The sequence below is a fragment of the Rousettus aegyptiacus genome, unplaced genomic scaffold, assembly GCF_014176215.1.
Source record: "Rousettus aegyptiacus isolate mRouAeg1 unplaced genomic scaffold, mRouAeg1.p scaffold_m13_p_12, whole genome shotgun sequence".
Taxonomy (NCBI): Eukaryota; Metazoa; Chordata; class Mammalia; order Chiroptera; family Pteropodidae; genus Rousettus; species Rousettus aegyptiacus.
In genome coordinates, this window is record NW_023416287.1 from 61,913,451 (window position 1) to 61,985,539 (window position 72,089).

Below are 72,089 nucleotides of genomic sequence, written 5' to 3' on the forward strand. Positions count from 1 at the left end.
AAATATATTTTGTTAAGGTTCATAACAACACTTAAGGGGGTCTAATGTTATTTGAAGGTACAGATAAAATGCATTAACTTAAGATGTATATTATAAACCTATAAAGTAAGCAATATTTTTTAAAAAAAGAGAATTAACAATATCAATAGAGAAAATAATATTAAAAAATTTTTAAATGTTCAATTAGCCCAAGAGAAAGAAGGAAAATGGGTACAGGGAATAATGAAGGACAGAAGGGATAAATAGAGAACAGTTACCAAGATTTGAATCTAACAATATTAAAAACATCACATTAAATATGAACCAACTGAGTCATCAATTACAAAGTAAAAATTGTCAAACTGGAAAGAAAAGCAAGGCACAAACCTATTCTTCAAAGAGAAAATTATTTGAATACAAAAATATAAATAATTAATATAAAGACAATTGTCAACACGGGTGCCAAGATGAGTTAATGTGAAAATGATAGTCTTTTCAACGAATGGTGCCAGGACAATTGTTCAGCTAAAGCATAAAGTTAGACGCTTAACTCACCATCATATACAAAAATTAATTCAAAATGAATCGTAGATCTAAATGTAATAACTAACATTACAGATTAAAACAGGAGATGTTTCAAGATCTTAGGTCAGGTAATGGTTTCTTATGTATGACACCAAAAAAACACAAGCAATAACAACAAAAAATAGATAAATTGAATTTCATCAAAATGAAAACTCTTAAGATTCCAAAGATGACATCACCAAAGTTGTGGTCACTCGAAAATGGAAAAAAGCATTTCTAAATAATATTTGATAAGACTTCTATCTAGAATATATAAAAAATCATTACAATTAAATAATGAAAAGACAAATAACCTAATTGAAAATGTGCAAACAATTTGAGTAGATAGCACTCTAAAGAAAATATACAAATTATCAATAAGAACATGAAAAGATGCCCAACATTATTAGTCATTGGGAAAATTCAAATTAAAACCATAAGGAAATATCACTTCTCACCCACTAGAAGACATAAGACAAAAAAGAAAAATTATAATAACTGTTAGTGAGGATGTGGAGAAATTAGAAGCCTCATACACTGCTGGTGAGATGATAAAATGGTATACCTGTTTTGGAAAACAGTTTGGCAATTTCTCAAAATTTTAAACATAGAGTTACTATATGAGCCAGTAATCCTCTCTTGGGTATATATCCAAGAGATGAAAATATTTATCCCCTCAAAAGTTGTTGTGAATGTTCATAAAAATACTATTCATAATATCCAAGAAGTGGAAAAAACTCAAATGTCTATCAACTTATGAAAAGATAACATATGATATATCTATCTAATGAAATATTGTCTAACCATTAAAGCAAATACTGATACATGATAACATGTGGATAAACCTTGGAAACATTATGCTAAATAAAAGAAGCCAGTCAAAAAGACCACTTATTATATGATTCAATGTACATGAAACACCCAGAATAGGTAAATTTATGAAGATTGCAAATAAATCAGTGGTCGATGGGGGCTGGGGGATGAGAATAGGAATGAGGAATGGCTGCTAATGGATATAGCAAATACTTATATAACTATGAATACACTAAAAACTAAATTGTACAATTTATGTAAGTTAATTTTATAGATGTTGATTTTATCTCAATAGAGCTGTTTTGAAAAGTTTAAAGATAAAGAAAGATATACTATTTAAACCCCAATCTGAAGAGCTGGATAACTATGTAAATATCAAATGAAGATATGTGATAAACTTTAGAGCAAAGATATTATCAAAGATAATTGGGATAATTTTATAATGATGAAAAGGTAATTCAATCCAGAGATGAGAACAAATATAACCATGCATGCATCTACCAACAGGACTTCAAAATAAATGAAGCAAAAACCGATAGATCTGAAACAATTGAGAGACATATCCATAATTATGGTTAGAGACTGCAACATTACTCCTTGGTAATTGATGGAACATATAGACACAAAGGCAGCAGGACATAAGAGACCTGAAAAACATTATCAGCCTATTTGAGCTAGTTGACATTTATAGAAAACTCCATGCAACGACAGCAGAACATCCATTCTTTTCAAGTGTGTACATAACATTAACCAAAGAGACCATATCCTGGACCCTAAAACACAATTTAACAAATTTAAAACAATAGAAATTATATAAAGTATATTCTCAGAACATATGAGAATTAAACTAAAAATCAACAACAGACAGATATCTGTATAACCTCCATTTGGAAATTAAATATCACATGTCTAAATAACCCTTGGGTCAAATAGGTAGTCTTAAGAGAAATTAAAATATATTCTCTGTCATATGATAATTTTTAAAAATTATATGAAACTTGTATGCAGATAATAGATGGCTTATGGTGAAATGTATAGCATTTAATGCTTTTATTAGAAAACAAGAAAGTCTAGGCTAAGTAACCTAAGCTTCAACTTTAAGAAACTAGAGAAAGAACAAATTAAATCCCAAATAAGAACGAAGAAGGAAACAACAAAGAGCCGAAATAAAAAAAAATGAAGATGAAAATAACACAGAAAATCAATAAAACCAAAATCTGATTCTTTGAAAAGTTCAGTAAAATTGATAAACTCTCAGCTAAAGTGACTAAGGAAAAAGAATGGAAGATTCAATTTACAAATATTTTGAGTGAAATAATGGATATCACTATAGGTGCACAATCATTACAAGGATAATAAGAGAATACTGTGAACAACTCTATGCCCTTTCACTAAATGCTTAATGAAAGGGAAAATTCAATGAGAGGCAAAAAATATCAAAATTCATCCAAAAAATAAATATAAAGCGTCTATTAAAGAAATTGAAATCACAGTAAAAATCTTTAAGAAATGAAATTGTTTCATTGGACAATTTTACTATATATATAAAAAGAAAAATTGCAATGGAAAAGAATTTTTCAACTCCTTATATCAAGATGAAATTATCATAATACCAAAATCAGATAACGATTATACAAAAAAAGAAAATTACACATCAATATACCTCATAAATACAGACACTAAAATTCTTAAAAACATTAGTATGTCACATTCAACAATGTATCACAACCAAGTAGGTTTTATTCTAGGAATTTAAAGCTGGTTTAACATTAAAAATCAATGAATATAATCCACCAAATTAAAAATTTAGAGGAAAAAAAAAACATGTGGTCTTCTTAATAGGTGCACAAAATACTTTAATTAAAAAAAAGTCTCTATTCTAGTAATGTTTTTAGGATACGGCTGTTTTACACCTGAACTCAGGCAGCTCCATGTTTATCTTTGGGCATGCCTGGATATCTGACTTTGATACTTAGCTCAGATAAAGTTCATAGGATCACTAACCAATTACCTAGTGATTTATTAGGTGCTGTTTAAAGTTTGAAACTCCCTGTCATCACCCAGAGCCAGTGTGTTTGTTCATGGCTTTTAACTTTTGTAATCAGATTGACAACCTGATTTGGTTACATGACCAATGGACCATTAGGGACCCTGTTGAAAACTTCTTCATGAGCTCCCCTGAGGTCAAGATTCATTGCACAAATTTCGTGACTTGATCTGGAGATGAAACACATCTTGTGTGAATCAGAAACACTGGATAGAACTACACCTTGATGTCTCTCAAACTCCTGACACTTGTCTGCACTCTCTTACTTTTGCTGTAACATATACTTTACTTTTATCAAAAGCCTTACCTGAGTATAGGTAAAGTATAATTTATAGTATAGTATAGTATAGTATAGTATAGTATAGTATAGTATAGTATAGTATAGTATAGTATAGTATATATAGTATAGCATAGCATAGGACTAGTACAGTATAGAACAGGTAAAATATACTTGTTCTGTGAGATCTTGTGAGTCACTTAAAATACCACCTGCAATTTTTATAGAAGAAAACTTGCTTAACCTGATAATGGGCATGAATTAAAATTTATAGCAAGCACCATATATAATGTGACAGACTGAGTTCTCTTAAGAATGGGAAGAAAGTAAAAATGTGCTCTCATCAATCCAACATTCTACAGGAAGTCCTAACCAGTGCAGTTAGGCAAGAAAAAATATTATGAATACATATTGAAAAGTAAAACATAACACAGTCTCTTTTGGTATATAACATAATTAACTATGTAGAAAATCTCAAACAGAAAAGTTTCAAGAAATAATTAATGAATTTAGCAAGGTCATAGCCAATAAGGTCATAGGATACAGAGTCAGTGCACCAAAATCAATTTTGGAAAATAGTATTTGGTTAGATGCTGTGTTGATAAAGACATAAAGAACTATAGCACACAAATACCGTACTCCCAAGTAGTAAATTTGTTCTAGCAATTCTGAAATTACTTTAAATATATATAAGGATTGAAGAAATAAATAAATATATTGTTGATATTGAGAGGCAAGTTTCTCATTGCCTGAAAGAAAGTTACAAACAAGAAAATCTCAAAGACTAGAATAAAATCTATGGTGCTCATTGGAAGTTGTGAAGGTAGTAATATTAATTATTTTTAAATATATAACTACACACATATACAGAATATATAGAGATGCAGAAGTAAGTATAGTTATGTGTATGCAAGGGCAAGAATACATACCTATATTTTCTATCTCTGTATGGTGAGAAAGTCAAGTAGCAATGATATCTCAGTTGCAATGAAATAGTGTTCAGATTTTGATTTCTAAATATCATTTTCCAATAGAAGGAACCAGGGCTCTTTAGATAAATCATTATTTCCAGAGATTGGGCAGGAAAAACACAAAAGTAATAAAAATAAATAACTAAATAAATTAAGTGGGAAAAGGGACAGCTCTTTCTTACATAAGACTTCCAATTAAAAAATATAAAAGAAATGAGAGAAATAGAAAATCCCCATTAGAACATCATAGTAACGATTGTTGCAGGTCTGATATATGGATGGATGCTAAAATTTTGGGGTGAAGATTTAATTAGGAACAGGCTATTTGCATAGTCCAAAAGTATCTTCTTCCAAATAATTATTCATTACAAAAGGAAAAATGTTAAGTTTAAAGTAGAGAAACCTGCCACACACCATGTTAACCAAGTGCTCACAGTTAACTTCACCATTGATAAGGTCATGTAACCCTTGATATGATGCAGCGAAAAGAGAACATCACTTCTGTGGTATTTTTGCATAAGCACAATCTCAACCTAATAATAATAAGATATCAAACACACACTAATAAGGGGACATTGTACCAAAAATTAATTAATCCTTAAAAGTGTCAAGCTCATGAAAGTCAAGGAAAGAACAAGAAACTGGTATAGGTTGGAGGAAGACTAAGGAGACATGAAATCAAATGCAATGCAAACTAAATTAATAGGATGCTGAGAAAAACAAACCGAAGTATATTAATAGAAAAACTAGTGAAATAAAGTCTGTGGTTTAATTAATAGTATTGTATCTACCAATCTTATTATACACATACATACACGCATATACATTCTTCGCTGGTAAAAACATGTGGCAGCAGAGACAACTTTCTTTTTTTTTTTTTTTCAGAGACAAATTTCTGAATCTGTAGCTTTTTAAAAATTTTTTTTGCTTATGTTTAGTTTTATATTTTTATTTATAAAATAATAATTACCATTTTAATATACAGTATCTGCTTTCAGGGTTGGGTATTGACAAACTGAGTCTAAAATTTATATGGAGAGGCAAAAGACCCAGAATAGCCAACACAATATTGAAGGAGAAGAACAAAGTTGAAGGACTGACACTACCCGACTTCAGCACTACAGTAATCAAGACAGTGGTGTTAGTGAAAGAATAGATAAGTGTATCAATGGAGCAAAATGGAGAGTCCCAAAATGGAGTCACATAAATCTAGCCAACTGATATTTGACAAAGAGCAAAAACAACACAATGGGACAAAAATAGCCTTTTCAATAAATGGTTCGGACAGTACTAAACATACACATGCAAAAAAAAAAAAATCCAGAAACAGACATTATGTGATTCAGAAAAAAATAGCTTAAAATGGATAATAAACCTAAATATAAAATGCAAAACTGCAAAACTCTTAGAATATAACATAGGAAAATGACCTTGAGTATGGCAATGATATTTTATATACAATACTTAACTGATCCATAAAATAAAAAATGGGTAAGCTAGACATCATTAAGATTAAAAACTTATTTGTGAAAGGCAATGTCAAGAGATTAAGAAGATAATCTATAGACTTGGGAGAGATATTTTCAAAACACATATTTGATAAAGGATTGTATCTAGAATAGATAAAGAACTCTTAAATTCAACAAAAAGGAAATGAGCCTAATTAATAAATGGGTCACAGACCTTAATAACTACCTCAACAAAGAATATATACTGATTACAAATATACACATAAAAAGATGCTCACATGATTTGTCATTAGGAAAATGTGAAATAAAACAACAATGAGATATCACTACACACCTATCAGAATGGTTAAAATTTAAAACACTGCAACATCAGATGCTGGCAAGGGTGTTAAGCAACAAGAACTTATTAGTTGCTGGTGGGAATGCAAAATGCACTTTAGAAGACAGTTCGGCAGTTTTTTACAAAATTAAACATAATCTTACCATACAATCCAGCAATCACACTCCTTGGTATTTACCTAAAGGAGTTGAAAACGTTCTCACAAAAATCTGCACATAGATGTTTATAGCACCTTAATTCATAATTGCCAAAACTTGGAAGCAACCAAGATGTCCTTCAGTATGTGAATGAATAAATAAACTGTGATATGCCCAGACAGTGGAATAATATTCAGCACTAATAAGAAATAAGTTATCAAGCCATGAAAAGACATGGAGGAATCTTAAATGCATAAATGAAAGAAGCCATTTTAAACAGCCACAAACTGTAGATTCCATCTACGCGTCCTACTGAAAAAGGAAACCGTGGAAACAGTAAAAAGATCAGTGTTTGAGAGGAGAGTAGAATAGGCAGAGTAGAGAAGATTCATAGTAAAGTAAAAATATAATATAATAATGATAGATACAAGACATTATACATTTGTCTAAACCCATAGATTTGTAACACCAAGAGTGAACCAACCCTAAGGCAAACTGGATTTTGTATTATAATGATGTGTCAATGTAGGTTCATCTATTGTAACAAATGCACCATTCTGGTGGCGGATGTTGATTACAGGGGATCATGAGTGGGGGCAAGAAGTAAGCAGGAAATCTCTGTACCTTCTTCTCCATTTTGCTGTGAAACTAAAACTGTCTAAATAAAAGTCAAAAAAATTAAAGCAACAACAAAAACACCTACTTGCTGAAGCAAAATGCAAATGTAATATTTTTCCTTATTTAAAAGCAATAATTTGTCCTTGTAGTTAGTTACTTATTCTTAGCTCAAGAATGTAACACTATGTATGTTTTTTATATCTTGGATCTATTTGAATAAGAATATATCAGAAATTATTGTTAAACCCTCCCTCAGTATTTTCTCTTTAAAAAACTTTGGATTTCTCTTTTGAACTTGTTTTCTAAGTTTTTAAGTCTTGTCCTGATAATTGAATGTTATCTTGATTTGAATAAAACAAAACAGCCACAACAAAGAAAAGAAAAAAAAGAAAAAAATCCCTGAATTTAATTTGTGCCTCTACCAATTATAAGCAGTGTGATCCACCACGCATTGATATTTGACCCTCAATTTTCTCATATTTTAATTGGTAATAAGAAGGCCTGCTCTACTAATATATTTTGATTCTTGTTATTATCAAATGAGGCAATATAATATGAAAAGGGCAAACACAATATAAAGAAAAAACACAGATTAATACCTTGAGCAAGGCAGAAAGCAAAATCCTTTTAACTCTCAAATTGCTCCTAGAGAGAATTTGTGCTGAAAGAGAACTATCCCTGAAGAAAAGGATTTCTGAACAGAACTAGAGAATCTTTGACATGAAATTTACCCTGGAAAAGCACCTTCACTTTCACCTTCCATGTAAAAACTGAGGTTATTTGTTTCAGCTGGTGCAATCCATCAGGACAGCTGCAGAAAGTAATTTACAGAAATATTGTAGCAGTCATTTATTTATTGATTTTTTTTTAAAGCGTTAGGAGAGACCATTCACTTATTTAGGTAACTCAAATATCGGCTCTAGGTAAGTCGTCATGGACTACTGTTTAACCTTGCACTAAATTGTGGGGAGACCTGGTCTCTTTTGTCTTTCAGTGTGTCGGATATTGGTGGATTGTGGTGAATAATTTATTGGGGAAACTGTTGTATTGAGGAGGAGGCTGTGGATGGAGATGGTATTGGTGGTAATTTTGCATGTCTCCCACAGGATAATACCTCATTTTACACACACACACACACACACACACACACACACACACACACACACAAATTTCCTTTGTCTCTCTTTAAAGTTCTCCTTATGCCATATAGCTAAGAAGTAGTTCTTTCTTCCCTAACTTTCTTCTTATTAATCATTTTACCTCCATCTCACATATTCCTTTTTGAAATATAAGATTTCTTTCCCATATATCATGAAGATTAGCTTGATGTTTCCTTAGGAAAATGGGGTACTCACTTCAATCCCCGCCTCTTGCTTCTTGCATTTATCTTGCGAAGGTATCCTTCTCAAAAAAAAAAAAAAAAAAGTTTTCTCTGTTAAGATCATTTCCTAGGTGTTAAGAATATAATTTTTTTCCTAAGCATTAACTATCGAATATATTGGCTTTCAACTGATCCACACCCTCCCCATCCTTCTCTCTGATAATTTTAAGGGGCAGTTGATCCTACTCCAACCCCCTTCACTTCTGAATAGCTAACAGTCTATTAAAGCACAGTATCCTCTATAGCTCTTTTTCTAACTAAAATAAGCTTTTGTTTTTGTTGTATATGGGTAGTTTTCTGATTTCATAATTTTAGCAACATTTTAGAAAGCAGGTCCATGAACACCTCCCATAAAGCAGGCAATATGTGGGCCATGCTTCCTTTTTTTAAGAGCTGTTTGTCCTCTGGATTTTGTATTTTAGTGCCGTTAGAAACCAGTGGAACACACACACACACACACATTACTACTGTTTTAAACCCATATATATCTCAAGTTAGAATCAGTTGTGCTTCCTTGGGTTCAGACTTACTTTGATTAGATTTACCTAAACATGATCTTGTTTGGCATTTAATATTTCCATCTCTCCTGTTTTATCTCCTTGGAAATCTGTGTTCCCCCCTCTCCTTCATTTCACCTCGATAGAATTTGTTATTGTGTGTTATTTTTTTCAAAATTTACATGCAATAAATTTCACTTTTTTAGAAGTGTACAGTTATGATTTCTTACATGTAAATAGATTCTTGTAATAACCAGCACAGAGTACAGAAAAATTTTGTTATTCCAAAGAATTTCTTCATGTTGCTTCTTGATATGCACACCCACCCCCTCCCCAACCCCTGGCAACCACTGGTCTTTGCTACTGTATTTGGACCTTTTCCAGAAGAAATGGGAGCTATACAGTATGTAACATTTTGAAACAGTATTCTGTTCTTTGATTTAGTATAATATGTTTGAGATACATACATATGTGAGTTGGGTGAATTCATTTTCCTTTCTCTTTTTCTTGCTAAATAATATTCCATTTTGTAGATGTGCCACAGTACGTCTATATACCCACTGAAGGACAATGGAATTGTTTCTAGATTTTGTCAACTATAAGGAAAGCTACTATAGATTTTTGTTTGTCTTTGTGTAAAACATATTTTCCTTTCTTTTGGGTAAATATCTAGAGTGGGATCACCAGGCCATATAGAAAGTTTATGCTTAATTTTATACAAAAAATATCTGCCAAACTGTTTTTCAAAATGGTTGTACAGCTGCCCTTTTAAAATTTCTTTGCTTTAATAATATAATTTTGTTTTATCTTAGTGAGAAAAGAAAATTGCTGCTATTTTCTAAATTTGTCTTTAGGTAGTTAATATATTGTAATAGAAGTCTTCCTCTCAGTCAATTTATTTTATTTTGTAGAAGTCTAAGAAAGCCATGCAGAAATGTTTTCTCAGCTAATTTTCCTTAATTTTTTTAAAGTTTACTTTTCACTGATACTGTACAGAAATAACATAAATTTGCCTCTAATATCATCTATCTTATGGATTAAGTGGTTGGATTTATTTGACTCTTGTGTTGTACAACAAGGTGTCGAAATAGTATCACTTCTACATTCTGGACATCTGGACTTTCAGCATGAATTATGAATTAGAAGCCTATTTAGGAATAGGCTGTAATAATTTGAAGGGAATATAGAGCCAATAGTATAGATATTCATTTCCTCTAGAACTTTCCTAAGTTTCAGTGCTCATTACACTTCAGATAGTTCTCTGGTGATCTGTAATTCAATCAGGCCATGGACAAAGAAATGGTATCCACAAATATGTAGTTCTTACCTTGCACATAGTGGTCTTTTATACACCCTAAATAATTGATGCGATATACGAATGAAGGACATTCCAAAACTAGATTTGGAAATTAAAGAAGTATGTTAGTTTGAGAATAGCTGTATTTGTGATTAGCAACTTAATTCAATTATTTCTAAACTTAAGGAAGTTCTGCAATCATTATTTTTTCAACTTTTTCTCCCAGAGTCCAAGACCTCAGCTTGCACACAACAGTGTTAGACTCCTTATCCCCAAGAATGTTCTTTTTATTGGGTCATTAACGAAACCAGCAGGAAGAAGTTTTCTATCTTTTGTCTATAAATAACATAAAGATAATCTTGGTAAAGACAGTCTACTAATGGGTACCTACTCTCTGGTTTGTCTACCCTCAACATTAAGATGCTTATCTCAACAATGTCTGAGATAATGTTCCTCTCTCTATGTAAAGACACAGGAAGATTATAGGGTGACTGACTGAACCCAATCCACATAATGGGAAGTGTGTATTAATTATAAACAATCCATCTAATTATAATCATACTGTGGACTCATGTTTTGTCTTTAGCAGAAACATAGTAAATGGTTGCCATGTACAGCTTGGGGAATGTTTTTGTCTTGGTCTTAAATCTGCATTTGTCTACATTTGGCTTCTACTTTTCTGCTTTAGTTTTATGTCCTGCTTTGCTCTTGTTTCTGCCAGTATACTCTGAATTGTTATTTTCTAATTGGGGACCCTTACTACTAACCATTTTCATTTCCTATCTGTAATTACTCACAGTTTTATTATCAAGAATTCTCACTCTTCTTCATCATCGTAGTTTTGCTTTCCTTTATTATACTCAATGAAATATGACCAACTATTATATAAATTTTAAAGGTTTATAATATTATTAAACTAACAGAGGTGTGTGGCTCAGTTAACAATATTGTGCTAAATTCCTCCTTTGCTCTAATTGTGTCTTCAGAGGTAGGATTATTAGCTTCCTATATTTTTTCTGATATCTCAATATTTCTAAGTGTTATGTTTCCACATCATATTTTAATTTATTTACTTTAGAGATTACATATTAATGTTGTGCTTCAATAAGCAAGGATTTATCTACTTTACACCAACCCCTAACTTTTCTCCCCCTTCCTGAAGATATAGGGTTGCCATACTTGATAAATAAAAATGCAGAATCCCCAATTCAACTGGAATGTTCTATAAACAAAAAAATAAAATCTTCAAAAAATATATCTCAAATATCACATGTGCCATAGACTAAATGTGTTCCCTCAAATTCATATGTTGGAACCTAATCTCCAGTGTGAGGGTATGTAGAGGTGGGGCCTGTGGGAAGTGATTAAATAATGAGGGTGAAGCCCTCATGAATGGGATTAATGCCCTTATAAAAGAGGCTGAGAGAGTTCCACACCCCCTTCTGCCATGTGAGGACACAATGAGATGACCACTTATGGACCAGAAAATAAGTTCTCACCAGACACTTAATTAGCCAATTCCTTGATTTTAGATTTCCTGGAATCCAGAACTATTAGAAATATGTTTCTCTTGTTTATGAGCCACTCAGTCTATAATATCCTGTTATAATAGAAAGACAAAACTAAGAAAACATGGGACATATTTATACTAAAAAAAAATTATTTATCTGAAAACCCAATTTAACTGAGCTATCTATATTTCATTCGTCAACTCGGTCACAATAGTCATATCACTTTCTTTTTTTTAATCTCTCTCTTTTGGTTACCTTTTACAACCCATGTGTCTTTAATTCTCATTCCAACAAAAAGTATTTTTTTTATCTTCACTTTGTAAGATGCACATGATTGTATTCTCCCTTTTCTTTTAACTTTATTCATGTTCTTGTTTATGCATTTGTAATTTGTTGGTAGGCAACACCGACATAAAAAATGTTTGTATTATTTAAATTATAAAAAAAACATTCACAGCAGTACCAAGTCATAAATGATGACTACATTGGTTTTTACACAATTTTTGTGTTTCACCACTTTGAATATTTTTTAATGACATTCTTTTCTTTACTTGACTCTCCTATTTTCAAAAACTGACTTTCTGGGACCCTTCTGAACTGCAGTCATCCTGGGGATTGGTTTCGTTTAATGCTTTCCTGAATTCAATCCATTCTTTTCGTCTGGATTTTCATTCTTAGTTTATTTGTTTGTTTTGCCACAGCAAAAGACCTGCATTTTCAAGTAACTGTCTAAAGGGTTTGTTGGAGGTGAGTTTTTTGAGATCTTGCATGCTTGAAAATAGCTGAATTCTTTCTTCATATATGATTGATAGTTTGGGTGTGAATAGAATCCTAAGGTAAAAATAATTTCCCATGGGAGCTTGGAGAGAATTGCTTTCTTGTCTTCTGGAATTCAGTGTTGCTGTCGAGAGTCATGCCGTTTTGGTCTTGCTTCCCTGTCTGCATCTCCCCAGTGTTTTTCTCCTTGAATTTACACAATCTTTTTATATTTACAATTCCAAAACTTTCGTATGTTGTAATTAAGTGCATATTTTCCTCACTCGTGCTGGGTGGGCTCTTTCAATTTAGAGACACATGTCTTAATTTGGAGAATATTTTTTACATGTTTCTCTGATTGTTTTCACTACTCCAATTTCTCTGGACTCCCTGAAATACCTGTTAGTTGCATATCAGGGCTTCTAAATTATTCCTTGAGGTTTTTTATTTATTCTCTAACTATTAAATTTCTTTTTCTTTATTTTCAGCTCATTTGGGGAGACTTATCAAATTCCACTTTCTAATATATCTATTGATTTCCCCCAACAGTTTATTACAAAATTTTCTAACATAAAGCAGGTGAAATTTGTAGTGAAACATGTATACCCATTACCTAGATTCTATTTATTGAATTTAAAACTTTCTATATTTATTGCATATATTTAAGTTTCAAAAAAGTAGAAACAAACTTGTCCTCTGCTTCTTTTACAGTGTATCTTGTTTTGAATATATGTATTTTTTTTTCACATATCTTTTTCTTTGGGAGTAATGTCATCTATTTATCTTTGTCTAAAACAGACAAAATGCTTAGAAGTCCCCAAATATCTCATGCATATTGTCTTATTAATTCACATTTGCAATTGATTGAATAATTAATAACTTGCCAACTGCTTAACATGGGGCAACTGGTGAACAAGTGAGCTGTGCTTTTGGGCAAGGAGTGAGTGATCTTCACTTGGGAAGTCGTAACTACCAGATTGAGTGGCCTGTTCCTATGCCAGAGGGAAGAACTAATAGGGAATAGATTTCTGCAGTGTTCTGCACACAAGTAGAGTCATATATATGACAGTGTATATGTGTCTGTGTAAGAGTGAGTACATATGGCTCTGAGTGGGTTAGCTGTCTTTCATAGCGTAATCTAATCTTTCATCTTTCTTGTCCACTGGGTTTACAAAGCTGAAGATTCAGAGTTCTGCCAGGCAGAGTTGCATCCTTGTGAACATCCTTAGCAAGGTCTTATGAGATTTTGGATTTCTTTAGCAGAATTCTTCAGTGTTCCTTTTTTATTTTTTCCTTTCTCCATGTTTTCTCTCTCCTAGTCTCTCAATCATCATGTCTATGCCTTCATATTTATTCATTACAAGCTTAGTGGGATTTTTCAGGGAGAGGGGTAAGGGTATGTGAACAATTATTATTTCAGGAATCAGCTTCACACAATCTACTCAATAATGCAGGTCTGATTTTCCTTTATATCTGAGTACTCTGAGATCTGCTCTGCATTCTTGTTGTGAGTTGCATTTCAGAAACCATTCATGATTTTTAAAAATAAATTAAAACATACATGAAATAAAGTAGAAATGAACAAATAAACTATTTTCAGGTTAAATTTATTTGAACTGAACATTTTTTTCCAGTTATGCAAAATTCCTGTGTTGCAAAGGCAAGCCTTTTGCCTAGGGATAGTAATCTTGGGTTTCACACCTGTCGTCATACCTTGAAGAAGTCCTAAACATTTATTGCCAGAGGTTTGTCAGGGACGTGAAGACTAGAATTTCCTGGGTTCAAATCTTGACTGTGCTATCTGTTTTCTCAGTGACTTGAGGAAGTGATATAATTTCAGTGAGGATCAGTTCCTAACCTTATTATTTGTAGAGTTACCTAAGACAATAATTTGTACCTAACAAGTGATAATAAATTACAATGAGTACCTTCCCAAGCACATTATCCTGAAACTTTGTAGATTAACTTTAAATCTAGGTACTTCAGGATTATTACACATTGTCACATTAATAATTAATTTCCAAGGTGTTGAGAATAAAAGAAGTAACCAAAGGCCAGGCTCTAAAGGACCTTATAATACAACTAAGACCAGCCAGCATATGGTGACTTTAGCAAATGTCATAGAATCCAGTGCTCCTGCATTGATATGATAGTATCTAATTCATAACATCATTAGAATATGTTAATATATACAATGTGTTTAGAAATGTGCCTGGCAGACTCAAATATGCACTGTTGTTAAAATAGTTTTTGTATTATTATTATCATTATTGTTATTATTTGCTTTCTGTATCATGCATTTTTAAAGAATTTTACATATATCATTTCTTACCTCATCTTATCCCTAAATCATCACTTTGAGAGGTATTATTGTCATTCACATCTTATAAATGAAGACATGATGCACGAAGACATTAAGTAATTTGTTTAAGATAGCACAACCAATAGGTGGAGTAGACAAGATTTGAGCCTAGGTCGTCTGATCTCACAACTAATACCCAATCACCAAACCAAACTATCTGAACAATAAAAGTGTGAAAATCAGTTAAGTAAAAAAAACATATTATAAGTTGGAGTTAGTATAGAAAGTTTTTTAGCATTTTTCAGACATCTTCCCTAGAGCTGCTATATAGGTTTATATAAAAAGGAGAGTTTTCAGATAGAGTGGCACACAGATGGCCAATATATTATATGGCAATGGATTCATCTTGTTGGAAATACCACCTTAATTTTTTTTTTTTTAAGGAAAGTGTTAATTCTTGACAAATAAGACTTGAGATAGTAAAAAGAATCCTTTGAAAGTGAATCGAAGCTAAATGATAAATGTTAAGTTATTTTCCTTCTTTTAGAGTTTTTAGCAATTGTGAAAAAGAGCTACAAACACTCTAAAACAAATTTTTAGAAATCAAGAATCTCACAAAATGTAGCTTATTTCATTTTAATAGTTATACATATTATATGTGTGTGTGTGTGTGTGTGTGTGTGTGTGTGTAATAAAACAAAGAACACTGAACCATTCCATAATATCCTCCACCTTTTTGTCTTATAAGTGCTTTAGTTTTTTTTCAAGGCACTTATTATTTTTCTTTTCCCCCTTGCTATTGATTGACTTATTTATATAATTTTAAAATTATAAAATCCATATGTTATCCATTTTCTCAGTATAGTTAAATCCAAATTCATCACAGTTCTCTGGTTTGATTTAGGGCAGCAAATTTAATTCTGCACTGTAAATAAAGATACTTTGAATATGAAATAGGAACACTACTTCTCTTTCCCCAGTCCTCATAGACATTTAAGTTATTCAGAGTCACTATTCCCATAGCACTTAAAGTGATTATATCTATTGCCAACTTCTGTAAATTATTAACATCAAAGCTAGCTTCCCTGGTACAAAATTTCAGCCTTCCACAGAAAGAGGAAAACTTAGGGAGGTTTAAGTAGGTTAAGGAAATTCAATTGGTAACATGGTCACTGGAAATTTAATCTTTGTTTACAATTGCTTTCCCTTTCTTTCCTTGACTTTTCTTGCGCATAAGAGTACTATGGAAAACAAAGATTCTGTGGAGATTATGAAAGTTCAAGGATGATATAACTGAGAAAAGTTCATTTTACTCAATCTTTTCCCCACAGTTATAAGTTTTGGGGTAGCAGAGCCACCTATCACTTAACATCTTGCAGTTATTACAGATTATTCAGCAAGGGCTTACAGACTGGATTCATTAAACAAGAATGTCTTCAATTCAAAGAAAGGAATGATGAAGATAAATTCAGAAATGTCTAAATGAAATTAAAAATTATTACTTTCTCAGAATTCAGAGAGTGGCTGCCTAGAGTACACAATATTCAGTTAACAATGTTAGGAATTAAAGGTATGTAACTGATAAAGATGGATGGCTTGCTTTTATGGATACAATTGGGTAGTTTAAAATAAATATTATAATAATTGATCTTTTTGAATGATGTGCAAATGCTAAATGACTCTTGATATATGTTATCAACTTCCTGCCTTTGACACTGATAGATGGTCTTTATATTCTTCTAATAAAAAGATGGTCAAGCCTTCAATAACACATATCCCAGTGTTGCAAATAAAGCTCAGTGGAAATGGGTGGGAGATTCTACTACCTCCATTTCAATATTAGCCAAGACGAAAGCCATTTCTGCCAAGCATGCTGACACTAGGAAGATATTGTAGATTAATGAGACTCAAATTGCACTGTCATAATAAAGAAATGGGGGAAGGGAAGCTAAGCTACTCTTTTTATAGCAACTCCTTGATTAACTCAGTAAATATGAATCAGTTTCTGAAAGATTATTAACAGCTCTATTGCCATTCTGATGAAGGTAATTTTTCAGCAGACTTGAGTGTAATTCAGTAGAGATTGTATTGGCTCTTGAGCTGCAATTTTAAAGAAATACTTCAATTAATAATGTAATAATATGCCTCCAGTCAGGGTGTGTTTATGACAATTATGCCTCAGCTCAGCTCTGAATTGTCTTACAGATAAGAGTTTGCCTGTTTGTTTAGAACAGGATCATTGTGACTCTTCGGGCTGCAAGGGTTAAAAATAACATTAGATGCTTAAGTAAATCAGAGTGCATTGGCCAAATATCCTCTTATTGGTGCCCAGAATTACTATAAGCCAGTTTTTAATTTTCTCAATCACATTTAAAACAGCATCTTCTAGTGGGTTTTTACCTTTTGTTCTGTTCAAAATTTAAAAACACTTTACTCTTTTGAGTTTCTGCTCTTTTTTTTTATTTTGAGATAATAAATATTTATTTTTTCCTGCTGAAAGAGTGAGTCACAGGTTAATAAAGCTCATAGATAGGTATTTTACCAGAAAAACCATCTAGAGCTTTGAATATAAAAAGTCAAACTGAGATCCTATGGGCAATATAATCCTTAATTTCATTGTTTTCTTGAAACTAATGCTGTCATTTGGTAATTAATTAAAATTGTTGCATATTAATGTGACTTTTGTATCCTCTGTGCTCCACCTTATTAATAACAGCTTCTGTATTGTGAGAAGGTGTTACATAAATTTAAGTTCAACTTAATAACACTTTAGGATAAAGAGACTTGGATTGAATGGAGAATAGTAGGCAGAATGTTAGTAGGATGTTATTTGTTTGTTTGTTTGTTTGTTTATTAATTATGGTGACATTGATTAACAAAATCCAGTAAGTTTCAAGAGTACAATTCAATAGTAAGTCATTTATACATTGCATTCTATGTTTTTCGCCCATAGTTAGATTCTTTTTCTGTCCACACATATTTGACCCTTTTTACGCCATCTACCATCCCCCTACTCTTCTTTCTTCTAGGTACCACTAGTCTACTGTCCACGTCCATGAGTCTGTTTGTCATGTTTATTTGCTGCTTTTAGATTTACATCCCATACATAAGTGACATCATGTGGTTTTCAACTTTTTCTCTCTGGTTTATTTCACTTAGCATAATTATCTCAAGGTCCATCCATGTTGTCACAAATATCAGTATGTCATCTTTTTTCATGGTTGAGTAATATTCCATTGTTTATATACATCACAACTTCTTTATTCAATCATCTATCAAAGTTCACTTCAGTTGTTTTCATATCCTATCCACTGAAAAACGCTGCAATGAACATCGTGGTGCATATATCTTTATGGATAAATGTTTTTTGGGGGGTAAATACCCAGAAGAGGGATTTCTGGGTTATATAGTAATTCTATTCTAAAGTTTTTGACGAACCTCCATACTATTTTCCATAGCAGAAAACCTATTTACATTCCCACCAGTGATAGATGAGGGTTCCTTTTTTCCCACAACCTCTACAATACTTGTTATTACTTGTCTTGTTGATGATAGCCATTCTAACAGGTATGAGGTGGTATCTCACTGTGGTTTTGATTTGTATTTCCCTAATAGTTAGTGAAGTTGGTCATCTTTTATATGTCTGTTGGCTATTTGTATGTCTTCTTGGGAGAAGTGTCTGTCTGTTCAAGTCTTTTGCCTGTTTCTTGTTAGCGAGTTATATGAGTTCTTTATATATTTTGGATATTAGCCCCTTATCAGAGGTATTGTTTGCAAATATCTTCTCCCATTCAATTAGTTGCCTCTTTGTTTTGTTGATGGTTTCTTTTGCTGTGTAGAACTTTTTAGTTTAATATAGCTTTTTTACTTTTCTTTAACATGTGCATGTGTTTTATCATGTAAGAGTGTTCATTAAAAAAAAACCCTTTACTTTGAAGTGTAATACAGATAAATACATTATACATATGCATATATATACACACAAAGCACACTACCATAAATATGATAATAGGTTTACCCAAAGTAAACACGTCAATGTAAATATTACCTAGATTATGAAACCGAATGTTACTCAAGCCCCAGAAACGCCCTGTTTGTTCTCTTTTTAGTCACCACCTCCCTAAACACTATTCTGACCACATATGGCAGATATGAGTCTTATCTTTTTTATTTCACTGAATATAAATGGAATCCTACAGCAAGAACTCTGTGTTTGGCTACTTTTTCTCAGCATTGTGGGAGTCATCCACATTGCTACATATAATTGTATATGACTCAATCATTATTGCTGCATGATATTCCATGGCAGGAAAATTTGTGTTTATTCATTCAGTAGCTGATAGGACATTTGGAAAATTTCACAGTCAGGGTAAATATAGATTGTGCTACTTTGAACATTCAATGAGATGCTTTTATGGTAAACACATGCATACATTTCTGGTGGGTATATTACTAGGAGTGGAGGTTGTGTGCTATGCACATATTCAGCTTCAGTAAATCAAAAAGTTTCCCAAAGTGGTTGCACTGCTATAGACCAATACTAGCAATGTATGAGAATTCTAGTTGTTTTATGTTCTTGCCAACATTGTTATTATTATTTTTTTGCTATTCTAGTGAGAGTATAATCATATTTCTGTTGTTTCAGTTTGTATTTATCTGTGGTTGAGTGTCTTTCATAAATTTATTAGCCTGTGGATATCCTATTGGTAATCTTTTGCCTGTTTAATTTCCTTTCTCCTGTGTTGTCTTTTCTATTGATTTGTACTTCTTTAAATATTCTAGATATTCTGGCTATATGTATTTTTAATAGTTTTTTTCCTGTTGGTGATTTGCTTAGCCTTCCTTAATTATTCTTTTGAGTAACAGAAATCCTCAAGTTTAATATAGTACAACTGTATAGGAAACAACAATAGATTTATAACTTATTTTCTCTCTACTGAAGATTATCTGGAAAAACAATGGTTTCAATTAAATTTCCTTGTGAATAAATTAATGACCACACACCAAAAACCTCATGCTAGTGTCATTTACTAGTGGAAAGATAAAGGAGAATCCTATCTACAAAATGATATTTTAGCAGGATATACCTGGTCTCTCTGATTGCATACTGAAAATAAACCTGGAAATTACAAATATGGTGCACTGCTGGCTGAATATTGGGGACAACTGTGCACTGTATAAATAACAGTGGATGACATGAAGAATATTTAAAACCAGAATGATTCCCATTGTGTGAATAATGTTTCCACATATGTTTGCAGAAGGATAGCGGGTTTTTTTTTTTTTTTGATACTCTCAGATATCTCTAAAAACATTAATTAAATTTTTAGAATATTAATTTTTCTTGCAAAATCTTCTTATACTAATGGTTCTTTGTTTCCTAAATATGTTTCAGAATTTTCTCTCTTCTTTTTATGAATCCCATGTCACTGGAATACTGGGTGAATGTTTAATCAAGGTACCTACAATAGGAATTTTTACTTCCTGTAACAAATGGATGTACTGAATGAATGAAATAATGTTTTAAAAATGTAATTTGAGAATATTAATTTTATACAACATGTTGTTGACTTTAAATCCAATAGAGTTTCAGGAAACAAAACAAGCAATGGGCCTAGAAAATTAGAAAAGATTGCATGGAAAAAATAGGACTTCACTCACTGTGTATTTTGAGAACTAAGCTGATTAGGTAGGGTAGGGTAGAATATGAAGAGTTTAGAAACTAGGCAGGGTTGTTGACCTTATTAAGTGTAATCTGTTTTGGTGCTTTCGATCATCAGGACTTACCCAAAATCATAACACAAAGTAATTAACTTTTTTCATTTTTTTTTCTTTTTTAACAAATGAAGAGGAGAAAAGATTTGGAAATACAATTTTTTTATTAGTAAAATAATATATATTAACTCACATTATCCGAAACATGGTCTAAAATTTCAAATCTTTAAAGTTAACTGTATGCATAATGTTTGTCTTCACATGCTTCACTTATCAAGGCCATGTTGTGAATCATAATTCTATGATTCTATGAAGACTTTTCTATTGTAAACATATAAAAATATTACCAGTGCATTTTGCCTTAATTTGGTATGATACAAAGCTTGAATTTAGAGAAAACTGAGAAATAAATGTTTACTTTGTCACAACTTATACTATTCCTCTCCGCACCACTTCAAAATTTTTTGACTCAGTAAAGGTTTTTTAATGAGAAATAGACTACAATTAACTGGTTGATATATAAACTGGAAAAATTCTGTGTAATTTTTTTTAAAGGAAAAATATTTTACATAAAAAGCATGTAGTTGTCAAAGTTAACATTTTGCTATATAATTTTTAAAAAGAAAAATAAACTACTTTCACGTCCAGATAGGCCATCCCATTTCATATGGAAGTTAAATACAATAACACCTGCAGGTATAGTCTATAATTTCTCAAAAATCACTTTGTGATTCATATTTATTTTTCAAAAAAGTATTTTGATGAAGACCTAAAACTCTGTAACACAAACATATAAGACATTATCTTAGCCTGGGGGATATTTTAGTTGAGAATAGCTAATTGCCTGCCTCTGTCATAAAGAAACCTTAATATGGTTCCTGAAGAACACTTTTGTGCAAAACTGTAACCCAATGAGCCCACCAGGATGAGTTAGCCACAAAATGTACCCTCTGATAATTAAATCTTTGAGTAGAATTGCTTGCTATTATCAATCTGGTTGCTGGAGAATGTGTACCAAAAATGCTGATTATCCATTTCAGTTTATTGATTATGAGCTATGCTTTCTGACATTAAACAAAAATTTGGCTGAGTCTTCGAAACTCTTTACCAAATTATAAATGTTTTTAATTATATATAAATAATACTAATATATGTACAAGGAAAATATTTAAACAGTGCAGAAATAATTGTCACCTTTTTTCTAAATTTGAACTTACTTCAGAGAGATGACTTCTAAAACTTTTTGTCGTTATTTCTTTGTGGGTCACAGCTGTAATGTTAAAAATAACATACTTTTACCTTTATTTGCTGACATATATTACCTTCCTGCTTCCTTCCCTAAATCCCTAAATTAGTAATAGGAATCAGGCCCACTGCAATATCTAAATTACTACAAAATACTTAGGTAGATTAGAAATGCAAGTCTATATAAACTGTTTTAGGGTGCTATGAGAGATACAGGGTAGCAGGAGGATATGGCTCTTGCCCTGAAGATAAAAGCATTAAAAGTTTATAAATTTATAATATGCAACCTTTCTATTGAATTAACTTGTATTCCTCATGCAAATATATTCTATCTCTAATAAACTATATAAAGGTTCCATTAAATAAATCAAAGGGACAGTGAGTGAATTATATTTCAGACTTTGCAGAATTTTATCCAATAGTGACCTTTGCAGTAGTGATATCCCTCTAGTCTTTTCTTTTCTTTTACAGAGTCCTTTCTTCAAATGATGGCAAATAAATTTAAAAACTTAATTACTATTAAGTTAACATAAGTTAAAAATCTTAATTTGAAGCCCCATCCCATTATGCGTAATGTATCTTTTAGAAGTATCCTATTTAACTCATAGTAATGTTTCAAACAACAGGAAAAATTTATAGTCCCCACTGAATGATTACAGACTGGGCTTTGAGTCTTTTCCCACAGTATCTGGTAATATAGCTTCCATCCTAGGAGATCTTATGGCGATTGTAATAACCTCATTTAACATGGCAACACAGCATATGGTGTATGAAAGTAAATACAACTGCCTTTGAACTCTGGCTGTCACACTTCATTGTTTGGGGAGAAAAAAAAAAAAACTTCATTTGACATATTTTTTTTTTATATAAGCATTATCTACCATTTCTGAACCTCAGCCTTTTAATCAGTAGAACAGAAATGATACAATCTTCATCATTGACTTATTGTCAAAATTGTGATAATATTGTATGTGTTAACTGTAAGAACTGGTACTGCCAATTACTATAACATTATTCATGAAGAATTATTGACTGAAGTAGATTATTGGGCTTTACCTCAATTTTGAACTACACTTAGTCATAGGACTGTTGAAAATGCATCTGGGTTTCGTATGAGAGGCTTGATACCTACCAGAAAATATCCTTACCTCATATTATATAAGCAAAATGGGAAAAATTCCTTGAGAAGTGGTGAGTACCCCACTTTCATTCTTTCAATTCTATTCCATTATATTTTTCTATCCCTAGCATAATTTTTCTGAGTATTTCTCTAAATTTTAATTACTGTTATTATTGGGTTTATTTTGTACCTTCATATATTTCTAGAAAGTTAATATATAGACATATGTATACACACATGTACATATAGATACAGATATAGATACTATAATTTTCCCTTTAGAATTTTTTGTGAAAAAGAATTGGGTGACTAAAAAAATGTATAACATATCACATAAAGCTTTGTTTTTGACTAACACAGATTTTTTTTAAATGCTGAAGAAAATGAAGCTAAGGTTGAACTTGATAGTTCTTATTCCTTTTCCTAATCTCAACCTTATTTCATTTGTCTACCTGAAGAATTCAACAGCTTAGTCATAAACAGACTTTGGTGAAGGTCAACTTCTCCTACTATAATTCTGGATTGCATACTAATTAAGCTCCTGTTGCTAGGCAGATAAAGCTCTCGAAAGATGCTTTTCATCCTCACAGCCCATTTAATATTAACATTTTCCTGATTAGAAAATAGTCATCTTTTCCTATTTTCTCTGAATGGTCTTATGTATGTATGTATACGTAGTTTGGTAGAGTTTGATAACCATATCATATGTTTATTTCTGTGAAAATTTTAAGCTTAAAAAATCTGAAAGAATAATCCCTAGTACACTTGTCTTTCTATCACCTACTTAAGAACTAAAACATTTCAATTTCATTGAAATCTCTCCTAATAAGTAATAACTGGGCTTAATTTGGTATTCTTATATTTTGGCATATATTTTCATTTTATTGATGTCTTTTTGAATGATATATTATCTACGTTGTTCTGAAATTGCTTATTTTTGTTCAATATATTTTTTAGAATAATTCACCTTGGAAATATGTCATTTACAACCATCTCACAGCTATTAAATAAGTATAATACATGTATCTGTTTTTCACTTTATGAAAATTTAGATTATTGTAAATTTTCTTTATTATGAACATTTCTATGCATATATCTCCTTGTGTACTTCTGTGTGATTGCCTCCCTAGAGAAAAAAACTGCTGGGTCTTAGATATGTACATCTTCAATTTTTTATATATATTATCAAATTACTCTTCAAATTGGTTGTACCTATTTAAATTCCCACCGGCAGGTTATAAAAAATGTATTTGTTCTGCATCTTTATCAAAATATTATATTTTCAGAATAAATATTGCCAGTCTGTGGAATTGTTTCTTATTGCCTTCTTCTAATTAGTACTGAGGTTAAATATTTTTAAACATGAATCACATTTCTTCACCTTTGAATTGTGTGTTGCTATATTTTGTCCACTTTTTTAATTTTTATTTTCTTTCTCCCTTTTATTCTATCCTCCTTCCTTCCTTCCTTCCTTCCTTCCTTCCTTCCTTCCTTCCTTCCTTCCTTCCTTCCTTCCTTCCTTCCTTTTATTAACCAGATTTACTATAGTTTATTTTATATTCAACATATTAGTTTTTTGTCTATTTTATGCCAGTATTTCTCCCAGTCTCTGGATTGCCTTTTTATTTGTGTGTGCGTGTGTATGTGTGTGTGTGTGTGCACGCGCACACACACACACACACACACGTGCACACACAATTATATGCAAATATTTCCATAAAGTATATTTTATGGTTCGCATTTTATCTTTCTTTAAAAAGAAATGCACCCTGATCCTCAGGTCATAAATACATTCTATATTTATATAAAAACAAAAGTTTTGATTTTCGGATTAAACACTTTGTGTCAAGACTTAATTTTTTTCTATATAAATGATTTTTTCAGTACTTTTACTGAAATTTGTCATCAGTAATGTCAATTATTTAAAAATAATAAGTTCCCATACACTGTTGCATACTTTACTAAATGCTTTGCTATCAAATTCTAACCTGTTTAGTCTACCTAGCCTAGCCTAGCCTAGCCTAGCCTAGCCTAGCCTAGCCTAGCCTAGCCTAGCCTAGCCTATCCTATCCTATCCTATCCTATCCTATCCTATCCTATCCTATCCTATCCTATCCATCTTATTCTATTTAACTCTTTGTGACTGGGCCAATACAAAACTATCTGATTTCTAAATTACTATATATTTATAATAGTTAAACTCTTATTTGTTATTTTTAATCTATGAGACCCATATTTGTTATTTGTGGTCTCTTTTTTTCATATACCTATTTTTAACCACTTAACTTAAAACACATATTCCTTAAAACGCAGTGCTAATTGGCATTACACTTCATTAAAAAATTAATTTGGGGAGAAGTGGTATCCTTAACATTTTGATCCTGTCCATTCATAAACATTTCGTTTACATTTCTTTTTAATTAATTCTTCATTAAAGTCTTCAGTAAAATTTTATTCATATTCTATGCAGTTTTTGTTTATATTTGTTAGATACAGTTATATGTCTCTTTTATTTGGGCTATAATTAAAATTATCTTTTAAAAATTACATTTCTAACAGAAATTATTCATAGAAATGACATCCAGAAATCTTATTGTATGAACTTAATCTTATTAATTCCCATAATTTTTCTCTAGAGTCTATTTTATGTTCTATGTAATTATACTATAGTCATTCTTTATTTCCAAACTTTTGTGTTTATTTCATATTTTTTAAGTTTATTATTACTTCCAGTATACACATTTGATGTAGACCATGATGATTGCATTTTCGTGTACATTCAGATTGTAAAGGGTGGATTATTATTTTTAGCATGAAGTGGTAAACACCGTCTATCTTGTAGTTATGTTTTTCGTTTTGTTTTGTTTATTTTTTTTGTTATTCTACATCCATTTACAGAATGCCCCTGATTTTCTTATTTGTTCCTTTCATTTATTATGCATTGATGCTGAGTTCTATGAAATTTTGGGGATAAACTTGATTTTTTTTGTCAATTTCTTAATAAATCAGTTTGAGAATATTTTGGTTTGAACGCTTACCTCTAAATTTAAATATGTGGTTCAAATTTTTCCTGCCTATTATTGTTCTGTTTTTGATTCAAGAACAATGCTACTCAAAGTCTGACATATAAACTGGTGTCATTTTTATGGTGGTCGTTTTGAACTATTTATTATTGGATAATAATGAAATAGGACCTTGATCCAGATTATAATTTTACTACACCACTGAGCAGGCCAATTTTAATTGAGCTGATATTTTTTAATGCAGAATTTTTTAGTGAAGGCAGCAACACATTAATTTATATTCTAGCACAAACTCCTTATCTCATTGCTGATCAATAACAAATAGCTCACTGGCTACTTTGATAAAACTGTTCCAGGGTATACTAGCTGCAAAATAGATTGAGTAACAATTTTTTTTTCTATTTCCCATAAGAATTTTTTTAAAGTAAGTATCTGTTTCTTAAATGTTTTCACAATTAAAACTTTAAAATTATTTTTTCTTTTGCATTGTGTATCTGTTGGGGGTAGATTTTACAGTTTTGATGGAATATAGTCATTATATTAATTTTTTCATTGTGTTAGCATTAAATTATCCTTTCTTGGAAATTTTCTAAATCATTTAAATTTTACATTCATTGGAATAAAGATATTTATTATATTTTTATATTATTTTACATCTCTTCTATATCCCTAGGATTGTGTTCTCTCTCTGGACCCAACAATGTTTAATAACGATATTTTTTTTTCTTTTTGTATCAATTTAGACAGAGGTATATCTGTAATTTTAACTTTTATGTAGAATCTACTATCAGTATGTTAGTTCTATTTAAAATTTTTTCTATTTAATTCACTTCTACTCATTTTCGTTTTTCTTTATTTTCCTTCTTTTTTATTTTTTGTTGATTCCTTAAATATTTAATTTTAAACCTTTTATATTTCTAATATACATTTAATCTATAATTTTTTTCATACCATAGTTAATATTTTACATACATACTTTATAAAAATATAGAGTAAAACAATACCTGTAATATACCCTTTAACAAAACTCCACAAGATTAGCAGTGCACCCAAAGGTGGATTTGGAGCCTGGCATCCCTTCCTTGCTCCAGGCTGGACCCTGCCCCATTCTACTCTCCTGGTTGAGATGGGCTCAGCCGGGAACATCCTAGTCACTCCAGTGCGGCACCACCGCACAAGCATCTGTCTCAAGGGGCAGACCCGCGTTCACCTAGTGTCAGCATCCTGTGCACTCCCATCTACGTGGAGAATTTTCCACAGCCAAACCTACTAGTAGTGGACCAGCTAGAGAGTCCTAATTAGGACCAGGACTCAAATTCTCCATCTCCTATCCTTAGCATTGCATGGACACCTACGAAGACCAGAAGTGGAGAGCCCCCAAGCCCACTAGAGAAACAGATCAGTGAAGTATTTGAGACTGAAGCCCCCAAATCAAACCTTCCACCCAGAGCCTCTAATGCCTCTAGAAGCACCTTCATCTTCTGAATTGGACTTGCCTGCGGACAACCAGTTTCCTCTGAGGACCACATGGCATCTGGGAGTCAGACGGAGCTCCCATCCAAGCAGGTGATTTCTGAGGAGGAAACAAGATAACCCTCAGAAACCCCTATAGCCAGCCAGTGGTCAGACAAGCCATTGAAAGACCCCGAGACACTCAGATCTTTAGGTTCTAAGCACAGTAGACAAAAACAAAACCACGGAGTGCTAGAGAGATCTCCCCTCACCATCCTACAGGATGACAACTCCCCCAGGATGACTCTGGCACCAAGACAGGGTAAGTGACCTTCTCCCCAGAGTGAAAATGTTAGGGAACTAAAGGAAGGGGCCATTCTGGGAACTGGATGACTTCTCAGAACTGGAGGACGAGCGTGAGAGCAAGACCAGTACGGTGACAAAGAAAATCAGCACTTAGCTTTGGTAGAGAACTAGGTCACGTGTGGTCCCACCCAGCCTTAGGTTCACCAGAGGTTTAGTGATATTTCATGTCTTCTCACACCTTCTTTCTCTGGGAGACTGGAAAGACTCATGTTCTTTGACATCTTGAACTACCGGCTCCGGAACTGAGAGCTTTCTTGGGCTTTCTTTGTGTCTTATATGTTTCTTGTATATTAAAGGAAGTGTTAAAAAAACAAAAACAAAAACTTCACAAGAATCTCAAAGCATTACACATTTTTTTTATCTGCTGCTTCATTTTTTCATAGTTTTATAGGTATTATTTTACTCTTCTCTCAAAATGTCTGTTCCAAAGGTTGTTGGTAGTCCTACTAATCATCCCTTCCTCTCTGACTGTGTTAATGATCTCCTTGTTATTTTTTGTGTTTTACAGTTTAGTACCAAGTATTGAGGAATAGGTAGGTTGTTCTCTCTGTTTTTATTTTTCATCCTTTGAAATATTTGTGATTCCTCCCCAATTAAAACTACTTTAATGATATACTTTAAATTACATAAAGTGTGTTTAGTCCATGTATTTAGTTAATTTTGGTGTTTTTATTAAGAATGTTTTTTAGGATATCTAATCTGTGTTATTATCAGAAACGAAAGTTCTAATCACTAAATTTAAGATTATAAATTGTTTTGTTTATAAAGCATGTATAAAACTAATGTAACAAATGTAATTAAGAAAAGATCATGCTCTGAAAGATAAACAGAGAAGAAACAATTAATAGTTTTATAATCAAGCACATACAACTTCTCCAAGAAGGCAGTATCTTCAGCCGGACATTAAACCCTTCAGGGACAATTTAACAATAGAGTTTCATCTTCATTTACTGAGGAATAAACCAACATATTTTCTTCTATCTTTTGCAACAAAGGGAAAGCCATTGAATAACATATGGATATAGCATCATCTTTAGTTACTAAAGGTAATTGTCTGCTCTTAAACTAAAAGGCAAAGCAGAAAACTTCTTTACAGATAGAGTTCCCTGAAGCTTCTCTGGGGGAGCAAACAAGAAAATTGGGACATGAAAACCTTTCACTGTGCCAAGCCTGCAATATCTACTAACTGGTTCTCCAAGGATATTTTAAAGCCTTTTATTCCCTACTAGTTACCATAAAAATCAAAAGATAAATATTTAAGCACGTTTCAAATATATATTTTTTTTCTAACAAAAACATGCTTTCTTTCCCCTTAACAATTACCTTTCTGGCAGCATTTAGGAAACATTGTGTCATTATGGATTCCCTGCATTGAGGCATAGCCCTAATTTACAGAGCTGCAGAAGACGCATCACATCAGGATGTGTCAGCCTCTGGAATCCGAGGAGATAAGATATTCTTAACAAGCTACATCGAGGAATTTTTTTCAGTGTAAAACCTTTTATTGTTTTTTCCTACATGAGTTTTTAAAAAAGTAAATGTCAAGCTACTCACTGAAGAAGTTACAGCCAGGGCTAAAAGGGAACAGTTTGGATTAAATGGACATATTTGATCAGGATACATTAGGACTTTTATGTAATAACATGTTTGGAACTATTTTAAGTATATGTGAAGACTCTTTAATGTTTAAACTGACACATTCTCATAAAAATCAATTAATTATATGTTAAATTATCAAAAATGAATTAATTAGGATTTTGTAATATTTTGTATTAAAATGTAATATGATTTGTATAAAGGGCACAAAATTAAGTGTGTAGTTTGAATTTGAATAGCAGAATTAAAGAATTAAGAAGAATTAACGAAAGAGGAAAGTGGCTGGAGTGGTATAAGGAAATGAAATCATTATCTCCCATAGTCAAATGTTATAAAAAAAAAAAAATCAACAGAAAAATCTAAATTTAATGGTACCTAATGACTATAAGTCACGAAGTAGCAGTATAAGGTTAATATTGAGAATATGGAGAGAAATAAGAAAAATTGACAAATGAAAAGTAAATAGTTTCCTCTACAAAGAACTATAGTTGAGGCAACTGCCAAATAAAGTGCTTTCCATTAAATCTTCTGTATGTCGTGGTTTTCCTTTCCTTTTTTTTATAAAGCAAATAAACAAACAATTTATTCATCACTATGGAAAATCATCAATAGAGGATCATTTGAGGATATCTATCTTTCGGTCCTGCTCAGTTTATGAAATTGAACCTTTGTAAACTTGGGGTTTTGAAGAAGGGAATTTAGTAAGAGTTTGTTAGCCAATCTATCTATCACTTTATTTTCAATATTAACCTGAATAAAGATGTTTTTTCCCTTCTTGGGTGGGGGAAGTAAATAATTATTTCTGTGCAAAAGTATACCATATGTAAAGAGCTATGAGTCTTTTCTAGACAGAGTTCTTTCTGGGACATTCTTTTCTTAGTTTATCCATTTCAGATATCGGAAGCCTTGCTGTAATAAATTGGTAAATTTTATTCAATCTAGTTGTTTGCATAGAATAATAAACAGAGGTCTTTTTTAAACCTGAAAGTTCTATATAAAAATAAATATAAGTAAATATATACATATGTAAACATATATGTCAGTATAACACGCACACATACACATGTATATCTACTTATTTTTGTATTTTGTTCCACAGGGACTCAAGCAGAAGTATAGAATTCTTATGAAGTCACACAATATGTTTCTGATATCAAAACCTCCAGATCTGTTTTATTTATTATTTTTCTTAACAATTTTCCTCTGGGAAATCCAATAACTCTCTTTTCTCATATAATTATGGCCTAAATTATCACTTTAGGGTAACTTTGCAAAATGTTTTTTACACTTTGAGACTATGCATTTGGTTAGACATTAAACACTTAGGTTAAAACTAGGTGAGTATAATGTTTTTTCCAGTTATCAGTTACTGGATATCAAACTATCTCAAAATTAATTGGCTTAAAACAATTGGGGAGCATGGCAGAGGGAATGCAGTTAGCATTAATACGATAGCTAGGTGGAGCACCGAAGAGGGAGGGAGCAATTAGGGGGATCATTTTATGAACTATATAGATATCTAACCAATGTACTGTATACTTGAAACTAATTTAAATAAATATGTTAAAAACAAAACAAAACAAAACAAAACAAAACAAAACAAAAACAACCATTCTGTTATAGTTCAAGAATTAGGGGACAGTTCATCTGGGTAATTCCTTTGGTTCTCATGGTGGAAGGGTCTAATATGGCTTAATTCACATGCTTGGTCACTGGTGAAATTAACTGGAATTAGCTTAACTATGGACCTACTATAGCCACTCCAGTACAGTGGTCTCAGGGTAGCTAGACTTCTTAGATGGTGCTTGGTTTCACCTAAAACATGCATTTTAAGAGGTTCAAGTGAAAGCTGAAAGGCAGCATGACTTTGGAAGTGATACAGATCGCTTCTGCCACATTCTACTGCCAATCAAGTTAATAAATCTAGTCTTGATCTGAAGAGGGGTAAATTTTCCCTCTACCTTTCAATAGAAAGAGTAGCGAAGAATTCATAATCATCTTTTACCTACTACAATAATATTGCAAAGTTGATTTTTCACATAACTGTTCTACAGAAGGATTCTGATCAGTATATAGCTGAGATATTATAAACAGCATGCAAACCAGTACTACAAAATTTTTTTAATCTTAAAATATAGGAATCAAACAGATGAGCTGCTTCCTTTTCATACCCGCTCCCCATCCTTTTTCAGCTGTTTTACTTGCATCCTGGTTAAAATCATGTGCTTATTAAGCTTGAAAATGTAAGGCCGTGATGTGTATTTCGCACTTTTATTTTTATTCTGACATTCTAAACATTTTCCTACATAAAGTTTAAAAAATTGATCTTTAGAAAAAATCTAAAAAGTAATTGAATATAAAATAAACATTTATAAAATATACTGAGGGACTAAAATTTTCCCATGGTCCTATTAAGACTTTAGCCTCAAACTGTTCCTTCCTACTTTACCTGATAAATCTCAGTTGACCAAGAAGCAGCCAAAGTGGAAGCCCAGGCTTAGCTCTCCACATTTCATCCTGTGGCGAGCACCTGTTTTCTCACACCTTCTAAGCATTTTCACAGTGGACTGCATTGAGCTAGGTACTTTCCATGTATAATATGATGCAATCTTTACATTTCTTACTTTCTATTTGACATCAAAATTAGATGTGAATTTTGTAATAGAATAATGTAAATAAGATAAAATTTAGATCTGGAGTCAATAGTAAAGATACTCTTTCTCGGTGTTCTCATTTTGTAGACATAGAAACAAATGAGTAGAGAATAGGGAACATTAAACCATAACAGCATGTAACCATTTTATTATTGCCCTAAGGTAAATATTATTTATATTAATAGGTTAGTTTTCTATTGCTGCACAAGTTACCCACAGTTTAGCAGCTTACAACATCACATGTATTATTTCACAGGTTGTGAGGAACAGGAATCTAGGTGTGGGTTATATGGGTCCTTGGGTTCAGAGTTTGTCACAAGACCACAATCAGGATTTTGGTCTGCCATTGTCCTCTCAAGGCTCCACCTCCAAGCCCTTTTATGGTTGTTAATAGGATTCAATGTCTCGCAGTTGTTGGCCTGAGTGAGGACCTTAGTTCCTTGCTGGCTATTGCTTAGTTTCTTAGTAAAGAAGCTGCTCTCACTTCCTTGCCATTAGGCCTCTCTAGAGGACAGCATAAAACACCATAGCTGGCTTCATCAGAATGAGCAAGAGGGAGGTCTAGCAAGACAGAAGTCACAGTCTTTAATAATCTAGTATCAGAAGTGACCTCATATCACTTTGGTAGTATTTCATTAATTAGAAGCAAGGCACTAGTTATAGCCCACAGTCAAGAGTATGAGAACTCTGGGGCATGGGTCAAGGGGAGTAATTTTAGAAGCTGTCTCTAACACAATTATGTATATATTCAAAAATTTTTAATATATTTATATTTTATTAAAATGTATTATCAGCTTTTGAAGGTTTAAGCTCATTTCCTATTAGCCACTTGACCTATTTGAATTATGATCCATCTTAAATATATTAATGGATAAATATAAAGATGTGTGTGTGTCCGTGTTCTGCCACTTTTTACTTCAAAATTGCCAAAGCTAATGAAAAAAATAAAGCTTCTGTATTATGATCTGCTTATAAAAATTTTAAAACCACCTAAAACCACCTGGAAAATATTTTAAAATGCATTCCATATCAAATGCAATAGAAGTCTTACCTTGCATTCTAAATTTGCTTGTATACATGTCTCAGAATACATAGCAGCTCTTTAGACTTACCAAGTGTTATTTAAGGTGTGAATGAAAAATATATAAATACCGTTCCATAACAGGATACACATCTAAAGATTTAATTAAATTGAGGCATATAAAAGGCTAATCTTATAATATGATTGTTCCATTTAGTAAAATTATTGTCTTAAAATATAATTTTAAATTTTTAGTAATTATATTAAATAAAGAAATTTCTGCTTCTGTGAATACCATTTCATGAATTCCAAAATATTTATTGACAATAGGATATTGCACAAATTAGAAATTCCCTGGTTTATGTAAGTATGGGTAATGGTTTTTGCATAACTGTGTTTACAAGGTTGACTGTTCTAGTAGTATTTTAAATGATATTTTATTTACTGTGTTTTCTACCATTTTTATTTCACTTTTCAAAATAAATTTTATGATTTTTTTAAATAAACATGTAGAATATATTAGGATATATGAAGCCTAAATAAAAATTTTTAGATTTAACTCTTATGCAATACATTTTGTGCATATTTAATATTTTAAACATTTATGGAGATATACACATGTATAGATCTCATACACTTTATAAGAACTGAAGAATTTATTTAAAATGTGATTTATTTTCTTTCATTTTCTCCATTGACATTTTATTCATTCTTAAATTTCAGGGAGTTAATACTTTTTCTGGAGCAATCCTCTTACATTCTCTCACATCTCAGGAAGAGAAAAATACTCTTCAAAGTATAAAGTTGCTGATGAAATTGTTCATGGTGATTGGAAATAAAAAAATATGTGGAAGAAAAGAAAAATGCCGAAGGTCAGCATATAAATTCATTAGCTAATAAGAAAATAGCATAAGTCTTCTAAAGACAATGTCCTTTATTATGTGAGTCTATTTTACTTCATGCTACATTTAAAATATAAGCACTGGAGAAAGCTGTCTGTATTTAATAATAACCAGATCATTTTCTTACTTAGAAAACTTGGTCTTTTATTATGTTTTTATAAAGATGAATGCTGCAGTATTTTATCCATATACTATGCCATCCCTTATTAGAACATATTTTTATCTTTGATTTAAAACAAAGTTCAAATGTAAATCAATTACATGTGATTACTGTCAAAGGATTCATTGTCTATATACATGCGAACAGTCAAATGGACTTATTTGTATCAAAATTAGTCTAATTTCATTAACTTATAAGATAATAGTGTTTAAGTCTTTGTTCTCTTTTTTATAGGTATGTTGGTATCATGACCTATATACCATCAGCCTGCTATACAAATGCCATGTCATAACTTTGATTTCTCCAATTTAAAGCTGTTGCTACACTTCTCCGAATGCATTGGAAATCCTGTACTTCCATCTTCAAGTCTGTTCACTAATCCACTAACTTAGCCCCTGTTATGTACTGAATGTTCGTGTGTGCTCCCTCCGTATGCATACCAATTCATATGTTGAAGTCTCAACACCCAATGTGACTGTATTTGGGAATAAGGATTTTATAGAAGTAATTAAGTTTAAATAAGGTTTTAATAGTGGGGCCCTGATCCAATAGAATTAGGATCTATATGAGAAGAGAGTCTAGAGAGCTTGCTCTCTCTCTCTCTGCCACAGGACACAGAGAAATTTGCCATTTGCAAGCCAGGAAGAGAGCTCTCACAAGGAATTGAATTGGCCAGAGCCTTGATCTTAGATTTTTAGTCTTTGGAACTGCGAGATAACAAATATCTGTTGTTTAAGCTGCCTATTGAATGGAGTTTTGTTATGGTAGCCCAAGGTGACTAAAATAGCCCCCATCATCTTACTTAGTTTACAGGGGTGCTGCTGACTTCTAAACACCAGGAGCAAGAACTAGATAAAGAGTTCAGCTGCTTTTGCCTTTCCTTCTTTGCTGCCATATAAATTCTTTAGAAAAGGTTGTCACTCATTATAGGGTAACTGCTAGTCCACTGATGTCATGGTGACCTAGTTGGCAGTGTCCCAAAGATTGTAGTAATGGTGGTCTATACTTAACCACAAAAGATTGTTCTTAAATTTTAGTTACACATTCAGATTTTTTTCTTAATCTGTAACTGTCGTTCTGGGCATTAAAGACTAAAGGAATTATTTGAAAAAGGAATTAACACTTCTCAAAAAACAATTAGACCTCAGCAGTATTGAACCCAGATCCCTGCTGTAGATTTTTTCCCCTCCCTCAGGCTTAGCTCTTCTTTGTATTTTCTACCTGAAAGTCATGAAAAGAAGTATAGAGCATGGCTTTTGCTAAAAAGTGGAACTTATAACTATTTTCAATGAGATAGATGATCGGCAACAAATGCTCAGATAACTTTTGAAATATGTGACATATATGTGTACGAATATATTTATATAGAGAGTAGATATGGGTATATATAGAGAGTATATATAAATCTCCAGCCATTCTATGATGAGTGGGTGTTCTAAATATAAAATTACATATATAGAATTTTTTAGAATATCCACTCATCATAGAATGGCTGGATATTTTTGGAGGTAAGTAAAAATATCATGACAGTGATTTTAATGTATGTTAATGTATTTTAATGTTCATAGGTAGACTATTGCATTGGAAGAATTTTAAAGGAGTAGATCTATCAAATTACATACGGGATGTACTTCAGAGAACAATCGATAAAGAAGTAAAACTATCAGGAAGCTAAAATATACCAAAACAAAAGGCACAATGATTATCTCTTGAATGAATTTGAATTTGACTTTTACTATTCTGGGGATATCATATCATTACCAATTAAATAACATTTAGTAGTGTGTTTGAAGGACTCAGACTTTTTAATTTATGGTTATGGTCTATCCAACCTAAACTAAAATATAAATGTCAATCAAAAAAATAAGAGAGAAAGTGATGTGAAAATACATAAGTCAAATGACATCAAGGAACCCAGAACTACCACTGTGAAAAACTTAAATAAACTGAACCAGACATCTGAAAATTGAATAATCTTAGAAATCATATTCATATAAAAAGAAAACATTTTATTGAACTTGTACTTGATTTAAGAGGGTGAGTGAAATTTACACTATCTGTAAATCAGGTCTGCTTGTGAACGTCGAAGTCTTATAGATCTTCACAAAGATCAAATTTTACCATTTCTAATTGTGAAATTAGGGAAAAAATTTAATGTTTCTGACCATCAATTTACTTATCTATAAAATGGGAATTTTTGTATATATGTATGTTAGAATTATGATGAAATTATATGAGATAATGTATATAAAATGTATATACCTTGGTCGATTCCTAGAAAAAGAAAAAATCATTATTTAATAGATAGGAGAGCTAATTCATTGCACTTGGTGTTTATTTCTCAAAGGAAAAACATATATTACTGTCATATGCCAGCATGTGTCTATCCTCTCATTCATTTTCTTGACTCTAAAGCATTTTTTTTGGTCTGTACCTTTATGTTGTAAGTTTCATAGGACCAGGCTGTCACTTGAGCCTTTACTACCTAGTTGGGTTGATAAGTCTAATTTGGAGGATTAGGTATTAAGGAGTCCATTAAGATAAACCACCTCCTCCAGTTAAAACTTTGCCAATAATGAAGTGATGTTTTAATTTACATCTATGTATTGTCTTAGTTTATTTTTTAAACACTTCCATATTCATTTTGTTAGAAAGGTGTTAACTGCTGTGCCTTTCAAACACCAACATTGATAGTAATACTTGTTAGTATTTTTCCTCTTGTGTAGATTAGGAAACAGACCCTTAAAATTAATACACACACACACACACACACACACACACACACACACTGGGGAGGTCATACTGCTTGACAGACTTCATCAATGCTAAACTTATCGAGAACATCCTTACAGATAGACACAGAAATACTGTTTATCTGGACATCCCATGATCCAGTAAAGTTTACATGTAAAATTAACCATTATTCATGGATTCCATATTTGTGAACCTATCCACTCATTAAATTTATTTTAAATCTCAAATCAATAATACTCAAAAGTGATTTTATGATTATTCATATACATGTGCAGAGCAGCAAAAATTATAGTTACCTAATTCACATGTTGCCAGTTGCCTTGTGTCAGCTCTCATAGTGTAAAAAAGTGGCCTTTACGTGGCCTATTTAGTTTTTTATATTTCTTGTGCATATCGTTGGTGATTTGTTGTTTAATACGGTCCTCAGGCATAGCCGAAGTGTTGTTTAGTGCTCCTATGTTCAAGGAAGCTGTGGTGTGCTTTACGGAGAAAATACGTGTTAGATAATATTGTTTGGGCTTTAGTTATAGTATTGTTGGCTGTGCATTCAATTTAATGAGTCAACAGTATATTAAATAAGGTATTTTTAAGCAGAAAACATACACAAAACAAGGTTAATTGGTTAATGAGATCTTCTGGCCAAGCCTTGTGGGAATCTAACCTTTATTCTCCTAGCAGTGAGGGTTCAGTATTTGTTATTTCAATGTTTGCACTGACTATATAAAATATAACTACCATAAATGATAAGAATCAATTGTATATACATATAAAATAAAATATGAAGCATCTTCCTATTTCTGTTTCCAGAAGAACAAGGCTTGGTATAAAAACAAAATTTCAAATCTAAAGATGCTACTTACTAGAGGTTTAATTGTTAAGCATTATTTCATCTCTTCCATTTATTTTCCCATTATATTTTGAAAAGGTAGAAAAAATATGTCCTAAGTTTTGGAGGATGTATTCAAGGTACTAAACAATATATAATGATTCTAGAACACTGGACCCATCTCCTTAGACATTTTGAGGAAAAGGGGGTTGTTTATCCTTCAAAGATTGACCATGTGATATTTTAATGCTTCTAAAAGGTTAAGAACTAAATAGGAATTGTTTCCAACTAAGAGAAAAATATAATTCAGTTTCCTTAAAAAGAGGGGAGGTATTGGCCCTGTGCAACCAACATAAGTCTAAGGAGGATAAATTTTAAAGGAGTATAGACTCCCAGATGTGTCTAATGTCCTTTTCCTTTCCTCTCTGGTATTATGGAATTTAGCTCTCAGCTGGTTAACCCAAATGAAAATATCTCCAAATACCTTGTCTTAAGTGAAAAAAAAAAAAAAAATGATTTGTTAAATTAAATCATAAAGGAAAACAATAAAATAAGAGTCTGACACATGTAGATCAGACCAGAGCAATTGACTTCCTTGTCATTTGATTGTCTGTTCTAATCTTGCTGACATTCCCTTTTTTTCTGAAGTTGTTGGGTCTAGGTTTTTCTGTCATCCACAAGTGCAGTCAGATAAAGGTATGGGAATAGTTAGAGTTCTTGACAATGAGAAAATGCTCTCGACAATGTTTGTGACAGAAAGACTCTAAAATAGCTTTTGTAGTCATATATTTAAGGTTCATGATCACTTATCCACTTGGACAGAAAAGAATTCTTTATTTGGTGGGATCTTGATAGATTTCAGAAGCAGGAGAGTCTTTTATTAGTCAAATTTGAAAGCTGATGGGGAAAGAATTTCTACAAACTAAAAAGAGTTTTTTCTTTTGGCTGCACAAAATTGCTAAGTGGACATATTAGAATGACTAGTTGGATGGGGGAGGCACTAGGAGATAATTTAATATCCCAAAAGACAAAAGAAAACATCTTGGGATGAATGGTGAGCCTTTGCCTTCCATCAAAGAGCAAATTTTCTGCTTTTATGCTAGGAATCAAAACTGTTTTTTTGTTTTTTGTTTTTTAATGACTAAATGTCCCTTTCATGCCACTGTGTTTATATAAAAAAGAATTTTTTTTCTTAACTAATACACAAATATATTTTATTTTAGCCATGGGAACTCTGGTTTTGTTTTGCTTTGTTTTTTAAGAAACACATAGACCTTCAGTTTAGAAAGTGTAATTAAACTTCCATGAATTGCTGCTGGGAAGAAAATATAATATCAACTGACTAGAGGCGAATTAAATACTTGCATTTGTCTTTTAACCTAGTGGTCCTACTTCTGGGAACTTATCCTACAGACATTCCTGGCTCTCTTGTTTGTGACATAAAACATTTAAAAGGACAAAAAAACCTGTAAGGGTCCATTATCAGGGATTGGTTAAATAAACATTTTAAATACTATGCAACTATAGGAAAGACTGAGGAAGTGTTATATTTATATAACTTATTTTTAATTAAAAAGTTAAAGGCTATTTGTAGTGTATGTAGAATAATATCTTTTGTTTTAAAAGGTAGGAGAAATGTATATTCATATTTGTTTGCTTTACATAGAAGAATTATGTGGAACCATACATAAGAAACTAAGAAATTGTGTTATCAACATGGATAAATTTTAAGAAACTTCTCAAAGCTTTATATCTTTATTTTTGTTATTCAAGCATGTAAATTCAGAAGTAAAATTTTTTTAAAAGGTAGGAAAAGGCAAAAAAAGAGAACTTATAAATTAACTAGACTAATTTCTCTATTTATGAATAAAGAAACTTAAGACCAACATTGATAACTTAAAAGTGTGCATATCTTATAGCCCAACTTGAGTGCATGGTCCTTTAGAGAAAGAATTATATCCATTTGTCTTTATATTTCTAATAGTCCTTAACTCAGTGCTTTTATTCAATAAACAATAGTTGATTGATTGTCATTTAAACATATACTGACAGCTTATTTCAGTTGTTCATATCTTAAAATATGCTAACACATTAAACATCCCTGTGATATGTCCTGTAGTGATTGGCAAGCTTTCTCAATCAATACAATTTATAATGGGTTTATTAAGATAAGGCATAGCTGGATTCCATTCTGACACATTTGAGTAATACCGTTGTTATCCACTCTACTGATTTGAAGGCTTGGAAATCTTAATGGCATGTCTGATTCACCTTCTCTGTAGCTTAATGCAATATCAAATAGAGAACATAATGAGTGGAAATGTACTTAAGGGTGCTTATATACACCTAAATTATAATTCCATTCTATGAAAATTGGGTAGTTAAAATCTACTCCAATTAAACTATTTTGAGATAGTAATTTATGATGAAAAGACTGCAAATATTCAAAAATAGTTAAATACTCAGAAGCTTTATTCTAATAAAAATATATATATCTAGAGGAAATTTCAGAATATATCTACTAGAAGCAGCATCTGCCTATGGTAGAACTTATTAGTAATATTAAGTTTAAAATAAGTATTTGTACTTTAAAAAACATTGCTAAATGATATAATAAGCAAGATCCTCATCTTTTGAGGGATAGTTAGATAATACTTTTATACAGATACATACGGGTATGGTTAAGAGATTTGGCAGAGCTTATAATATTCTCAAAATTTACTTAAAGTTTTTTTATATACATATATATTTCTTGCTTCAAATTTTGTTGCATATATATTAACTATTATATATTAGCTATATGTAACTATTTAGTCAGGATGGGAAGTTTTATTTTGTGAAAATATAAATAAGAAAAGGTTGAAATTGTTTTGATTTTGAAAATTGCTTAAAGTTGTAGTTCCCAAAATACATTCCATGAAGTATTAAGTTTATGTAAAATCCTAATATATTCGATCGACATACATCTACAATGCTTACAACGTGCCTGGTAGGAACAAAATAAAGTGTTTGCCCTGTGGAGTTTATGTTTTATTGAGCAACTCAGATCTCACACAAAGTACAAACATATATATGATATGTCAAATTATGGTAAGTGCTAGGAAGAACCAGGTAGGCAGCCTAAGAAGCTGGAATACAATGCTATGAGGGCCTGTCATTTATACAAGATATTCAGGGAAGGCCTCTCAGATCAGAGGTTGTTTAAGTAGAGATGTAATGCAGAGTGAAGGAGGCATAGGATATCTAGGGGCAGAGTGTTATAAGAAAAGCAAAGAGGAGCAAACTCAACACCCAGTAGTGTTAATGATCTAGGAAAATTGTAGGGAAGTCAAGGCAGGAATAGAGGAATGGAAGATGAAGCAGCATAGAGGAATGGAAGATGAAGTCAAAAGCATTTGGAGTGTGGGATGCTTATAGACATGGTAAGGACTTCAGGTTTTATTCTGAATGAGGAGAGTGTTTAATGGAGAATTATATACAGAGGAGTAAAATTCCATTTAATAATTACTAGTCAACATTATGTCTAATTTCAAAATGAAATTTCATATTACATATATATTAAAACATATTATTGAATGCATAAATACTACTATAGGTTAACATGTATCAAATTTTAAATATTTTTTTGCTTGAATTTTGTTAATCTAAATGTACACTATATTTCCTACTAATACTTTGTACCATTCAAGGTGTTTCTAAGTAAAATTTATGAAACTTTGGCCTAGAGAAATGCATTGATTCTATTCTTTCATTGAGTATCTACCATGTGCCACGTATAAACTTAGTGATAGAATTAAAAGATGAAAAGTACATAGTCTTTATGTCCAGTGTGCTTATGTTTTCTTGACACAGACAGATTTTTTAAAATGTGAAAATTTATAATACGGTTGGAAGGAAAATAAATGAAGCACTCCGAGTTTATAGAGACAACTCCTAAGTATTAAAGGATTGACAAAGTATGAGATAAAGAAGATTTCATGGTAGAGTTTCTAGAAATTCAATGCGTAAGCTAAGTTTTAAAAAGCAACTGGGAGTTTTAGGGGTGAATGAATTGGGTGAGTGGCATTGAACTAGTGAGAATAGTGTGTGCAATGACATTGATTTATGAGTTTAAAGATCTCTAAGTAGCTAGATTCAAACACTTAATTGTCTTTTTCAACTATTAAATATGAAACTGTTGGGAATAAGACAATAGGGCATGGTAGGGCCTATGGTAACTTGAAGATTCGTGTCCATTTTAAATAAATATAAATATATTCATTTGTTATTGTACATACACATGCACATACATGTTCTTATTACACTGCAATAATCAAACAAAATGAATGTTTAGGCCAGATTTATTAGATTTACTTATTTATATCATTAGCTTTGGTAGAAAGTTTGAGAAAGTAGTGGCTAGTAATAGATTGGTAAGCAACAATTTATCTAAGATTTGGAACTTAGAAATCATCAACGCAAGGCTATTTGGGTGAACTACATTTTGATAACCAAGTAAACAATAAATTAGAAGAATAAGGAGAACTGTTAGGTTGCTGAATAAGGAGAGTTCAATGAAAGATAACAAGCTTACGAATGTGATAGTAAGAGTAATGAATAGATTTGTGTCATGTTATTGAAGTCTAATTGACAAAATTTTCTGACTGATTGTGAGAGATGGTAAATATGGAAAATATAAGGTGAATTAGTTTTCAGATTTGGAGACTTAGGTAGGTAGTAGTAACAGCAGCAAGAAAAGGACTATAGGAGAAAGATCAGAGTAAGAGAGAATGAATCGAAGTCTAGTTATCTTCTATATGTTTCTACAAAGCACAACTACTTTTCTAGTCTTCAAATATTAACAAATTTAGTTTTAATAAATATTGATAAGAGAGTATATGCGAGATTATAAATATCAGAACATTTGAGATTTGTAGCATCATGGTGGTATAGGTCACAAAATCAGTGGTTTTCCAAATTCTGAAATTAAATAAGTTTCAAATTATTTTCTATGATATTACTTAAGAAGCTTTTATGATAAATGAGATAACCAAAACCTTTTAGTACAAGAAATCTAGATGTTAACTGATAGCAGAATCATATAATTTTAACTCTGAGGAAAAATTCTGAGTTAAAGTAAACTTAATACTATTTTATTAATGTGAATTTAAGATGAATGTACGGGCATATGATACTTTGTAAATATGATGGGTAGAAATTTCCCATGGTGCATACTTTCTTATTTGAATGTTTAACAAAATATTTCCATTGCTTATATAGGTCTAAATATAATTTTACATGTTTGTATGTTTGTTCATATTATTGTTTGGTATTATCTGGTTCCAACAGGCCTGAAATATGTCTCTTTTCAAATTAATTTAGAAAACGGGGTTGCATGCTTGGCCTAAGTTATAGGGGACTTGGTATTGACAAACATTCTCTGTTAGTATTTATTGTTGTTGAATTCTATACGACATTTGTGGAAGTAAAATGGCTTTCCAGCTGATCTGTATAAAATAGTTCTATTTCTCTTGTCTGTGTGATCAATCTCCTTTTACAACAGTCTTTTTTTCTTCATAATGGACAGTTAACGCACATTCTGTAAGTTTTTGAAGACTATTCCATAGCCATTTGTATTAACTTCTGTTAATTACCACTGAAATGTTGGGTTTTCTGCATAAACTGTGAAATGATACTTTTGAGATTAGCCTGGAAATGACTTTGGAGTCTCTGCTGCTGCCAAACCTTTTGGTTCTGTGGCGCAACATTTTGCCTCTTTGTAACTTAATTTCCTACTTTAAAATGTCACTTGCCAAATATCAGTTCAGCTCCCCTTGCTTTACATCCAAAAATCTTATCATAAATGTCACATATGATAAGAGATGTATTCCTTGGATTTGCAAGTGGGACTGGTGAAATTCTCAGATATACAATATTATTTTCACTCTGTAAAAATATTCACATGATTTGTACAATGATTCTGCTTTCATAATGTGCATCTCAACCCATGGATTTCTTTATTATTGCAATGTAGTTATGTGTGATTCAAATTAGCCTTCCCGTAAGCTGAGAGAATACTATTTTTAATTCTAATTCAGTTGAAATTTGACATAAATTATACTGATTTTTCAGTATTGGCAAAAAACAATTGGACAAATCATTGTTTTATTTTTCTATAAAAATTGATTGATTTCCTAAATCTTTCCAGGGCTCTGATTTCTTTTGGAAGTAAAAAACACTACAAAATAAGACCTATTCAGAGGTCAATTGCTATTCTTCAGAGAGTGAATTTAAGTTATTTAAACCTGCAGGGATTCTGAAATAGACTGTATATACAATATTTCAGTGATGTGATTTTCCATCAACAAAAGAATACACTCATACTAAATCAAACAACCTCCTCCATCAAAAAAAAAAAAAAAAATCAAAGTTTGGAGGTGTGCTGAGTTTGTAAAGCATTCAGTCATATTGCTGAATACATGCCATTCAAAAAAAAAGATTACTTAATCTAGTTTTCTACAGTTTTCATATGGTTTGATTCTATCTTTTCTTTTAGAGATGAGGGATCAGTATAAAGAATGATTTGTATGTATCATACATTTTGTGAATATCAACTTTCTACTGAACTTGAATTATACTCTAGTTTTAAACCATTGCTATAAAAGGATTTATTTAGTTACATAAAAAAAAATGTTTTTAGCGTGGAACAATGTCGGGTTTCCCTTTTTCCCTCTGATTAGCCTTTAAATTCTATACACTGGTAAGCTTTTCTATCTATAGTATCTTACATTGTTCTTTTGATGATGGTACAGATAAAGCTAGAAACTTTTCATAATGTCTTCTGAGCTTCAAAATTTTGACCCCTTAGTATAGCACTTGTTATTGTTTTGATTCTACCTTTCCGATAAACATCAAATATGGTGCATTACATAGGGATGAAAATATATTCAGTGGATTTTCAGTTTCAAAGAAACCTGGAGGGTATAGACATTCTTCTCCTCCACTAATTCTCATCTAGACATCAAGCTATCCTGGAAAAAAAGTTGTTATAATTGCTTTTTAGTATCAGTGAAGAATTAATCCAGCTAATCTAATGTGATATTAGAAAGAGTCAATAGAATATATTTGCTAAGATCTTATTTTCACTCAAATATGGTTATCTTGACTACTCCCTCTATTTTTGTCCGAAGAGTCAGTACTTAAAATATGGATTCCAAAGAGAGTTCTGGATTTGGAATCTGGTTATGAATAAGGAATAATTATCCCTATTGGTTGTGTGAGCTAAGAGCCTTATCCTACTAGTTTTCCTTACTTACGAAATAGTGATAATGCATGCCTCACTTCCTCACTTGGTTCTATTTTGGATCAAATAAATAAATACATGCAAAAGTATTTTCAAAACTGTCAAAAACTATGTAAGTACATGTTGTTGTTATTAAGACACTTTCTCCACTAAAAATACGAAACAAATTTTTGAAAAACACTATGATTTTTGCTTCTTTATAGGGTATTAATTAATGAGAAATCACTGAATGTTTGACTTAGAATGAATATTTTGTGTTTCTTCCCCAATTATCCTCAATGGATAATCTATGTTCTAGCATCTTTTTATTAAAGGCTTTGAATCAAAGCCTTAGCAAAACCATGATTTACCTTGAGAAATAGGATTCAAGAAAATAAAAAGATACACTGCCATCGGAAGAATGATGATGGTGACAGAATGGCCATTGACTGCACCAACGGAGACAGACCTGATGACATTGTCTGGATGAGGCCTCAGAGGACCTAAATTAAAAGAGCTTCTAAGATTCTAGAGGTATTTGGCATGGCAGTATCTGGTATTCTTGAATCCCACATAATTTCTGTGGTCTACTTTTAAGAAGATGGCAGCATAACGGATACTAGGATTTAGGTCTTAATACAATGAGTCAATGGAAAGAGGAAGATGAACTCTGAAAGCTATATTTACTTTTGTTATCATGTTAAGGGGTATATGTGAATATATCTTATGTAATTCATATATTCTCTCATTTCTCCTTTTCCAAGTTAGTAACCTGGGAAAAATTGTACACTACACTTTTCTGTATAATTGTGATAGTTTCATAATTAACTTTTGTAAATCCAGCAGTTTAAATTCTAAATATATATTTCCCCCTCCCCTTTCCCCATATACCTTCTTCTCTTTTCTACTTTCTTTTCCCCTATACTAGTTTTGTGATTTACATATGCTTGTACTGCCTGAGGAGAGAGTATTATGCCAAAATGGTGTATCCTGAATAGTGAGGAGGATGTACTGTACATATAATTTCAGCTGTTAGGGTTTTGCTCAACTTTCCTAGTGAGCCTAAACTATGAAAAATATGAATAAAGATAGATATTTTTAGGTTCCTTGGACCATACATAGTTTTTATTCCAGTGGCTCCTAAATTTTTAGATGCATAATATTTATCTGAGATGTTTTAAAATCAGCACTTATATAAAGACTCAACCACTTGAGATTCTTATCCAGCAGGACCTAAAAAGTTGCATTTCTAATAGACACCCAAAATTATTTGAAGCAAGAATGATATGGATTACATTTTTAATAAACATTGTAAGCTCCAAAAACTTTTACAATTTTTATTCCATACAGTACAAAATAGATATTGAAAAGAAGGAAAATAGTTCTAAAAGATAGCTTACTAATGTGCAAAGAACTCCTTATGACTTGTTCTAATTATATGAATCTACCTTTAATTTACCCAAACAACAGTTTTTAACCATTTTTTTTTTCCAAAAGACATTAGCTTTTTCTCTAAGGTCTGAGGGTAGGAAGATATGCTCGCAGTGGGCCCTTTACATCTCCTGCAGTTTGATGCAACTACTGATGCTGAGAGATCTTTACCTGGAATTCCCATCCCAAATTCCTAGGCTTCCTACTCAGAAAAGCATCACTGCATGACACTGAGTAATTTTTTAAATATCTAATTAAATGATTGCTGTTATTAATTGTATTTGTGTCACTCTGGTAAGATTGTAGGGTTTCACACAGTTATAATGTATCGAATTTTTTAAGTTCTAATGTCGAGCTCTTTAAAAGATTGGAACTTGATTTTACTAAGAATATGAGGTAGAAAATGTTATTTTTAGTGCACACTATAAATGTAGCATTTTAATCTCCAAGGTGTGAGTTTTAGTAATCAAACACTGCAAGCTAAAATGTAAAATTCAAATTGTTCAATAATAAATTGGTTAATTGTTGTTGGAAAGAATTGTTTTTGTTAGGAATTTTAATAGCTATGTAAACTACTAATTTTTCTGTGTGTATATCAGATATGAATATACCAAATTCCCAAATAACATACCATAGTTTTCAATGTCGCTAGTCAAATGTCATGAATACTGAAGCTAAAACACAAATATCTCTCAGTAACTAAGTCATTCTCTGCTATGATCACATGCTTGTTATTTATATAGTGACGTGTTCTTCCCCTCAATATCTGGATAACATTAGACAAGTTACTTAAAATCTTTGCCTCAGTTTCCCCATCTTAATAATTGATTTGATATTTGATTCTAATTCATCAGGTTTTTAAAGAATGATAATGATTGTTTATTATATTTTTTTATTTATTTTAATGTTTATTTATTTAAAGCATATAGGACAGAGTTTGGTATGTGGTAAACACTATGTAAATGCAGCTATTATTATTATGATCACTTGGAACAGGGGATTCCAAGTAGTGCTTGTGGAGAAGGTAGTGAAAAATACTTTATCTCAGAATATGACAAATATTGCTGAAGGTTATTTTTTGACATGGCAAAATAAAATATGCTTAGATTTTTTTTTGTTTCAGTTTTCCTAAAACAAGAATCTTCCATTTTAGGTGGGATTTTCCTGACACACTACTAGCTTAGAGAAATTATTCTAAATAACAAAACAGATAAATTACTTAACCAAGTGTCATAGTTCAGGCTAACTAAGTACCATAGACAGGGTGACTTACAAACAACAGAAGTGTATTTCTCACAGTTTTGGAGCCTGAAGATTAGGGTAAGAGCATGGTCTGATTTAGGCGAGGACCCTCTTCTGGGTTGCAAGTTGCCTTGTTCTCTTGTATCCTCACAAGATAGAAGGGACTAGAGAGATTGCTGGGGTCTTTTTTAAGAGGCTGCTAATTACATTTATGAGGGCAGAGCCCTCATGACCTAATTACCTTCCAAAGGCCCACCTTCTAATACCATGACATTGGAGGTCAGGAGTTTAGTATATAAACTTAGAGAGTGTATGTGCAGGGGGGATTTTCAGTTCATACCATCAAGTTATTAACTATTTTTTTTTCTTTTTCTTTTGTTATTTCTACTTACCTGATAATTGTCGTTGAATTCTAAGATGCTTCATGAGGACTTATTTCCACTCATTTTACACATGAAATGACAAATAGATAAAGTATACAATCTCAGTAACAGATTCTGCACCCTCTATCTGAGGTGGGGAATGTTTTAAATACCATTTCCCTTACTCAAAAGAAAATATTACAATTTTAAAATAGCAACAATACAAAAACAAACTTATAAAGATCTAGATAAATTTCATATTAATAACTCCTTTCTAACTAAATTCTGGAACAAAAATATTTCGTCAGGTAATACATAATTTAATTTGCAAATTTTTCAGTGATATTTAAAAGGATATGAAAAACATAATTGAAATAGTTATTTATTACCTAAATTTCAAAGATTGGTATACTTTTGGTAAAAAGAAAAAAAAACCATTAATATTTCTCTCATTTCTTGAAAGGAGTTATTAAAAAGGCTCAAGATAATTTTATATATTGCTGAATTTGTTTTATTTGGTTGAAAGAGACTTGGCAAGAAACTCAGCAACAACTGTACATACAATTACTGAAGCCACTGGATTTGAATGAGCTTCCCTTTTCGTCTGTACCTTGCCCTCTGGAAAGACTAAAATGGGGCAGGAAATCCAGTGAGATTTCCTGTCAGTGTCCAGAACAAAAGCCATGGAAGTGACTGAATAGCTAAAACCTAATAATAACCCAAATTTCTGTATGTGATTCCTGACACCAGGTGTTGCTTGTCCTATACTATTCTTACCTTTCCTTAAATATAAGGAATATGACTATTTTCCTCAAACAGTAAGTTTCTCAAGAATTTCTCATAGCTTCTTGCATGTGTTGACTAAAAAACAAATTCAAAGTACAAAATGTATAAACCAGTAAAATGTAGACATGTACTATAATTATCATTTTAAATACTTTTCTCTTAAAACAGATCCACTCATACTGTCATATAGCCATGGACAATGGATGGTAGTCACTTAAATCCATGTTGCCCCACAGTTCCTCGAAAAACAGAAAGACAAAAGAATATTACACAAAAATAACGTGGTCAAAAGAAATAATATTCCAAAATTACAAATTACCCTCTAGAAAAACAAGAACAAAAACAAAACAAAACAAAAAAACCCCACCCCATCCCAATCCCAGCAGTTGATTTCCATACTCCAGCTATAGCCTCAGCCATGAGCAAGGACATTCAGAGAAAAAGGGTTTGCAAAAGGAATAAAATGGATCCAGTGACAAGCTAAGAATTACTTTAGAACTGCTCTCAGGAAGAAAATGTCCACCATAAAAGTGAAAATATTGAAAAAGTGAAAATATTAAAAAAGCAATTTGAGGTGGTCAACTTCAAAAGGCAGATATTTGGGTGAGGAGGAAAAGGGGAAAATAGGTGAGAAGTGTCTTTTGGAAGTCGGATAAGGAGACATAAAGGGAAAGAGGAAAATTTAGAGTCCCTTAAGACAAAAGAAAACCATGAAAACAAGACACACAATCCTCCTTCTCATACACACGCATGAATTAAAAAAATTGGATACTTTTCACACTGACAGAAGAGAAAGTCATTGAACTAGAAATCCTGTAAACCACTTTAGACTTACAAACTTAGTAAAAGAAAAGTGAATGTGTCTATAAAAAGTTACTAATAGAAAATATAAAATCAAAATTGAAACACTTCAGTTGATAAAAATTTCGCCCAGAGATAAGGGAGAAAAAAAAAAAACAGAAGAAAACAGTAAGATAAAACCACAAAACAAATTCAATATATGGAAACAAGCAGTAAGTATATTTTTTAAAAAAAAATAGAATCATATATTTAAATATTTAAAACAGAAAAAATTTCAAATAGTTGATTGAATATAAGATGAAATGCAAAAAATAAAAAAAAAACAGAATCTGTTAGCAGGTTTGCTCTACAGTGGTATGGATGAGCAATTCTGAAACTACCTGAGGAAATATGTAACAACTTGGGAGAAGAGCCAGATTTTCCATTGTAGGAGAAAGGAATTACAAATATGGAAAGAATGAAGACAAAAATAAATACTATGCAGCTAGACTGCAACTGGAGTATTAGTATAAACCCGTGCTTTTTAATATATTAGCCAATATATATAGAAATATATATATGTAATTATACACACACAATGTACATACGTATATGTATATTTACTAGCTCTGAGAGATCCTAAAAACAATGACACAACAATGGCAATGAGCAAATTTCATGCCCAGATTTTTGTTTCTAAAGACCATTCTCTAATAAAAGGTATACAGACTTTGTGTATATGTAGCTGAATCCAAGACTAAAATATGGAAACTACAAGATGCACTTGAACATTTTATGGTGCTAGGAAGTAAAGACATGTTCAAAACATAATGGGGATATGTCAAATGGACATAAGACCCAGTCTGAAGTTTCTCTTACTGGCCAAATCTGAGACAATTTGTCCAATGAAAAATTTAATAATAATAAAAAATTCTAATCCTTAAAATAGAAATCAAAGATTCTGTACTTATACAAAGAAATAAAGGAATAAATGGGGAGAATGGAGAGCTCCTAAAGTAAATTTCAAGTAATGTAGAAAAACTCATAAAATTAGGAAAATTACCATTTTTTGCAAATACAGTAATAATAGTTACAGGCAAAAACCATCAAAGAATTTTAAAATTAGTGGGCAAAAATATTATGAGAAACAAAATATTTACATAGCCTTGAGCTTATCTCTTTACAGATAATTATTATTTTCAAAGGAAAAAATAATAACTCTACAGTGAAGAAACCTGGCAGACACAACCTTAATCATGGTTAGAAGGTACAACATCAATGGGCGAATCAATAACAGGTGCCTCCTGATTTGATATATTGAAAAGGATGGGATATCATCTGCTGTATTCTTGCAAAAACTATATAACCTGTATCTAAGAATATGGAACCGTTAGTCAACTTGCAACAGCAGAACCGGCATAAATAGCCCTGTTCTGTTTAACCAGATCGAGTTGCTTTTCAGAGACAACAGATCAAAATTGCAAGTCATGCAGCCCAAGTGTGTGCAGAGGAGAGAACTTTGACCTCCAGCTGCACTGGGAACCAAAGTCTCCTTCCCTCCCACTCCCTTCCTACAAGGGAACCAAAGCACTGGGGAATAACCAGAACTTGAACACTGGGACCATTTTAAAAGCCAAGGTTCCATTGTCTAGGAAGATCCAAACTGACACACCTTACCAAATGGCCAAGCTCCAAGGCTCTCCAATTAAAACTTCCCCTGCCAGTGTTTCTGAACACCAGTTATCCCTAAACCCTTAAAAAACCCACCTGAACCCTGGATAAAGGAATTCAGGCTTTTTGAGTATTAGCTTCCCGTTCCCCTGAGTGGTGCCGTTCATAATAAAATAGCCATTTTTCCCTCACTACTGGCACTGACTGGATAAACTCTTTCTGTTCAGTAACAAACTCAAAAATGAGACATTCTAGAAGATAATTGTTCTGTACTCTTCCATAATGCAATGTAATGTTAAATCTCACAAATACAAAAACTAAAGGTAAAGTGTCATCCTAGATTTGGATCCTGCAACAGGAAAGGACATTGTTGGAACAAGCGGCAAACTCTGAATAAGATCAACAGTTTAGACAATACTGTGTTGTTAATGTAACTTATCTCCTTTCGATAATTTTACTCTGGCTATGTAAAGTCAAGTCCTGTCTTTAGAAATATGTTAAATATAAAATATACTGAAGTATTCTGTGATAAAAGTATTGAGATGTAAGAATCTGAAGTGAAAAAAATACAAAAAATAAACATGGATGGAGACAGAAATTGAAAGAGAATGATGACGCATGTGTGAAAAAAAGTTCATATTCGTGAAATATTGGCAAAAGGCATATAAGAATTCTTTGCACTATTTTTGTGCCTCTTTGTACTTTTTATTATACTAGTCAGGAATTACTTCAAAATAAATGTTGGAAATACATATCCCCAAACTCTTACTCGGCTCAGCCTTAACTGGAAGTATATAGATTCTGATAATGAAAGGTTGTGATATGATAGTTGTAAAAAACATTTCCTATTCATTTCCCTCATTTACTTCCATATCATAATACAAAGTTGATGGTCTTATTTCATAATAATTAGACAATTTCTTTCTTTCTTTCTTTTTTTTTTTTTGAATTGACGAAGCAAGTAGTATAAACTAGAGCTGCTCCGAATTTATCATGACTAACATATATATTCCATACCCTGGAATAAGGAAAGTAATATCTTCAACAACATTGAATTGTCAGAGGGAAAAAAATACTTTAACAGATTTCACTATTTTGGAGCTAAAGCTTGAGATATTGGGACCACAGGAGAGCAGAGAGGAAAGGGGCAGAGGTGGCATCCAGTCTTTAGAGAAGAAACAACGGCTTTACAGATTATGGACATAACACGCAAACAATGGTGCGTTTACTGGGCTGCTGCATGCATGCGAACAGTGCTTGTAATTGAGGATGATTATGGTTAATGACTCCAGTAATGTGCACTTTCAAACCAGCAGGACAATGTAATTTGTATCAAATCTATTCAGTATCTCTTCAGGCATTTTGCCTGGTTTAATCTTAGCCTAGCTCTGGCTGCAGAGGGATGCTCTGGAAGCCTCACAGCTGGTTCAAATTAAAATTTTCATGGTTTCCCCCACTCCCCAATCCCTCCAGTATATTCAGAAGTAAATAAAGCTGTTTGAGTCTTCATATCAGCTGGATGGCTCAGGGCCTGCCATAGTTTAACATGACAGGACCAAGATCTTTAGTCCTAAAAACACTAGGTTTTAGTGTGTGGAAAGGAAGGAAAACATCTGTCTTTGAAATTCACTGATGAGGTGTTAACCAACAACTGCTACACTCCTTGGTGAAAGGAAGCTGTTTTATGTTTTAGTATGCTGTGAAACACAACATTCTGTGAGGTTTTCCTGAAGATAAAAAATGACCCTTTAATACAAAATATGTCCAGCTTCCATGTCTCCAACCACCAGGAGGAATTCCCTATAAGCAAAATTGTTTGTGGAGTAAATTTAGGAATTTACTGTTTAAAAGCTAGACTGATTTTTTTTTTTAATCCAGTGCCAGATAAATCTTTAAAAGAAGACTTAAAAAAAAAAAAAACTATAAGATGAGTGGACATGCGTTCATTCATTTCTTTCTCTCTGTCTTTTTTTTTTTTAACTGCCATTTTGGGAAAAGGGAAGGGGAAGGGGAAGTTTCTGTACATTTATGCCTATTATTTTCAGAGACCCTGATTGTGAATACTAAAGCATGACAGAAGGTGTACACAAATGAGATGGAAAAATATGTGAGGGGCCTAAGTCTCAAGACAATTACAGTTCTGAAAAAAAATGCTATTGTGTTCCACTCCTCAGGTTTGTAAGTAGAGTTTGTCTTTCTATGCAAGCAAATGCAAATCATGTTTCATCAGTTTCAGAAGCAACATTTTTAGTCAAAACAATTATATTAATCAGTGATAACAATAAAATGAGGTTGGAAAGTGAGTTGAAAGTGCATGTATAACCTGGTCTCACTGCTACGTAACTGGCGCGGAGAATAATTGCTTTATGAAAGAAACAATAATGTTTGGATGGCAAAGTGGTTATAAGGATCAAAAAATACAAATAACTCAGTTGATTATGCTACCATGAGATTTTTCACAGATAAGAATTTCAAAATTTATTTTATTTTTAAAATACTTATAAATCGAACTGGCTAGCTCTCAAATGTTTACTCATATATTACAAAGTTTAAAGTTTATGATGTATGCCTCACATCATATTGTAGATTATGTTGTTCAGTTTCTGTAAACAAATAATTTTTAACGTGAAAGAATAATTGTTTGACTGTAAATGGCATAAGCTAAATTGACTGTAATCGACCTCATATTGTCTAGCATGGAAATACTGTCATTTCTTGTGTCACAAGTAATTTTTAAAAAGTTATTTGGTAGAAAGGCTCATTGAGAAGTTTCCAGAGTTAGCAGTTCAATTGAGTGCAAATAATCTCTAAAGCAAGAAGATATATTACTATAGATATTTTTTAGTTTTCTTCTGTATTACATTCTTGAGAAAATTATTGAAAAGGGTAAAAGGAAAGCTACATAATGCAGTGTAAAATACATAATTATTGCACTGGGAGTAATAGAGTTTATCTATGTGATCTATGAGAGATAATTCTATTAAACTCTTAGAAATATTCCATGTGAGTATGGTTATAATTCCTCTAGTATCTCTTCTCACAACTCTTTAGTCCCCCTCCAGGATTTGATGGCCATTTCGTCTTAAATTATCTTTGTGGGTGTTGTTGGCCAATACTCTGGATATGTTCATTCAGTCTGGAATGCTAACGACTACAGCATATCCAAGACTCCCTTTCACCTAGGACCGTGCATATTACTAGAGATTTCTTTGCAGATGCATCCATGTAGGAATTGGAAGGAAATGCCTTTTTGACAACCATGGTCTTGGAGACATTTTATTTTTCTTTTCTTTGGCAGCTATGGCATGAATTCTGGTTTTGTGGAATTCACTAGCAAGCAGTAGAAGTAGGATTTCTGCTGAAACAGCCTAAGTTGTAAGTTAGGCATTTCTCTGGCTTCCTTGCTTCTGGGTATATAATTTGTAAGTTATTACAATATCCTATTGTAATACATCAATTTTTGCTTTAACTAGCTGGAGTAGACTCTATAGTCTGAGTCTAAGAAACCTGATTAATAAAATGTGAAACTAAAAAAGTTTACTTTCATATGCTTGAATGATGTTATTGATCTGGATACTATATTTCACAAACTAAGCAACATCAATGTTATCATCCTGGGTTTCAGTGGTGAAAGGGAGTGGACCTTCTTTGTCTCTCTCTCTCTCTCTCTCTCTCTCTCTCTCTCTCTCTCTCTCTATATATATATATATATATATATATATATATATATTTTTTTTTTTCCTTTTTTTCTCTTCAGCAATCTTACCTATGACTACCCAGCTGCGTGACTCATCAGTTATTTCACATATCCCTGGTCACTAGAATATTTTATGCCAGCAATTTCTACTGTGACATGATTGCTTGGAGTGAGATATTTTTACAAACATATGACTGAATCACAGTAGCACCTATGTTTCATCAAAATTATCTATTCTTCCGAGAAGAGGTCATTTTGAGAAACGTTGGAATCAAAAGCATGTGTACTTTCATTGTAGCTCACTGGGAGCTGGGGTTCTCTAGAATTATCTTGCCCCTCACTAGCTCTGCCTTGTAAAGTTAATGCAAATTCCCTTAGGTCAGTAGAGACTGTATTCTCCTCTAGAGCAAGGGGAATGGAGTTTCCATGTTCCTGGTCTAGTTCTCACTGGATCATACTCTGTTCATCCCTTCACTCAAATATCTTAAATTTCTCCTTTTTCGAATATTCCCTAACAATTGTCTTTTTCTTTAAAGACTTACTTTAAAAGACATTACATATTTACAGTTCTTTCCTCTGACCTTTTTAAATTTTACATTTCCTAGAATTGTAAATAGCCCTTCAAATACTGACCACTGATAGATAAATCATCAGACCATCAAATGTTCAAAATCAGTTAGTATGTATTTGTCCTCTTACTATTTGATGTTTTGCTGAAGCAGAGACAAAACCACTCTTGCCTTTTATTATTGATCTTATGAGAGGTCATCATAAGATTCCAGATATGAAACCTCTTTTTGCAGATTTTGCTGGCCCTTTACAAATGCTTTTGAGTTATCATTAGGAATAACAGATCCTTAAACTCTTTGACAATCTTCAGGATCAAAAATAATTGTAATAGGTCAACCACTCCTTGATCTTTTCATGATATATGGCATTCTGGGCCCTTGAAATAGGTGAATTGAAATGTTAACTACATCAGTAACATCATGAGACTGGGCTTTGATGATATATGGAATTGAAAAAGCCAACCCACATCTACCAGGCCTCCAAGTGATATTAATACAAGATGAAAGGCCAGGCTGCGTAGCTAAAACTTGTTTACCAAATATTTGGTACTGGTACTATTTTCTCCTGTATTTATAGTATGTAATGTTTTATATGTTGTTGTGGTGACACACGATGATAGTAAATGAAACACTAGTCATTTAATGTAAAACTTACTTGAAAATTTCCAGTCTGCTATTGGGAAACAATAAAAATAACACTTTTTTTTTTCTATCTCAGATGTTTTTACTCTAAAAGAGAACAAAAAAAGTTTTACATTGTCAATATTTTTTTGGATATTTGCTTGCTATTACTTCCTCGGGTAGCACTTTATTGAAATAATCTCATTAAATATAAGATAAGACTAAATTGCAACAAAATTTTTCCCTTAGAAAATTATTCTTTTTCTCTAATGCCGGTGGGTACCTTTTCACTGCTTGACACCTTGCACAGGGCATTCTGCAAAAAGGCACTTTTTAATCAACATTTTGAGTCCCACATTCAGTATATTGTTTAAATGGTTAGGGAAGAATAGAAAGCTGTTCTTTTAAAAAATAATTTCCTTTGTAGAAAAAAGTATAGCTTGCACTTAGATTTAATTTATTGATGTTATGGTTATGCTTTGAAATATATACTTTTTTAAGTTATGTATTCATAGCAAATGCATATAGTGAAAGTTTGATATATATATACATATATATGTGTATATATATCTATATATGTGTATATATATATACACATATATATGTATATATGTATATATACATATGTATATATACACATATATATGTATATATACATATATGTATATATATAAATATGTATATATACATATATATACATATATACATATGTATATATATGTATATATACATATATACATATATATACATATGTATATATGTATATATATGTATATATGTATATATACATATTTTTTTTTTGACAGTAGATTTTTCCCCCTTGACCTAAATCAGACTCAGTAATGTATTTATAGTATAAGAGTAGGGCTGGTGTCAGTTAGTTTTTCAATATTAAAGATTTATGTCATCTTTGAAATCGAAGAATACCTTGAAATATCTGAATTAAGAAACAAATTTTAATCTCTGCATATGAATCTGGTAGAAAACATTACCATTTTGCTTTGTTTTGTTTTAATTTTTACATATTTTCAAAAAAAATTCTACACAGAATCTTTAAACCATCTTGGACATCAATTTTCTGGGTAGCAATAAATTAAATGAGAAACATATGGATTGTATTTTCCTTCACACAAGTAAGGCTGGTAGCTTAGTGTCTAAAATATTTGATGAAATTTTGGTTTTCATTGTCAAGACTGATGTAAGTAAAGTGACAAAGACTCTGGAATGCAAAAATTATTACTGATGGAGTGTATTAGAGAAATAGAAACAGTAGGGTTTGTGTGTATGTTTTAATGTAAATGTAAACATATATAGTGTGTGTGTGTGTGTGTGTGTGTGTGTGTATGTTTGTGTAGAGAGAGAGAGAGAGAGAGAGAGACTGATTTTTAAAGAGTTGGCTCACGTGATTACAACTATGGGGACTAGCAAGCCAAAATCTGTAGGTAGACCATGTAAATTTAAGACATAGGGAAGGGAAGCTTGAGGCTTAAGTGAATTGGGCTGCATACTTTTCTTTTGGGGGGGAGGGGATCTCAGTCTTTTTTTTCCGAAAGCCTTAAATTGATTGGCTGAGGGCCACTCATTTTATAGAGAGTTACTGCTTTATTCAAAGTCTACTGGCTTGAATGTTAATGTTATCTAAAAATTACCTTCACAATGATATTTAGACTGTTTTTGAACCATTATTTGGGTAATATGGCCTAGCCAAGTTGACACATAAAATTAACCATCACATGTGGCATTAGCAGTTTATTCTTACCAAAAATTAAAATTATTCATCAATCTTATGTAAGTAGACATAACTATCAAATGTGGAATATTCTGAATACCTGTTTATAGTAATATGAATTCCTTTTCCTCAATCCTCTTAAAACTATATCCCTTTAATTTTCTTTTATTTCTAATGCCTCCTTTCCCATGTCTTAATAATTTTTCTCAGCTCTTGCACTGACAATCCATCAATGCATACCAATTTTTTAATTTAATCATTCTTTCAGAAAAGGAAAAAAGATGATACCATAATCCATGCAAAGATTTTGAACCTCTGGTACCAGTTGACTTCTACTCCAAGGTAGGTACTTTATCCTCCGCTTCCAGCCTCTTTAAGGTAATTTTTTAAAACTGATTTTATTTTTATTTTTTGTTAAATGTATTGGAGTGACAGTGGTTAATAAAATTATATTAGTTTCAAATGTATAATTCAATAATACGTCATATGTATATTGCATTGTGTGCTCACCTTCCAAAGTTAAATTACCTCTGTCATCATATACTTGACCCCCTTTACTTTTTCTGCAGCCCCTTTTCCCACTTTAAGGTAATTTTTATGTACATTCCTGTGTATGCATGTGTGTGTGTATGTGTATGTTCTCTCTAAATGAAATATATTTATTTTTTAATATAATACCTCTTAAGTGGAAGACAAAAATTTTTAGAGCTCAAAGAATATGAAGTAATAATTATATATGTGAATATCAAATCATTACAAAGCTAAATATTAGTCTTCCAAGCACAGGCAACTGTAAGCCAAAGTAAAAATTCAAGAAACTAGGATATAGGGCTCAAAATAGTTACATGTTGTAGTCATTCAAGGACTGATTTTCTATAAAATAAGACAGATGTCACAATCTTTGCTGTTTGTATCACTAATCTACATCATTATCTGAAAACAGACTGTGCTGGAAAGGACGTGTGGAGGTTCCCTGTGACTCCTAGTGCCTCTGTTCTGTAGTATATCTACTGCTGGCTTGCCCATTAAAGCAAATATTTAGGTAAATATTAGCTTTTATAGCACACTCTTAGGACAGTGCATTCCACTGCTTGTAGAGTCTTAGAAAGTGCTTTATAATGTTTGAGTAGAATTGTCCTGTTGTAGAAAATAACAGTCCTCTGCCTAAAATATCCCACAGAGAAATCAACAGCAGTTGATCTTTTATTAATCATGCTACATTTTTCTAACTAGTGTCTCATGTATTTTTACCAGGCCACTAAAGCCTCAGAGCAAAATGAATATATGATTGTGAAGGTATGTTCCTGGGCAAGTGGCCAGAGGGGCAACCAGGTAACCTCAGCTAGTCATTTTGTGATGATATGTTATATCATCTAAACCATTCATCTTCTCTTTCTTTGTGCTTTGCTCATTTGCTAGTCATTGCCTGACATTTATTACATTTTTCTCCCTCACTTATCTATATTTAGCCTAAAGCTCTCTTGAGTAGGTCTTCCAGGCTCTGGTAAAAGATAATTGTTTCTATCCTCATGAGATGAACTCCACCTTTGGCTATGATCTCATATTTTTGACATGTAATTCCATTTTTCAAGAATCAAGATCCTGTTTATTGAGACCATCTGCACAGTTCCTTGTTCACATCTTAGATCTTTCTTTCTCAGGTACTAACTCTTCGGAAGACAATATGACGACAGCACCATCTGTGCTCCCAAGTCTTTTATCTTCAGGTCCAAGGAAGTGTAGCTCTTAAGGCATTTTTCATCTAGACATGGGGCAGTAGAAGTGCGAGGTGAATGACAACAAGGATGTGTCTTTTAGCAAGACAACATAGGCCCTGACAGGTAGTGATCTGCATTCAGTTATTTCAAGAATGTGAAATCACCAAACATCTCTAGTTTTCTCTTCCACAGCCTAGATTATTTTAAGGTGTTTTGTTTCTTAGAATTCTTTGTAGAAGATGTTTGAGGAGAATTATGCCCTGGTTCTCACCAGGATATGGAGTTTAGCCTTTTAAAGTAGAGGTCTGACTAAGCTAATATCTTTCAAATTGTTTCCCGCTTCCTCACTTTACCCCAGATATGGGCGTATGTCCTATAAACTACATGATGCAATAAATAGTAGATCGAACTGGAATCCAGGTCCCTGACTTCCAGTTCTAACACTGCAAATAACTTTGTAGTATCAATGTACATTAAACTATCCACAGGACTGTACTTCCTTATCTGAAAAACTAGTCTAATGAGGTGATAATTGTATAGCATCAGGGTATCAATTAACTTATAGATGAGAATTTATCTCTTTCATGTGAGTAAGATAGGAAATGTCATTTTGAAAAATGTTCACTGAGTTTTAAAAATAAAACACTGTTTCTGGTGTGCTTTGTCTTAAAAAAAAAAAAAGACAGCACTTCACTATGATGTGAAACTAAATTGCATGTTCCTCATAAACACTCTAGAAGTTATAATAATGTTATCCATTTAAAACCCTTCAAGAGCTACCATGTGGCTGATATTTAATGATCATTGTTCTGAAGCAATAATGTACAATAGCTCACTGAGCTTATCAACAGCCTGCATTGTGACAAATATAATTGTATATAAATGTTTTATATGAAGCACAAACATGAGTATTTGATGAGTACATGGCATTATATCCAAATTTATTTATTACTGATGTTTCTGCAAGGATTTCATGTAAATTAAGTATTCCCTTGAATGAGCTTTCCTTTGTAAATATATTTTATTTATAAAAAAGTCTTATTAACTTAAAAGGCTCATGGTTTCATCATTTTTCTTATTAAGGAAATTTACCATTTCCTCATTATTATCATATGTTAACTCAGAAATTTTCATAGGAAGGATTTGAAATGTTGGCACATTCCCTTTATTCAGCATAGCCTTGCTTTTGGAAAATTGTGTAGTACAAATGCAACAATACTTAAATACCACACTTTGCCTAGGAAACAATTTACTTTATTTTCTTTTATCACATACATTTGAACACATAATGCATTCCAGGCACCATGATAGTCACTAGAAATCAAAAGTCACAAAGGCCCCAGTCACTGTACTTCAAGAACTCACTGTTTAGCCTGGGAGAAAGATTTGCCAGGGCATTTGCACTTACCTGTTCTTTTTTTTTTTTTTTTTTTTTTTTACATTCCAATATGTAATTAAAATGAAGGTAAAGAAGAAATAAATTCATAACTAAGAGCATGGGGGATATCAGTGAAAGATAGATTTTAACAAATTTTTAGTAGACAAAAAGAGATGGATGGGTGAGTGATTAATCAAATAACAGACATAAACTAGAACACTTGCAAAGGGAGTTGTAACTGATAAAAACCAGACTTCTCTGGCAGAAACTCCAAAAGGGCTGCAGACTAAGAGATAGCAGATGCTTTGATGAATGGGAAGAAGAAATAGATCTAAGAATAAGATGATTAATGGAGGACATATATGGCAGAAGTAAACCACTCTCCCCTCTCTCTACAACTCCTTATGCTGGATACTTTACCCCAGGACACAAAAGCCATTTAAGGAAAATAAGGTTAATTAGTTTAACTTATAGAAACCCAGAGTGAAAGCTTTCTTATCTAGTCATGTATAAGTGCTCTACTATAAGAGTCATCCCCATAATTTTTCATTATAAAGCATTTTCTACTAAATGTAAAGCCTCCCAAGTCAGTTTTTTTGGTCTCTTATTAAGTGTGAATTGGCTACCATGACTCACTAGAAGTTTATGAAAATACTGCAACATGAAAAGTATGATAAAGATGTACTCTGTGAAAACTAACAGAGATGACAAAGTAGCAATTTAGAGAAATAAAATAAGTTTTAAACAGTTGTGCATGCACAAACTAACAGAATGCTTAAAATAATATCAATAAAAATAATAAAATTTTAGAAATTAAAAGTCTTTACTGGAATAAAATGTTCAGTAGGAAATTTGGAAGATAAATATGAGATAATTGCTCATTTGATATACTTACAAGAAAAACAATGGAATAAATGAGAGAAAAGATCAGTTCGGGATGTCTAACATTTGACTAACAGGGTTGCTGGGTAAAGAAGATAAAGAGAACAATGTTGAAATGATCAAAGATAAAGTACCAAAAAGTCCTTCAAAGCTAAAGAGAGAAACAAATCTAATTAAAAAAGCTTTTCAAGCACTGTACCTTAAAATATCTAGACACTATTGTGAAATATAAGAAAAACAAAGATCAAAGATCCTAAAATCACATATAAATGACAGATAATCAGACCATCATTAACTAAGCATCATGGATGAAAATGGGGCAATGCTTTCAAAGTTCTTAGAGGAAATAATTTTCAACATAGGTTTATATACTCAGGCAAACTTTCACTACAATATGAATTAAAATATTTTAAAACCTGAAAGAAATCAGGAAGTATACTTGGTAAAAAAAAATCTTTCTTAGGATATTAAGAATATATTCTAGCAAATTAAAAGAGTAAATCAAGACAGAAGATGACATGAGAGTCAGAAAATAATAAATATAAAAAAATAGACTAAGGAAGTTCCAATTATATAGCTTTGTAGTCAGCCTAAAGTCTAGTTTAGATCAGAAGAAAATATATATAATAAATAAATAAGAAATATTCATAATTTTTATGTATTATTATTATTATTTTTATATTTATATTAAAACAACTGTTTCCTTCTCTCTCGGCACTGGCCTCCTTTTCCATTTCCCCTTGCCCTACACCTGCCATGGCCTTTCAGATAAAAAGACGACCAGGACAGGAAGATGGAGGTGCCCCAGCTACAGCCCAGGGCCTGATCTGGGAAGGTGCCTACGGCCTGGGAGTGAGGGCAGTTAACAGTCTCTATATTATTTTTATATTACCCAGTGACCATTACAGGAGAGAAATATAATTAACACAGTACAGTTAACCCTTGAACAGCATGGATCTTAGGAGGTGCGGGCATCCCCCAACTGAATTTTTTTTTTTAGCTTTTGACTCCCCCAAAATTTAACTATATTTGTCCTTCAGTATCCACAGTATCAGGGGTGGATTGGGTCCAGAACTCCTGAAAATACCCAAATCTGCGGGTGTTCAAATCCCTTATGCAAAATGGCATAAAACAATGCATACAGTCGTCTCTCTCCATCTGCGGGTTCTTAATACTAGTTTTAATCCAGTAGTTGGCTGAATCCACTGATTCAAAACCTGGGGATACAAACTGAGCACCAACTGTATATTTATTTTAAAAACCTGTGTATAAGTCAACTTGTGAAGTTTAAACCAGTGTTGTCACAGATCAACTGTATTTGGTCCTGCTCTGAACTCTAACCTATATTTACACTGTCATTTTCTAGTTAACTGATAGACAAATTATGAAAGATGTAATTTTCCTTGAAGAAAAGAATACAAAAGCAAAGATACTGTGAATGAATAGATGAATTAGAGGGAAGGGGCACACTTATGTCTCATCTTACCAAGGGGGCTTACCAAGTGGGCTTACCAAGTTGGTAGAACATATTTATTTGAAATTCCGGATGGAACCAGTGGAGAAGGAAACAGGATTATGAGATAATTAGTTGTGAAACAACTATTTGAGGAGGAGGAATTTGGAAATATGAGCAGTGAGTAAAAAGCCTGGTCTTTTAGATCAAGTTATCAATAGATAACGTGTAAATTTGATAAATCAAAACAAAACTTTAAGTTTGACTTTTTTTTTTTTTTTTTTTTTTTTTTTTTTTACCTTTTACAATTCTGGGTGCATTCATCAGACTAATTAAATCTAGAAATGTTTTTAAAAGGTTGCTTCTGGGTAGGGGAACTGGATATAAGGGTATTGAGACTGAATGTTAATTTTACGGCACACTCTTTGAAGTATCTGATTTTTTAAACTTTTATGAGTTACTTTGATAAAATATATTAAAAGAGGTAATTGCAATATGAAAAATGCTAGGTATTCATATCTATATGAGTCGATATGAGCACATGGACTGTGCGATGGTTAATTCCAATTCTTCTTCTTCTGTATCCATTTTAATAAACCATTTAAAATGCTAGGTCATGGATTTGGGTTGTTAGTTGGGAAAGGCTAATGCACTTGCTCAAATGCATTAGGTCTAGGTATACATTTACACATTGATCGATAAAAGTTAATAAGGCTCAATGGTCTTTTACTTTTCTTGTGGGAATATCTGTTTATTCTACTATTGATTAACTATTATTGGTTATCTATCATTGATTAACTCTTGTGTGATTTTAATTTCTTGCTAGCTTAAATTTTCCTTCAACTAACAATATTCTTCCATTTGATTATCTCAACGCTTTTACACAGAAAGATAACATTACTTTCCTGCATAAAATTAGGGAAAGATTTAGGTCTTAATTAAAGTTCTCATTCTGCATTTCATTTTAAACCTGCTGATCCATGCTCTCTCTGCCCAAATGATCCTAAGATAATGTTCTATTATTTTATTGCTCACATGCATTCATGTTGACTAATTAAAGAGCTATTGCAGGAAAGCAGTATATAAAGAAACCATTCGTCTAAATTTTGTAGACAAGAACTCCAAATATTGTTTCACTGACCATCAAATGTAACAATGCTTCGTCAAATCTCAGAAACCTACCTTTTAATCACTCTGTCTCCATGTGTAATATCTACCTTTATTGCAAATAAAACCTTTTAGGAATCACATATTTTATAATCGGATAAATTGGGAATCACAGATGTGTGCTTTATTTCACTGTCTTGGTGAGTTAAAGATTAAAGAGGAAAGAGAGGTTCATATAGAATAACTGTACACGGTAGCGTTTTCTAAGGTTTGTCTGGGTCTGGTGTCTGAAACAATTACTGTGCTATGTCTTTCCTTAAATGATCATTTAATACTGCCTAAGTCCATGTATTTTAAACTTAGGGCACTTGTTTTTCAAGATTCATTATAAGCTGGCAAAATTCTGCTAGAGATCTAATTTGAAAGAGAGCTTATTTTTAGATTTGACTACATGAGAATAAAGATGTTTTACGATAGTTGGCAGATTTGGCATTCTCACTGGTAAAATGTGTTTTTATTTCTATATAATTACAAAAATATGTAATTTATCCTTTCAAGCAGAGACTATAGCTGGAGATTGGAGTGTAGCCAAAGCTTTGAACATCTTGCAGAATGAAGTTAAGGGTAATCCAAAAATTATACACTGGCAACTCTCACCTCTGCACCTGGAAAACTAGTTTAAAAGATCTTGGAAGGTGGAACACAAATCATCTGGGTGAGCAAAATTTGTTAGGAATAAATCAGCCCGGGCTTTGCAAATGTAAATCATTTCCTCTCTGCCTTGAAAGGATACTTTATGATGCTTAACAAAGAGTAAATAAAGGAGGGTTGCCAGATGTACTCAATTTAGATTTTCGATGCCTCTTAAGAGATATTTTTATCCTATCACCTGATAGTGAGAATCTGTATCTGCATTTAAAGAACACACAAGAAACTTTCTTGCCATCTGGCCAGTCTAAAGTCCAGGTTTACCTGAGACCATAGGGTTAGTTATTGCCTCTGGATAAATCTATTTTTTGTTGTAAATAAATCTCAAGAACTCATGAATTCTTGGCAACAGAAGAGGGAAAGTTCTGTTAATGATTAAAAAATAGATAACAAAATGGTAGGATTTTGAATAATGTCTTGCTGCTATAAGGAAAAAGCTCTCTATTTATTGGAACAGGGTCATATATTTAATTTATTGTTTAGAATAGGAGGGGGTGAGCCAATTATGTCAAATTGCTGAGGACAAACACTTAACAGAGATGAAGAATCCTGAGAAACCAATGAAAAAAATAAGTATATACACATATTCTTGTCAGTCAGGAATGTATAAAAAAATTAGAGAATTATTTTCTTTCTTTAACCAATTTATGATCTAATAAGGTGATGATACACATAAAGTAATAATTAGCTTTAAATTCAAAGGCTGGAAGCAAATGATTGACACAGAGAGATAGTGTAAGCAGATTTCAATACAACGAACAAATACTATATTGAGTTAGTTCATGAAAGTATCATGGAACAGATGTGATATTGTCCTAAAAAGAGATGTAAGTCAATGATAGGAGAAAACATTTGGCCTGGGTGGAAAATGGGAGCAAAGACAGAAAATTTCTAAGTGTTTTGTGCAGCATTTAATAGCCCATCTAGCTAGTGAAGAAGTACTGTGAAAAGCCAAATGTTTCCACTGACAACTGTTGAAGAGGGGAATGGCTATGATCAAAACAATCTTTTAAATATATTTACTATACAGTATATAATATAATATACAAAGAATGGGTCACATCTGTGGGTGAGAGACCAGAGGTGCAATGGATTTGGAGATGGCCAGGTTTTGAAACCTGACTCTATTGCATAAAGTGATCTTTTTTCTAAATTAATTTATATATGTATTAAATATAATTCAAATGCAAATACAATTAGGCCTTTTTTTGAGAAAGAAAGGGCACAGAACAAACTAAATCAATCTACACTTTTGTGAATAAATAAGAAAGAACAGCAAGAAAACTTAAAAAGGAAAGCACAGTAGAAAGCCTTGCTCATAAAGATTTTAAAATCTGTCAATAATTAAAATCAGGTGCTACTGGCACATGAAGACAATGATAAATCAACGGCATGTAATAGAAACCTCGAGAATAGACTGAGTTGATAAACAAGAGGGGCTAGACAATAAATGATATGGGAGCAAGTAGATAAAAATCTGATAAGAATATTAAGTAGAATCCATACATTACATCATATACAAGAATACATTGTGATTAGCTACAACATTGAAATATATCAAATAAAAGCATAAATGTATTTGAAGAAAATATGAAATTATTTTAGCATCTTAGAGAGGACATTTCCTACACTATTTCAAATTCTGGTAGACGTAATATTTTTTAAAATGTGAAATTTAATTCCATAAAAATAAAAATAAAACATCTTATATAGCACAGTCAAAATGATTATTCTCCAAGAAAATATCTACTACTCATACAATAGACAAATAGCTAATATTCCTAATATATAAAGAGCTCCTACAAATAGATAAGGAAAGACCTACCCATTAATAGAGAAATGGGCAAAACAAAGGAAGGAGGAAAGGAAGAAGAGGAGAGGGAGGGGAGAGGGAAGTGAGAAGAGAATAGATTAGATCAGAATAGAAATTTTAAAATCGTCCTTAAACATTAACAAAATATATTCAATTTCACTCATAATTAGAAAAAAAAAAAAAGACTTCACCGATGTACCATTCTTTTACCATCCTGTTTGCCGAAAAAAGAAAAAAGAAAAAAGAAATTTTCTTGCTTTCTGAGTTGCAGAATTTTATAGGGGTATGATAAGATCTCATCCCTATGAATGGTATTTAGCAACATATTAAAATTATAAATGCATGTACTCTTGAATGCAGTGATTCCACTTATGAGGTTTTATCCAGCAGATATCATGTCTCATTTCAAATGTTATATGTATGAGAGTGTTCGAGCAGAATTTGTAATAGCACAATAAAAGTAACCTTTATGTTATTGTCATCGATAAATGACAAACTTCAAAACATTCTAATTTTTAAAAAACTTTTCAAGTAAAGATATGACAAACCAATTTTTCTTGTGAGCCACAGAAGAGCTTCACCAAATATTTTAAGCAATTCATTCACCAAATAAAATTCAATGCCATCCTTTTCCCATGAACCGAAAATGAGAAAAGGAGGAAAATTAGTGGACATGTAGAATTGTTCAGGAAATCAAGGTCTCTTTAAGGTTAATATGTGTTGTTAACCATTTTGTAACTTTAGGAAATACTCAAGTAGTAATAATAAATAACAACCTATAATATTACAAAATACATTTTTTCTTTCTCTTCGTGAATGTCTATTGCGATGTTGTTAGGCTGAACACATGTAGCTGTTCAGGAAAAAAAGCCATTCATTTTGAATAAAATAAAATGATTTTTGCTACAAAAAGAAAGTGGTTTCCCCACTCTCGAGAATGCTTTTCAGTTTTAAATACGTGTGACACTTCTTTTTTAGAAATAGAATCTGGCTCTACATTTCAATCAGCATAAAGAGATTTCTGTGAAGCAATTATTCTCAGTGACTCGATCTTCATTATGAAACAGCAGCATTTAAAAAAATAAAAATAAAAATTAGGACGGTTAGAACATAGGGGCAAGAAACCGCCATTTTGTGAATGTTCAGCTCCCTCGTAGGCATCTTCGGCTTAGCGTCCTTTCAAAAACGGTTTAAGTGGTGGTGACTAGAAGAGAAAGTGAAAAGCAGTGCTCCTCAAAGTAAAGTTAGTGATAACCAATAAAAACCTTTCATCCATGTCTATTTTCACCCTGGTCATCAGAAATACGGCAGATAATATTGAAAGGATAGTGGATGCCCAACCACCCATCACAGACTATCATGTGTGATATATCTATTCTATTAGATATACCTCTCCTATTTCTGAATGGTCTCAACTATTCTATCATTAAACAGTCATGTTTAAATATCCAAGTCCTCATCCCCAATTTGCCTCCGTATCCAGAACTTCAGGTTTGACTCCCACAGTAAAGAGTGTGCCTGTAGAATGACCTTAAGATGGAATGGTACATGTGTGGTTAAGGAGGTCAGAAAAAGAAAAGGCACTCAGGGCACACAATTGCATTCATCATAGGAGTCTTCTTTTGAGAAAGAGTGAGTCAGAGAAGCCAGGTGGAAATGGAAGACCTGGATCCAGCCCTAGTCACTTTTTTGAGTGCCCCAACCAACAACACAGAACACTACCAAAATGCAAACATGCTCTCTCTTAAAAGTAAAACAGTAACCACTTTTTACTTATTAGGACATAAGCTAGCAGATATAAATCACTCCTGTCAAAATTATAAGTCTAAGTTGAAATATTCAGAATGAAGAATTGAAATATACAGAGTATAAAGAATACTATTAACAGAGGTACTTCAAAAATGGATTCAGACCTGCCATCCCAGAGAAACTGCTTTGTATGTCTTGCTCCTCAAACCTTTGGAATGTTAAAACTGGGCAAAACAACCTTTGGACTGACCCTAAAGCAGCATTATATTCCAAAGAATTGTTTGCAAAGTGAACAGGAAAGCAAACAGTATGACTATAGGACTGAAAATTAAACCATTCTTTAGAATTAGCATCACTATTAGCTTACCTGCACTGATAGAAATTTCTTCCTTCTTTTCATGCAACCTTTCCCCTTCCCTTTGTCACCCTTACACCAATAGGAGTTTGTTGTACCTAAACGGTAGGGGGGAGGGAGAGGATTAAGACAGAGCACAGAAGCATAGCTACTATTTTTCCTCAGTTCTCCTCAAATGATGCAGTGAAAAATCACAGGTCATTGAGATTTAATAGTTTTATTAAAAGTATATTTTAGAAAGAAAAGAATGCCCCCAAGGAGGTATATGGTACCAGCTCCGTAACCAACACAAAGAGGCCAAAATGGCCACAAAAGGGCAAGAAGGCTACAAAAGGACACCAAAAAAGAGAGAGAAGCCAGAAGGGCAAAAGGGAGGAAAGCCCCGAAGGGCAAAAAAGAGAGAGAGGAAAAAAAAAAAAACCCGGAAGTGGGAATGTCTGCCTTATATTTCGGCTGTGATGGGTGGTTTCAAAGGCATTCTTACCTGATTGGAAAATGAGGTCATTTTGATTGACATCTGGCTGCTATACTTTGGTTATTTGGGTGTTCTTTGGGTGGTCCCTAGGCTGGACCCCTGGATTCCTTTGTTCCCCCTTGTCACTTATGTCTGACTAGCTATTTCATACCTTTATCATAAATACCCCTTGTTTTTGCCTTCTAATCATAACACTATTTGGGTTATAGCTTCCAGAATAGCTATTCTTTAAATCTCTAATATTTGTTGTCTCTCATTTTGGCCTTTTAGTTTTAGGTTGATAAGAGTATGACGAGATACAGGAGAAGCAGAACAGATGAACATCATAGTCCAGGATTTAGGGTGTCCAGGCTGCCTCTTGATGATTCTATATTTGAGCACAAATTTCAGTTACAATTTTGTTTTTAGCTGACCAACTTCTGAAGGTAAAGGTAGCAACATCTAACATCCACATTATTATAGCATCTAGAATTATCAAAGTCATATGGCTTCTCTTTTTATTTTCTTTTGGACTCTCTTTAACTACTGAGCTGCTATTACAAACTGAACAAGATATCTTGATTTTTACCCTCAGTTGCATTATGAGCAACCTCACCTACCTTTAGCATCAATGATAATGAAAATGAATATTTACTGAACACTCCTAATAGAACTAGTCATCATGCCTTAGCCATTTGCGTGCATTATTCTATTTAATATTCACAACTTCATTAGGTATTATTAAATCATTTTACAATTAGAATCAATTTCTATCTGAGAGCAAAGTTCTTTCTCTAAGGTGTAATCCTTTAAACAGTTACATAACCACCCAGAAAACTAGATTAACTTATTTAAAGCTTCTTACTATTAAATATTTTATTTATCAGAAATGTACCTCACTTTTTTTCCCCAATAAAGTGGTATCTTTTTATTAATTCAGCTACCACTCAGATTCCCAGCACTTGGTACTTGTTTCAGGAGAACAACAAGAAATAAGGCAGACATTGGATTTCTTATTGAGCCATCATCTAGGTGGCAATGGGTTGGTATGACAGAGCTGATGCTCGCCTATGTTTCCCCAGAAGGCTAATAGACCTAGCAAGAAATCCTGTAGCATTAGCAAGGAATCTAAGAAGCTGTACTTTAATAGAGCAAATAGTCTCCTCTGGGAAAGCATTATTTACTCACATTGATATTACTCTGAAGTGGCAGATAAAAACCCTAGGGAAGATTGCTATGGATGACTATATAATCTGCTAAACATTCACTGTGAGTGAACTTCATTCTTGGGTGAATCACCATGAGCCTTATTGAACAGTATGAATTCCACGGCTGTGGGCTACAATTTGGATGTCCAGAAAACAGTGGGATACTGGCAGACTAATATAAAATCATTAGTTAGAATATGAGAAACTAAAATGAATAAAAAGAAAGGTCTGTAAATTTTGTGTTAAGACCACAATATTGCTGAATTGGCCTTTATTTGCTTCTGATAAATATAGATATTTATATATTTGTATATATATTTCTGTATATTTATTCTGATAAATGTGTGTGTGTGTGTGTGTGTGTGCGCGCGCGCGCGTGTGTGTGTAACCACAACAAATGGAGCTGCTGTGGTCCTTTCAAGTTACTTATTACCTTGACCTCATCCAGCGAATTTAGTGCATGAGTGAATAATTTGGTTAAAATTGGACCAAGAGACAATTTAAAATCAAAATAATAAAAGTGCCAAGCATAGACATAAACATGATATTTGGAAAATATTTTACACCGACCTGGAAAATCTTTTTACTAGAGTAACACATACAGATTAAGGCTAAAATATTTTATTTGGCTTAGTTTAGATCCTTGTTTAATGTAAGATGGTGAAAATGGAGGAACCTCCCTTGGTTCTCTTCTGTCAGTTAAACTCTTATTACTGTGACTGACTGATCAGTTCTTTGATGGGCCATGAAAAAGTAGGGAAACAAAAAGACCAATATTAGCTTCCTTTATCTTTGAAATTCAAGCCATGCATGATTCTTAAATACTAAAGCTTATAAAAGTATGTACCTCTCACACTGGGTGTCTTACTAGAAGTTACTGCTGTGTCCTCCATGCCTCTTCACTGCCAGTAAACCAAGGGGTGTGTACTAAGTACATAAAATTGTAGACCCGAAAAAGTCAAAATTGGAGGACAAATTTCAATCAAGCATTATAGAAACAAATATGAAATTCATATTCAATACAATAATATAAAATATTCCTAGAATATCATATATCTCAGGGAAAATTTTAATTATGGTCAATTCAAACAGATGCCAAATCATAAACTTTCAAAGGCTGGGCCTTTCACAATGTGGGCAATGAGATAGTGAATGAGTGTTACAGTAGACAGAGTTCTCTAGTGGGTACCATGGGTGAGAGGAGAAGTTAATCAAAGCAAGTAGTTGACACAAGATGCTGTGATGTCAAAAATTTAACATATATTTTCTTTAGTAAATACTATATTTCAGCGCTTGTGCTAAGTGCTGGAAAACTTATAATG

General features: G+C 32.2%; 1 pseudogene; it reads left to right on the forward strand.

Annotated features, from left to right (window-relative positions):
* The first annotated feature begins 27,188 nt into the window (after nucleotides 1–27,188).
* Nucleotides 27,189–27,991, forward strand: LOC107502269 (annotated as a pseudogene).
* The last annotated feature ends 44,098 nt before the right edge of the window (nucleotides 27,992–72,089 follow it).